General features: G+C 46.1%; 3 protein-coding genes across 3 annotated transcripts; 2 read left to right on the plus strand and 1 right to left on the minus strand.

The window, feature by feature from the left end:
- The first annotated feature begins 17,314 nt into the window (after positions 1–17,314).
- On the plus strand, positions 17,315–21,390 carry LOC124690122 (protein MAK16 homolog A-like). The gene is made up of 9 exons (XM_047223555.1): positions 17,315–17,373; positions 17,474–17,583; positions 18,539–18,657; positions 18,768–18,865; positions 20,039–20,126; positions 20,407–20,529; positions 20,625–20,715; positions 20,903–21,021; positions 21,343–21,390. The coding sequence occupies exons 1-9, from the start codon at positions 17,315–17,317 to the stop codon at positions 21,388–21,390; spliced, it is 855 nt and encodes a 284-aa protein (XP_047079511.1).
- A 30,343-nt stretch (positions 21,391–51,733) lies between these two features.
- LOC124690123 (WD repeat domain-containing protein 83-like) lies at positions 51,734–55,424 on the plus strand. Its single transcript, XM_047223556.1, has 8 exons — positions 51,734–51,960; positions 52,076–52,178; positions 52,852–52,959; positions 53,032–53,141; positions 53,321–53,428; positions 54,555–54,600; positions 54,705–54,836; positions 54,964–55,424. Exons 1-8 carry the CDS (start codon positions 51,734–51,736, stop codon positions 55,042–55,044), a joined length of 915 nt encoding a protein of 304 aa, XP_047079512.1. The 3' UTR covers positions 55,045–55,424.
- Positions 55,425–56,371: 947 nt separating this feature from the next.
- On the minus strand, positions 56,372–60,907 carry LOC124687272 (ribonuclease P protein subunit p25-like). The gene is made up of 8 exons (XM_047221066.1): positions 60,638–60,907; positions 58,734–58,814; positions 58,562–58,650; positions 58,399–58,473; positions 57,661–57,722; positions 57,519–57,578; positions 57,206–57,409; positions 56,372–56,647 (listed from the first exon to the last, which is right to left on the minus strand). The coding sequence occupies exons 1-8, from the start codon at positions 60,761–60,763 to the stop codon at positions 56,571–56,573; spliced, it is 774 nt and encodes a 257-aa protein (XP_047077022.1). The 5' UTR covers positions 60,764–60,907; the 3' UTR covers positions 56,372–56,570.
- Between the last annotated feature and the right edge of the window lie 10,991 nt (positions 60,908–71,898).

Below are 71,898 nucleotides of genomic sequence, written 5' to 3' on the forward strand. Positions count from 1 at the left end.
ATAGATTTGGAACACGAAATTTAGGGAGTGCTTTTGCAGCCCTACACGGCGAATTGGTGTTCGTTATCCAACCGAAGAACAGTTCAGAGTAGCATAGTGAAGAGATGATATTTATGTATTCAATTATGATATCATTGTTGAGAGTGGACACTAGTGAAAGTAAGATCCATAGGCCTTGTTTCTAAGCATTGAAACACCGTTTACAACCAGCTCTGCTACATATTTGCTTGCTTCCATTTTTATTTCAGATTGCAATTACCACTTATAATCATCCATATTACTTGTATTTCACTATCTCTTCACCGAACTAGTGCACCTATACACCTGACAGGTGTATTGGATGTGTTGGGGATACAAGAGATTTCTTGTATCGTAATTGCAGGGTTGCTTGAGAGAGATATCTTTGAACTCTACCTCCCTGAGTTCGATAAACCTTGGATGATTCACTTAAGAAAAACTTGATGCTGTTCTACAAACCTCTGCACTTGGAGGCCCAACACTGTCTACAAGAATAGAAGCGTGGGTAGACATCACTGCACAAAACGTATGACCAGGTCTAACAAATCTTGCAAAAATACAATTGACTAAATATATTTCCATGTTCATATGGCATAAACTCTATTAATACAGTAAGGAATGCATATATATTACAATATATTTGGTCACATTTCTCAAATCTAGAACAACTTAAACTGAATAAGAGAGTAATCTGCCTAATTTTTAGTTATTTAGATCGAACAACTCTCCCCTCTGCGTGCATGTCCTTGTATCATGGGTTGTAGAACATTGTTTGCATACACAGGTTCCCTTCCTTCCTGTGTCCACGGGCTTCTGAAATGCTTTCTTGCGCTTCCTCCCTTTAGTGTTTGAAACACGTGGATCACAGATGTTAGGAACCTGTGTTTCTTAAGTTCCTGCCATTGGGCATGGAGCTCCTGTTTCATTGGCAGTAGCTGCGGAAGTTGATGCAGGTGCTTCCTTTGTGTTGCTTTCGACGTGCTTCTGGACCATAGCTTGCTCGCTGCAAAGGAAGTTGATTTCTTGCAAACTCTTGCTCAGGTTGGTTGGCAGTAGCTTCTGTAGGATTGCTTTTGAATCTCTTAGCTCTTTTAGTTGTCTCTCTTTTAAGCGCAAACAAGTCTTTTTTCAATGCTTTCATGTGCATACAGACTAATTTTCTGCCATCTTCTGTTTCATTCCCACTAATTGCTAGCCCTTTGAACTCATTACAATTGACATGCAGCCACATCTTCTTTCAAGATTCTTCTGGCATTGCAGCTCGCTTCCCTGGTTTTTCTACAACTAAATCATCCTCAGCACTCCATGTCCACCTGCGGAGAACATACCTTAGTGGTATCTCGCATACTCCAAGTTGTAGCATGGCCTACATTTTAAATCATGGGAATACAGTAATCAACATACATGTTTGAAACTGGCAATAATGCATATTTTTCTAGGTAACCAAACACAGAGAATATGGTAATTGATATCAACTATTTAGTTTTTTACCTTTAGGATGAGGCAGCAGAGAATACCATCCCTTTCAAACTTGCAGCAAGCATATTTGCATTGTCCATTTTCAGGATCTGCATGCATAAACTTCATAGGCCCTGTTATAGTAGTTTGGTACAAATTTTGTTATGCAGTAGACCTGATATGTATGTTGACGAATCTCTTTAATATTATAGCACAAACTTGATTGCATTTCAGCCTGGAAATAATTGTGGATGTTTTTTGTGTATAGCTGTGACATTTGAGTTTCTAGTAGGTTCAACTCCAATTTTTTGCTGTTAAAAGTGTTGAATATGAATCCTCATTGTTTTTCTTCTTTAATCATCTTAGATTGGATATCAGCATATTGTCTAAAAAAATCGATCATGGAATTAGTGGAGCTTACATATTTCTTTAGTATAGCATTGAACCCCTCACTTCTCTAAGTAGTCTAGCGGAAAGGGTAGAACTTGTGCATAAAGTATGCAGGAACCCAGTAGCTTCTTTTGTTGTACAAAGTTGTTATCTTTTCATGGTCTCGCAATTTCTGCTTGTACACCATCAAGTCCCAAGTCATTTCAAAGTCTTCTGGTGTTAAGCTGGAGTTTATGTAGTCATTCATTTCTTCACGCATGCCTTTTATCTTTGAAATTAATGGGCCAATCTCCTCTGTTGCTTTTTCCACTATGTGTCACCTGCAGTTTCAATGTGTTGTGTTTGGAAACACTACTAGAATTGCATAATGCATTGCACCATCTTGATCTGTTATTATGTTCAGTGGCGCTAGGCCATCCATTCCTATCAAGAATGACTCAAAAAGCCATATGTAGCTCTCAGTTAGCTCATTTCTCAAGAAACCACAACCTAGTTAGATAGATTGTCCATGGTTGTTAATCCCAATGAATGGTGCGAACGACATCTTGTACTTGTTTGTCATGTATGTTGCATCAAATGATGTGCAATCATTGTAGTTTGTGTATGCCTTTCTAGCTGCACCATCCACCTGCACCAAGTACTACACCATATCTTCGTCATCAAGTTTATACCCGTAGTACAAATCCTTGTCTTGCAGCCTTCATTTGTTCGAAGTACTCCATTGTATCTTGCATATCCGTGAACTTGTTTTCAGCATGGAGTGTCGATCTGAAGTTGGCCGTCTCTTTAGGTGTGTATGGAGCACCTTCCACTAACTCATATAGTTGTGCCATGACCTGCATCATTCTACTTATTTCCATATTAACTATGTGAATCACCCTGATGAAATCTTTGTCCTCCTTTGGTACCTGTCTGTCCGAGTGGAGAAAGGCAATGACCGACCACTTCTTAAAAAAGTGGGTGATTGTGTTCATCATTAAACTCTATGACCACCCATTGTCCTTCTCGTAGTTTTACTAGCCTTCTTGCAGGGCATTTTGTCCTAGTATATATACTCTTGTTCCTCTTCGCCACTACTGACTTGGGTTTCTGTATATACTCTTTTTTCCTTTGCTTGGTACCCTGCTTTGTGGCAAAACAGTGTTGCCCTTATTATTTCTCCGGTCACTTCGGATTTATTCCGGTAGTTGAACCTAATGCCAAATCCTCTTCTATACGAAAAACTTAAGTAATGCCTCTGTGCATCCTCAAGTGTATCGAATGCCATGTTTGGACAAGGCGCCTCTGGTGTGGAAACAACTTCGGCATTCCCTTCAACTCTATTGCTAGGTCCTGGTGGAGGTGTGTTAGCGGCACTTGATTGTGGTAACGTCATCTCGGTGCATACTAACTGAGCTGACAAGGCCCTTAAGGTTGCTCCTTCAGTTTGTTTCCCCAAAGTCACATATGGTTGATACGTCTCCGACGTATCGATAATTTCTTATGTTCTATGTCATATTATTGATGATACCTACATGTTTTATGCACACTTTATGTCATATTCGTGCATTTTCTGGAACTAACCTATTAACAAGATGCCGAAGTGCCGCTCTCGTTTTCTCGCTGTTTTTGGTTTCGTAAATCCTAGTAACGAAATATTCTCGGAATTGGACGAAACGAAGACCCAGTGTTCCTATTTTCACCGGAAGCATCCAGAACACCCGGAAGGACCGGAGGGGGCACCGGGCCCCTGCACCATAGGCCGGCGCGGCCCGTGCCCCGGCCGCGCCGCCATATGGTGTGGCCACCCCTTCGACCCTCCCGCGCCGCCTCTTCGCCTATATAAAGCCTCCGTCGCGAAACCCCTGATGCGAAAAACCACGATACGGAAAACCTTCCAGAGCCGCCGCCATCGCGAAGCCAAGATCTGGGTTACAGGAGTCTCTGTTCCGGCACTCCGCCGGAGCGGGGAAGTGCCCCCGGAAGGCTTCTCCATCGACACCGCTGCCATCTCCACCGCCATCTTCATCACCGCTGCTGCTCCCATGAGGAGGGAGTAGTTCTCCATCGAGGCTCGGGGCTGTACCGGTAGCTATGTGGTTCATCTCTCTCCTATATACTTCAATACAATAATCTCATGAGCTGCCTTACATGATTGAGATTCATATGATGATGCTTGTAATCTAGATGTCACTATGCTAGTCAAGTGAGTTTTACTTATGTGATCTCCGGAGACTCCTTGTCCCACGAGTGTAAAGGTGACAAGTGTGTGCACCGTGTGGGTCTCTTAGGCTATATTTCACAGAATACTTATTCACCGTTGAATGGCATAGTGAGGTGCTTATTTATATCTCTTTATGATTGCAATGTGTTTGTATCACAATTTATCTATGTGCTACTCTAGCAATGTTATTAAAGTAGTTTTATTCCTCCCGCACGTGTGCAAAGGTGACAAGTGTGTGCACCGTGTTAGTACTTGGTTTATGCTATGATCATGATCTCTTGTAGATTGCGAAGTTAACTATTGCTATGATAATATTGATGTGATTTATTCCTCCTACATATGCATGAAGGTGACAGTGTGCATGCTATGTTAGTACTTGGTTTAGTCTTTTGATCTATCTTACACTAAAGGTTACTAAAATATGAGCATTATTGTGGAGCTTGTTAACTCCGGCATTGAGGGTTCGTGTAATCCTATGCAATATGTTCATCATCCAACAAGAGAGTGTAGAGTATGCATTTATCTATTCTGTTATGTGATCAAAGTTGAGAGTGTCCACTAGTGAAAGTCTATTCCCTAGGCCTTGTTCCTAAATACTGCTATCGCTGCTTGTTTACTGTTTTACTGCGTTACTACTGCTGTGTTACTACTGCTGCGTTACTACTGCTTGTTTACTGTTCTGGGCAAAGCACTTTTCTGGTGCCGTTGCTACTACTTATTCATACCACCTGTATTTCACTATCTCTTCGCCGAACTAGTGCACCTATTAGGTGTGTTGGGGACACAAGAGACCTCTTGCTTTGTGGTTGCAGGGTTGCATGAGAGGGATATCTTTGACCTCTTCCTCCCTGAGATCGATAAACCTTGGGTGATCCACTTAAGGGAAACTTGCTGCTGTTCTACAAACCTCTGCTCTTGGAGGCCCAACATTGTCTACAAGAATAGAAGCTCCCGTAGACATCAAGCACTTTTCTGGCGCCGTTGCCGGGGAGGAAAGGTAAAAGGCACTCATACTCCGGTTCCAGGTAACAGTACTTTTCTGGCGCCGTTGTGTTTGTGCTCGAAGCTATTTCCTTTAGATCCCGCAATTGCATCTTTTTGTTTCTTGTTTACACTAGTTTGGCATAATGGACAACAATGAGCTTCTTATTCTATTTCCTGATTTAAAACATGGATTGTTTGATGTGAAAATTAAAAAACCTATGAAATCTTATTTGCATGCCGGTAGTAATATTAGTATGAACGCTTTGAACACCATTGTTGATAATAATATAGAAAGTTCTAAGCTTGGGGAAGCTGGTTTTCATGATATTTTTAGTCCCCCAAGCATTGAGGAGAAAATTTTCTTTAATGATACTTTGCCTCCTATTCATGATGATTATAATAGTGGTCTTTTGGTGCCACCTACTATGGAGAGTAAATTTTGTTGTGATTATACTATGCCTCCTACACTTGATGAGAATAATAATGATAGCTACTTTGTTGAATTTGCTCCCACTACAACTAATAAAATTGATTATGCCTATGTGGAGAGTAATAATTTTATGCATGAGACTCATGATAAGAATGCTTTATGTGATAGTTATATTGTTGAGTTTGCTCATGATGCTACTGAAAGTTATTATGAGAGAGGAAAATATGGTTGTAGAAATTTTCATGTTACTAAAATGCCTCTCTATGTGCTGAAATTTTTGAAGCTACACTTGTTTTATCTTCCTATGCTTGTTACTTTTCTCTTCATGAACTTGTTTATTTACAAGATTCCTATGCATAGGAAGCATGTTAGACTTAAATGTGTTTTGAATTTGCCTCTTGATGCTCTCTTTTGCTTCAACTACTATTTCTTGCGAGTGCATCATTAAAACTCGCCGAGCCCATCTTAATGGCTATAAAGAAAGAACTTCTTGGGAGATAACCCATGTGTTATTTTGCTACAGTACTTTGTTTTATATTTGTGTCTTGGAAGTTGTTTACTACTGTAGCAACCTCTCCTTATCTTAGTTTTGTGTTTTGTGCCAAGTAAAGTCTTTGATAGAAAAGTAAGTACTAGATTTGTATTACTGCGCAGTTCCAGATTTCTTTGCTGTCACGAATCTGGGTCTATCTCCCTGTAGGTAGCTCAGAAAATTAAGCCAATTTACGAGCATGATCCTCAGATATGTACGCAACTTTCATTCAATTTGAACATTTTCGTTTGAGGAAGTCTGGTGGCCTAATAAAATCCATCTTTACGGACTGTTCTGTTTTGACAGATTCTGTCTTTTATTTCGCATTGCCTCTTTTGCTATGTTGGATGAATTTCTTTGATCCATTAATGTCCAGTAGCTTTATGCAATGTCCAGAAGTGTTAAGAATGATTGTGTCACCTCTGAACATGTGAATTTTTATTATGCACTAACCCTCTAATGAGTTGTTTCGAGTTTGGTGTGGAGGAAGTTTTCAAGGATCAAGAGAGGAGTATGATGCAATATGATCAAGGAGAGTGAAAGCTCTAAGCTTGGGGATGCCCCGGTGGTTCACCCCTGCATATTATAAGAAGACTCAAGCGTCTAAGCTTGGGGATGCCCAAGGCATCCCCTTCTTCATCGACAACATTATCGAGTTCCTCCCCCGAAACTATATTTTTATTCCGTCACATCTTATGTACTTTGCTTGGAGCGTCGGTTTGTTTTTGTTTTTGTTTTGTTTGAATAAAATGGATCCTAGCATTCACTTTATGGGAGAGAGACACGCTCCGCTGTAGCATATGGACAAATATATCCTTAGGCTCTACTCATAGTATTCATGGCGAAGTTTCTTCTTCGTTAATTTGTTATATGGTTGGAATTGGAAAATGATACATGTAGTAAATTGCTATAATGTCTTGGATAATTTGATACTTGGCAATTGTTGTGCTCATGATTAAGCTCTTGCATCATATACTTTGCACCCATTAATGAAGAAATACTTAGATCTTGCTAATTTGGTTTGCATATTTGGTTTCTCTAGAGTCTAGATAACATCTAGTATTGAGTTTTGAACAACAAGGAAGACGGTATGGAGTCTTATAATGTTTACCATATGTCTTTTATGTGAGTTTTGCTGTACCGTTCATCCTTGTGTTTGTTTCAAATAACCTTGCTAGCCTAAACCTTGTATCGAGAGGGAATACTTCTCATGCATCCAAAATACTTGAGCCAACCACTATGCCATTTATGTCCACCATACCTACCTACTACATGGTATTTATCCGCCATTCCAAAGTAAATTGCTTGAGTGCTACCTTTAAAATTCCATCATTCACCTTTGCAATATATAGCTCATGGGACAAATAGCTTAAAAACTATTGTGGTATTGAATATGTACTTATGCACTTTATCTCTTATTAAGTTGCTTGTTGTGCGATAACCATGCTTCGGGGACGCCATCAACTATTCTTTGTTGGATATCATGTGAGTTGCTATGCATGTCCGTCTTGTCCGAAGCAAGAGAGATCTACCACCTTCATGGTTGGAGCATGCATATTGTTAGAGAAGAACTTTGGGCCGCTAACTAAAGCCATGATTCATGGTGGAAGTTTCGGTTTGGACATATATCCTCAATCTCATATGAGAATAATAATTGTTGCCACATGCTTATGCATTAAAGAGGAGTCCATTATCTCGTTGTCCATGTTGTCCCGGTATGGATGTCTAAGTTGAGAATAATCAAAAGCGAGAAATCCAAAATGCGAGCTTTCTCCTTAGACCTTTGTACAGGCGGCATGGAGGTACCCCATTGTGACACTTGGTCAAAACATGTGCATTGAAAGATCCGGTAGTCCAAGTTAATTAGGACAAGGTGTGGGCACTATTAGTATACTATGCATGAGACTTGCAACTTGTAAGATATAATGTACATAACTCATATGCTTTATTACTACCGTTGACAAAATTGTTTCATGTTTTCAAAATAAAAGCTCTAGCGCAAATATAGCAATCGATGCTTTCCTCTTTGAAGGACCATTCTTTTTACTTTTATGTTGAGTCAGTTCACCTATCTCTCTCCACCTCAAGAAGCAAACACTTGTGTGAACTGTGCATTGATTCCTACATACTTGCATATTGCACTTGTTATATTACTCTATGTTGACAATTATCCATGAGATATACATGTTACAAGTTGAAAGCAACCGCTGAAACTTAATCTTCCTTTGTGTTGCTTCAATGCCTTTACTTTGATTTATTGCTTTATGAGTTAACTCTTATGCAAGACTTATTAATACTTGTCTTGAAGTACTATTCATGAAAAGTCTTTGCTTTATGATTCACTTGTTTACTCATGACATTACCATTGTTTTGATCGCTGCATCCACTACATATGTTTACAAATAGTATGATCAAGGTTATGATGGCATATCACTTCGAAATTATCTTTGTTATCGTTTTACCCGCTTGGGACGAGCGGAACTAAGCTTGGGGATGCTTGATACGTCTCCGACGTATCGATAATTTCTTATGTTCTATGCCATATTATTGATGATACCTACATGTTTTATGCACACTTTATGTCATATTCGTGCATTTTCCGGAACTAACCTATTAACAAGATGCCGAAGTGCCAGTTCTCGTTTTCTCGCTGTTTTTGGTTTCGAAATCCTAGTAACGAAATATTCTCGGAATTGGACGAAACGAAGACCCGGGTTCCTATTTTCACCGGAAGCATCCGAACACCCGGGAAGGACCGAGAGGGGGGCACCGGGCCCCCGGACCATAGGCCGGCGCGGCCCGGGCCCCGGCCGCGCCGCCATATGGTGTGGCCACCCCTTCGACCCTCCTCGCGCCGCCTCTTCGCCTATATAAAGCCTCCGTCGCGAAACCCCCGATGCGAAAAACCACGATACGGAAAACCTTCCGGAGCCGCCGCCATCGCGAAGCCAAGATCCGGGGGACAGGAGTCTCCGTTCCGGCACCCGCCGGAGCGGGGAAGTGCCCCGGAAGGCTTCTCCATCGACACCGCTGCCATCTCCACCGCCATCTTCATCACCGCTGCTGCTCCCATGAGGAGGGAGTAGTTCTCCATCGAGGCTCGGGGCTGTACCGGTAGCTATGTGGTTCATCTCTCTCCTATGTACTTCAATACAATAATCTCATGAGCTGCCTTACATGATTGAGATTCATATGATGATGCTTGTAATCTAGATGTCACTATGCTAGTCAAGTGAGTTTTACTTATGTGATCTCCGGAGACTCCTTGTCCCACGAGTGTAAAGGTGACAGTGTGTGCACCGTGTGGGTCTCTTAGGCTATATTTCACGGAATACTTATTCACCGTTGAATGGCATAGTGAGGTGCTTATTTATATCTCTTTATGATTGCAATGTGTTTGTATCACAATTTATCTATGTGCTACTCTAGCAATGTTATTAAAGTAGTTTTATTCCTCCCGCACGTGTGCAAAGGTGACAAGTGTGTGCACCGTGTTAGTACTTGGTTTATGCTATGATCATGATCTCTTGTAGATTGCGAAGTTAACTATTGCTATGATAATATTGATGTGATCTATTCCTCCTACATATGCATGAAGGTGACAAGTGTGCATGCTATGTTAGTACTTGGTTTAGTCTTTTGATCTATCTTACACTAAAGGTTACTAAAATATGAGCATTATTGTGGAGCTTGTTAACTCCGGCATTGAGGGTTCGTGTAATCCTACGCAATGTGTTCATCATCCAACAAGAGAGTGTAGAGTATGCATTTATCTATTATGTTATGTGATCAAAGTTGAGAGTGTCCACTAGTGAAAGTCTATTCCCTAGGCCTTGTTCCTAAATATCGCTATCGCTGCTTGTTTACTGTTTCTATCGCGTTACTACTCGCCGTGTTACTACTCGCTGCGTTACTACTCGCTTGTTTATCGTTTCTGGGCAAAGCACTTTTCTGGTGCCGTTGCTACTACTTATTCATACCACATGTATTTCACTATCTCTTCGCCGAACTAGTGCACCTATTAGGTGTGTTGGGGACACAAGAGACCTCTTGCTTTGTGGTTGCAGGGTTGCATGAGAGGGGTATCTTTGACCTCTTCCTCCCTGAGATCGATAAACCTTGGGTGATCCACTTAAGGGAAACTTGCTGCTGTTCTACAAACCTCTGCTCTTGGAGGCCCAACACTGTCTACAAGAATAGAAGCTCCCGTAGACATCAATGGTCTGCTCATTTAGAATGAAAACATTAATACAAATGCAGAATCACAAGTTTTCAGTTAAGGTAACTAGTACAAAATATTGTGGCAGTTCGATAGGTAAATTTTGTATTAGATCTTACTTTTATTTTGGTAAGTTCATACAAGCATTCTGATAACTCTTTTCAGTAATCATGGGAACTTGACTTGTAAATATGATGCTTAATCTTCACCTTGGTTGTTTGAATCTGCTTGCACTGATACAGTTGCAGTACACACATTGATGGCTAAATGTTCATTAGTTTACATCTTTGCAACCTATAAGACGAGGAATTTTATATGTTAATTGCTAATTTCATTACATATTTTATTTGAATCATGCAACAAGAAGGTGTTGTCCAAATAAAGTTGATCAAGGCAGGGTTGTTGTCCAAGGAAAGTTGATCAAGGGTGGGAGCATTCAAATTTGGAGAAATGAAGGAATTAGGTGCTGAAACATGATCGAGATTTGGTTTTGCTCTGTCTTGACGAAGAAGAAGCTCAGCTGTAAAAGGAGGGATGGCACGTGAGTTTTTTCCTGTAGTCTACTAGGTGGTCCACATATTGGGGCAGAGATATTTTTTGGCATAAAGGATCCACCTTTTTTCGGCCCGATCTCTTTGTGGGCTTTTTCGTTACTGGGTCGAACCTTGGCGGGTGGAGGACGTGGGCGGGTGGACCACGTGTGCCGGTGGACGACGTGAGCGGGGGACCACGTGCGCGTGGTCAAGGTGCGCGGTTCCACGCTCTGGAAGCTGCCGCAGAGAAGCTGGTTTGTGCGGCACCGCTGTCTAGCACGGTCCTATAAGGTTTTAGCTTTCAGTAGGTTCAACTATTTTACTATGTATCTACTCTATTTTTAGTACGTAGATTCACTCATTATGGTATATATGTAGTTTATTTTCAAGCGTCTAAAACATCATGTATTTATGATCAGAGGGAGTATTTGTCAATTTGAAATTCAAAGCTGAAAAATCATGTTTGGCTAATCCTGTACTATTCCTAAAGTTGGCCATACAGATTTCATTTGATACGGTCTCCGAAAATTCTTGCTAGGGATTCTTGAGGCTAGAGGTTCTTGGGAGAGATGAAGAAATGGAGTGGCTGCTCTCTTATTCACCGTTTCCACTAAATCCTCGCCAATGGCAACCTCTAGAGGAAATTCAACATTGTCGTGGCCTTGGCCAAGGCGAGCCACTGTCCCCTTTGTTATTTGTTATCTTCATGGATGCACTGGTCAAGATGGTGGTGGCAGCCGATCAACATGGAGCCCTCACCCAACTTGGGCGACGGGCACTACTTCACCGGATATCTCTGTATGCAGACGATGTCGCCCTTTCATCAGCCCACTGCAGCGAGACATTGACAAGACCAAGCAGATTTTCCATTCCTTCGAATATGCAACCGGACTACGCTTAAATTTCGAAAAAAAACTCTATCACTCTGATACTATGCAACGAGATTGATGCCACAACGATCACCGCAATCATCGGAGGCCCCATCAAGCAGTTTTCATTGCAATACCTAGGCATGCCCCTATCGGATAGACGGATCTGCAAGGTTTTGATTTCCAACCAGCTCTTGACAAGCTTGGAGGCAAAGCCATAGGCTAGATAAAGAGGCACTTATCTATTGATGCCCATCTAATCCTAGTCAAGCATGTTCTCTCGGCAGAGGTTGTGTTTCATATGATCGCTCTCGCCCCTCTAGTTTGGCTTTCCAAAGTTGCATACAAGATTCTTCGTGCCTTTCTTTGGTCCTAAGACTAGATCGCACCGGAAAGCAAATGCCTTGCCAATTGGAAGACAATATATCGCCCCTACACATATGGTGGTCTTGGACTACCAGAGTAAGTTGGTTGTGGCAATCGTGGAAGGACCCCAATAAGCCATGACAAGGCCTTCCCTTGCCGGTTGATGAGCGTGTCCGCGCCATTTTCAATGCTTCGAGTGAGATTCCATCTCGAAGACAGTAAATAAAATCAACTTCTTGACAGATCCATGGTTGGATAGCCAATGTCTTAAAAATTCATTCAGCCTATATGTACTCGCAAGAATCTCCCGCTACCCAAGCCCCGAATAATTACCGATGGACTAAACACTTTAAGCACGAGCTTACGACAATGATGCTAACTCAAGCGGTTCAGCTTTGGGAAGAATTACAACATATAAATCTGCAGGACAATGTTGAGGACTCCGTTAGCTGGAGATGAACCGAATCAAGCGAATACACTACGGCTTCAGCCTATGCAGTCCGGTTCGAAGGTGCGGCTAGAAGAGATTACAAGGTGACAATCTATTCTTCCGAAGATCCTCTAGGATGTCAAATCTTCGCTTGGTTGGAAGTGCCTCGACCGCTGACTTGCTCGCGCGTCGAGGATGGTCACACAAGGATCGGTGCCCTCTCTCGCTCGAATACCGAGGAGACAACACAACATCTGTGTAGGTTGCCCCATGTTGGTTCAGATATGGTGCGCCATTCTTCCAATGGCAAGGTTCCTGCCCTGCTACCTCCCGCAAGCTCATCAGCCGCTGGCAACCTGGACTGCAAACATAAGAGCATCTCTAACAACCTTCGTATATTGGAGCAGAATTGATAAAAACTGAAAATATAGCGATTTGCTCAAAAACATTGCTCCAATAGCTTTTGTATAAGTGGTCCCCCACTCAAAATTATAGCAAGCTTGCTATACTTGTACCTCCACTTTGTATATATATGCAAAGTCTAGAACCACTTTGTATAACTTCTAAAAACCGCACTGCGGGAGAGCCAACTGCCCACGACCCGGAGTTTTCAGCGCGCGTGTTGTACCGCCCGCAATCGCCCTTTCGACATTCCGCCGCCGTTCAGCCATGGCGTCGCCTCTCCTGCGTGCCCAAAGGTTCCCAGCCGCCGTGCCCCTCCTTTCACCTCCGCCTCGAGCCGCTAGGTCAATCAATCGAGCTCCGCCGCCCTGTAGACCAGCCGGTCGATTCGCTCCGGTGGAGGCCAACACCGGCGCGGGAGAAGCTCCGCGCGGCCCTCAAGTGCCCCTGACTGGCCTTCGCTTCCCCGCCGATGCTCCCTTGCCTCCATGCGCGCCGGAATACGGCAGGCGGCGGCGACCTACGTCACAAAGGCGAGCTCACGCGGCCCCACCGTCGGCCACCAACGTGAGCCCTAGAGCCGTCTCCTCCGCATGCCCCGATTACCCTCTCCTCTTTCCCCCTCAGTCGCTCGCTGCTCCGCCGCGGAACCGACCCTCGCGAGCCCCGCCTCCCCAGCATACCTGCCACGCCGCAAGATCGGGTTCCGACCGATTTCGGCCAGATCGACCGCCGCTGGAGTCGATTATGGCCGATTGCTGCCTGATTGACCCCTCCCACGGCCACCGGTCGTCACCCAACCCCTCACAGCTAGCTCCCGCTTAGGGTGCTCCTCGGGACCGTGGAGGTCGCCATGCCAGCGGGCTCGGTGCTCGGCTGGTGGTGCTCCGACAACGGTTTCCCTGTCGTCTCCGCATCTCTGGGGACTCCCGGTCTCGCCCTCCATGCTCGCAGAGACTCTCGCCCGCCATTGTCGATCAGTCGTGTGTTAGAAGAGATAGGAGAAAAGAAAGGAAAACGAATGACTAAATGACATGTGGGTCCTGGTTTAGATTTGTTTCGGTGTCCAGTTTTAGGATTGCTATTATACAAAGGCTGCAAAAGCAAAACTTGTGTAGATTGCTATAACGTCTCTCCTCTTTCTACAACCAATTTTTAACAATCCAATATGCAAAGGCTGTTGGAGATGCTCGGCAAATGACAACTAAGCGCAACAGAAAAGGATGAACGGCCCTAACCCATCTGATCTGGTGGACAACCTGGAAAAGAAATGCAAGGATTTTTCAGCCACCAACCTGTCCATCCTGAAAACCAAGATCATCCAAGATGCGGAGTTATGGCGCTCAGCTGAGCGGACAAGTGTTGTAGTCTTGCTCCGAACATCGAGGCCCGAGGGAACCTGACTAATTTATGGCTAGATGAACAAATCGATGTAAATGAATGCTAATAGGTAGTCTTTATTCAGCTTTACTACCCTGTTACTAAAAATAAGATGCACACGTATTTTAAGACAAATTTTGATCATAAAAATTGAGCAACAAAATCCTGATTATATTATATGTAATTAGTATTGTTGGATTCGTATTGAAAATCACTTTCTAAGTTTATACTAACAACCTTTATAAATTTAAAATAAATTTTGGTCAAACAAAAAGCACGAAAAAGAGAACGCCATATTCTTTCCAGAAAATAACGCTGTTAGGGACATGGATTGACTTAACCTACATTATCAATTTCTAGAATTTTTTCAATTGAAATAACAGTTCCAATTCTATGCATCCAAACACGTTGGGTGTGAAATATGAATTGAATTTCATGATTCCGGCACGAAATGATAGTTGCCAAAAGAATCCATAACCAATTTGAAAGAATCCGATGAATAACAATATCTGATTGACCGGTTCCCACTGACACCTTGATACAGAAGATATGACATGTAAAATAGCATCTAGATATGGATTATCAACAAATTAATCAGAGTTCTCCAATGGTTTTTAACTGAATTAGTCTGACTTCTTGCGGAAAAGCCTAAACTCATTTGTTGAGTTAGTAGTCACTGAGTTGATAATCTAGTTAGTAGTTAATGAGTTTTTGAGTTTGTCTCCTATTTATCAACTCATTAACCTAGTCCTTGGTCCAATTACGGATTATAATTTTGATAGGCTACTTGGCTATTGAAGCATGTGTAGATGTTTTTTCCAATAAAGAGTATGTATTAACATCACAAAGATACCAATTACATCCAGCCTCAGCATCGACGTTGTGCACGTTGTGCCTAGCGGCAATACGGATGCACACAGCCAAAAAAAGAAGAATTAGATAAAACAAATGTCCCACTACAGTGATCGAAACCTAATAGTATCAATACAAACACCACCAAGAAAACACCAGAAGTCCAATCTCTCCAATAACAATGCCTCCAAGAAGGAAAACAGTGCACACACACAGTGTCGTCGCCCGATCAAAGATCATAGGTTTTCACCCTGGAGAAAGTCCGTGCTCACAAAACAATGCATTGAACAAGGCCATTGTCAGGCACAACCAATGAAGTCTAGACCTTGAATTTTCACCCAGCAAGGTAGAACTTTAAACTTCTCGTATGTTGCCGCCCCACTATCCAAAGCCGCTGCTACGAGGCTAGAATGCCAAGCAAGTTCCTCAATAGTGCAGAGATTTGAACCTCCATTGATAGTCCCCTAACCCGGCCTTCATGATATTTCCCATCACTTACTTCATCATGGACTATAATGTCACCTGATGGTAGCACATAACAGGGCTTACTCCACTCCCTCGAGAACCAAACGATCGGAATAAAAGCATAGGTGCACACGACCGAATACCACCCGATCCAACAAACTCCAGGCAATAAATGCACTATTACATTCGCCGACATAGGCTTCATAATCTCATCACTTTGGCTAGATCAAGAAGGACATGCTTTAGGCAGGTCTTAATCTTCGCCCAAGAGGAAACCTAGAACCTCCACCTTTATTCATGACAGGCCAGCAGCCCCCACGCCACTAGCCGGCCGCTCCCAGCGGGACTGGCCGCAAGATGCCAAACCGGAAGCCAGAGGCCCAGCATGAAGATCGAACGACCCGAGCCGACAAGACCGCTAGCTCGATAGAGGGAAGGCAACAAAACTAGGCAACGATGTCAATTGGCATGAAGGCATCCAGACGGACACCGCTTGCCCCGCATGGAGCGAGCAACATTGGCCACTGCCGCACACGGGCAACCACCGCCCACCGGCCCAGATTGTGCCCTAATGGGGTCGATGCTCGAAAAAATCTCGGCGCCGAGCCGACGTGTCGCCTCCCCGCATTGCGCCGCCATTCCCTCACCGCATCCCCGGCGCCGTGTGACGGCTGCAGTACCCCGACATGCGCAGCCCGCGGAAACTGCCTCCCTCCGCGCGAAACAGGGCATTGGAGCGCACCTTCCTCGTCCGTCGCCTTCGACGGATGGGCGCCGCCACCACAATTGGCTCCGGTGGCCAGTGAAGCACGGACAACTAGGAACTTTTTTGCGAGGGTTTGGTCGCCCGCATGAGCGGCCCGGGATGTAGTTTTCTGAAGCATGTGTATATGGTACCTTAGCCTTTGTGTTTACTTATTATATCCATAGAAACATTATGTGGTCATGTTCATTTTTTTCACTAAATCATGTTGCCATTACTTACTCTATAAGTGTTTCGCTGAACTCATTTTTTTAATTATTTTTGGTTTGATGGTTTGTCTGTCTACTTATTATGTGCATATAAAAAATGATTACATTTGTTTTTGTCCCGAGTCCACTCAGTTTTTGTTCCAAATCTACCACCCGACCCGATGTTTTCGTATTCGAATTCGCAACGGGTGGTTATAAGTTTGGCTCTGAACCCGATGAAAAAATCCATACTCCCTCCATATTGGTTTATAGGTCTTACGCGTGTACCTAGGTCGTCAATCTAACTTATACTAATATAAACTATATAACATAAAAATTATATTATGAGAAAATATAAGATTTGAAGTTTCTAGTGATATAATTTTTTTAATACATAGCTAATATTAAGTTTGCCAAATTGATAACCTAGGGCTACACCTAAGACTAATAAATCGTTATGGAGGGGGTAGAAGATATGGCATGTGGAAAATTCAATCTGATCATATTCCTTTATTGTTTTTTTAGGATATTGCTTACATCCTGACACTTGCGAGAGAGGCCTTTGAAAGATCGGCCTTTCCCCAATCATACCCAACAAATTTCGGTCCAATAATTCGGAACCTCCAAATTCTGAAGTTGAGCCCAGCCCACACATATACCATTGTCGTATTCCCGTCCGTCTTCACCTCTCGCCGCCGCCTACCCGTCCAACTCAACTCCTCCTACACAGCGGCAGAACCCTAACCTCGCTAGCCACAAACCCCTAGCACAGAGCAGGACAAGCGTGAGCCTAAGTAGGACGCGAGGAGGCACCCTAGCAGCGGTGTCGAAGATGAGCGACGAGGTGGTATGGCACTGCATCCGCCACGGCCACTGCAGCTTCATGGCCAAGTACGCGAGCAGCTGTTGCTGTCTCCTCTTATATATGCACTTTTAGGTTTTTCCCGTGTTGCTTCTTCACATGCCGGTGGGTGCGTGTGGTTTTGCGCAGGTTCACGACGGGGATCTTGTGCCGGAACCCCTACAATGTGACGGGAATCTGCAACCGGAGCTCCTGCCCCCTCGCCAACAGCCGCTACGCCACCATCCGTGACCACGACGGTGACTGATCGCTACCTTTCTCTTGTGTACAGATTGTCACTACGTTTGATTAGAATTAATCGAAATCGTGCCGCCCTTCTTTGTTAGCTAGTCCCACACATTATTTTGTTAGAAATTTGCACTACAAGATGTAGATGGTGCAAATGATATAGAAACCATGAGGGGAATTGAATATTCTCGCTCTCACAGGGATTGTTGTTGTAGTTAACATACGCTATACATCAATAACGGTATACGAGAGGAAGAATAATTAAGGGCCATTGGGCGGAGAGTCCTTGGGACGGTGGTACGTGATTTATCCAGCTTTGGAACACCTGCACGATGACACGCCTACTGCTGCTTGTCTGAAATTATCTGGGCGCTTTCACGTTGTTACAATGAGTTATGGTTGTGCCTCTAGGGCTCCCGGAATCCGGCTTATAAAGACGCCAGGATCTAGGGTTTACACGGAGAGTCCTAACCGTAATACAAGTCGCCTAACTACGGAATATTACATTGCCGTGCACGTCAAGGATCCGCCTTCCCTTATACGTCGTACTGGATCCGACTTCCAGAGTTGGTCGGTCGATCCGGCTCCTCGTTCCTGGGCTGAACTTCATCCATCTTAATCTAGAGCAACTGGGCCGCCCGATGGGCCATACGCCACCATCACCTTCTATGGGCCACCTGGGCTTGCCGGATCTAGACACTGTCGATGGTACACCCATGAAGTATACCCACAACACTCACCACCCCTAACATTGGCACTTAATTGTTTTATTACTACCCTATGTGTCAACTGATACATGGATCCTTGGCCACATGTCAGTACAACAATAGGGTGACACATCCTCAAAGCGTCAATCTTTGTGGTATCCTTAAAAGGTTCTAAGGATATACTAGTGTCTTTGTATATACAATCTTTGAATCTTTTCTTCCTCTCCCTGAGCTTTTCTTGTATATGATGGTCATGCAGGTATTTTCTACTTGTATATGAAAACTCCTGAGAGAGCTCACATGCCAAACAAATTGTGGGAGAGGGTTAAGCTGCCCAAGAATTACGAGGACGCTATGGAAGTGATCAACAAGCATCTGGTCTGGACTGGATCTCTACCTGATATCTTTTCCCATACCAATATGCCCTATTGCCACGTTGACATGATGAGAACAATCAAGTTCAACTACATGCTTATTTATTTATGCAGGAATTCTGGCCCAAGTTACTTGTGCTCAAGATCAAGCAGCGATTGACAAAAATGACACAGTATCGAATACGGATGAGGAAACTTCAACTGAAAGTGAGGTAGGACTTGTTCTACTTCTTGGGAAACAAGAGCTACACGTTTTTTGTTGTTATGTTTGTGTATGTCCATGATTGCAAATATGGATATTCTGATTGAACGCTGCAGTTTGTACTTGTCAACAGCTACCTAGTTGGTTAATTAAATCACAATTCTATCTGGGAGGGATGCAGGCTAGCTTAGGACAGCCTTGGTCAACTTTTATATAGAAACAAACAGACAAACGGTCGATTAAGCGAGCAGTTCAACACTACATTTTTTCACATTTGCTGAACACAGATGTTTTGTTAGCAAGAAATAGTTGAGAGAACACGGGTATTCAGCATGGATAAATTTACTTAGTTAGCTCTCAAACTTCGAAAGGATGGTCCTCAAGGAGAGTAGTATAGTAAGGTTGGCTTCCCGCAAAATTTGTTGTTAGTTGTAGCAGTAATTTTCTACTGACAATGGGAGCAAAAATGATAAGTTTCACTAGTAGATTCGTTCACGAGTTTCATTGTTGAGTCTCATAAATCTAAATTTCAGCCTCCTTAGGCAAGGCATATGAGTAGTCTGTAATATTGACCAACCGATAGCCTTTTGCCTCTGCGGCATTTTTATTACCCCCTCCGTTCATAAAAGGATGTTAGAAATTTGTCTAAATTTGGATGTATCTATACACACTAAAGAGATCCTAGATACATCTAAATTTAGACAAACTTGTGACATCCTTTTATGGATAGAGGTACAGTAGTATTATTTTTGCTTCCAGACGCAAGCCTTTGTAACTGTTATCCCCCTTACTTAATGCAAATGCAGATCTCATGTGGTAAAATAAATAATGAAGCAGCTAAATGTTGAAAACCACCGAACTGTTAGATGCCAAAATTAATACTTCCGGCTCCTATTGCTGAAGCCATACTGCATTTTCACATTGCTGAACCTTGGAGTTAAAATATAGCTAGTAGCCCACTAAGGTAGTAGTCAGGTGGCTGAAATATTTGGCAGCAGTGTATCAAATCAAAGACAAAATAAATGGACACTAGAACTACTGATCATCTGAGTTTTTGTGTGACAGTATATTCACTATTTATATATCATATACCAAGCTGATTCATCTTGTTGATGAAGTTGGATTTTAAATAACTTCCTTAGTGCATGAAGAAGATGTTGAACATATTCATTTCTTCTTCTAGGGAGAAGGTAATGACAGTGCCTAGAAAGAAGATACAACGTGATCGTGGGAGAATGGAGAAAGCTGAAAGGGCTGCACAAATAGACAAGGTTTTTTTCTTCTCTTTTCTTGTAATCGCTGACAAGATAACTGAGTGCTAGCTCAGTGGCAAAGCGTGCGAGTGCACAGCAAGCCCACCCGGGTTCGAGTCCCAAGGACGACCGAATTAAAACGGGATGCTATCCAATGTGTATAAATCCACTGTTGGAGAGGTCTCATCTTCTACCTAATAACGGACAACCAAGGGAGGGATCTGTGCCTCTTTGGTCAACGTTTCAAGTGTCGGTTATCCATTGCCATATTCTGACATGCATGTTCATTGCGATGCAGAGTATTACTAGCGAATTATTGGAACGCCTGAACAGAAATATGTATGGGGATATTCCAAATATCCCCTTTAAACCGTCCGGGAAATTAATTGATGAGATGCTTAGTGAGTATGAAGAGGAGCATGTAAGCATTGTGCTGGCAAACTGGTTTATTCTCCTGATAACATTATTCACAAGCTTCCTTATAGGCTCATAGTGTGACTTGTCTTGCCATTCCAGGAAAATGAGATTGAATATGTTGAAGGTGATGGGATCGAAGAGGATATGGAAGACATGGTAGATTTTCAAGACGTCTGTAGTGATAAGTATGGTAATGATTTTTTTTTATTGATTTAACTTTGACATTAGATACTTTTCCTATGTTTTGGGTTTAGTAGTTGATTCTCAGTTACAATCTTTGTCTTGGCCTGCTAATATACATTCACACAGAATTGCTTATTTCACCGAGAAGGGATAGCTGTGTGTACTGATCTTTAAACGCTCTAAAATGGTTGCAGGTGGCATAGATCAAGATGATCTCATACATCAGCCAGTTACAAAGAAACAAAGGGGAACATGCTCTGTTTCCAGTTCCAGGCCAATTATTGGAACCAAGTCGAGAAAGGTTATCACCGAGGTAAAGCATACACTTCGAATCTGAATATTATGTCTCTGACATATTGCATTTAACTGCTTCAAGAATTGCATAATTGGTTCATTAATCAACTGATACACCCCTTAACTATTCCTTCCATACATTACTGCGTGGTACTATGGTGAATTTATCTTTTTTTTGGGGGCAAGTTGTGAATTTTATCTTTCAAAATCTGTATAATGCTTTAATGCATGCATTAGTTTCATATATGCTGCTCGAAACCTCTCATAGTGATCTCAGTTTCGTGGTTATGTTGCTTGCTTCATGGTTCAGCATGGTTTACTTGTCTGTCTGGGGTGACAGGTTGAAGAAGATGAACACACCAAACCGGGGCAGAGGACACTTGCGTGAATTCAGCAGGAACCTTGACTACTTCAATCTTGTGCTTTCTTGTTGATGACGTGTTAATGCTTGAAGTTCACATGATGTATCATGTCACTGAAAACTTCAGGAATCAACGCGAGTTACAGTGTTGAAGCACCATCTGATGCAATTCAAGGTGGGGTGTTTGCTGGCAAGTCTGGTGGATGTATATGGTGTGACAGCTGAATCATATGCTTAATTGGGACAATCATCATCTCATATGTTCATGCTAAGTCGTTAGAATGCCTAGGATTTCAGCTAGAATAATGTGTGTCTGTTTCTATTTTGTAAACGGACGCTTAGATATAAACTCTGATAATGCATTTTGGCGATGTGCGGTCCTTTGCTGTGACTTGTGATCCTTGGGCTGTGTCCCCATTTCAAGCACTGCGTTAATTTGATCCGGGAAAAATATAAAGTTGACCGTCCACCACTCGAAACATGACATGATAAGGGGTGGCCCGATTTTCTCAGTAAACGAGGTGAATGGTGATGAACACGCAATGAACACAGCGGAGATACACGATGATAAGTGGATGATAACTTGTATGACTCTGACGAGTCTCTCGATCGATACCTGTTGCATCCAATGCAACATCTCTCAACCCTGTAAGATATTCGCAACTCCACACACTTGCGCACGTAGGCGCCGACCACGAAGCGGTAAATTGCAATCTTCTAATTCCCAATGGAACAACAGATCACACAAACTTTAAGTAGCACAAACACCAGATCGAAACGCATTGGTGCGAATAAAACTCTAGATCGAAGCGAATTGGAGAGTATGATTCAGTAGTTTTGCTAAGCAAACAACTATGAACTAGGGTTTATCTTAAACGTGTTCTCCACCTAATTTGGGGGCATCCCTGGGGTTTATATGGGCGTCCGGAACGACCAGGGGTCGAAATAGTTCGATACAAACCGACCTGAAATAGGTTCGGCCAAAACTGGTTCGGAAACAGGGGCCCGGCAGGCCGGGCTGTCGAGGCCGGCAGTGCCAGTGTGGCCGGCAGTGCCGGGATGCTCTGGCCGGCACTGCCGCCCTTGCATGGCCAGCAGTGTCGCCTTTCCTTGGCCGGCAGTGACGGTGACATATTCATTGGAAAGTTCTTGAAATTATCTTTCCAACGAGTGCTTATTTGCTTGATTCGGAGTTCGTATGAAGAAACCGTGTCCGTTTCATAATCAGAACTTCTATTTGTTCAAACCGAATTAGAACTGATTTTGACTTCCTCTTGTGTTGTGCATGCCTCCCTCTCCTCCCTCGCGCATTCATGAGTTGTCTTCGCGTCTAGCTCTTCTTGCTGCTCCTCTCCTTCCCGTGCAATGCTTGTTTCACCCTCGAACCTAATCATACACAAGTGCATAGACTTAGGTAGTATAACGTTCTCATAAATCCAAGCATTACTATCAACTAGGAAAGAATTAACCTTATAGTAATCGTCAATTAGACTTAATATTTCTTTCCAGTTCAAGCATGTACAATCATCATATTTCATGAGTGTGTCCTCATCATCCTCCCTTTCTTCCGGAAAAACCGTCCTCGATTTTGGCTAAGCTGAAATTGGAAGGAGCAAAAACAACAACGTGTACGCACAATATATGCAGATATAACATGTTGTTTCATTGTTGCGTACACAAGTAATAGTCCCATAATTCAGATTGCAACTTATCTTGCATGTATAAGTGAAACACACATAATCATGAGCACAGTCAAGAAAAATTATATATGTAGTATTATTGTTCAGTATTAAATCTAATATCCTCTTAGATGATCTATGATCAAATTTATTATGAATAAGGTCAAATCAATCCAAAATATTCAAACATATAGATGATGAATACCATGCTTCTACTGCATGACTCTGATATGTAGAACAAATAGGTATGGAATCATGGCCATAACTCACAGTGTATAATATGAAACTTAGTTTGCTAATATAAGTGAAGCATATATCAATAGCATTGAAATACAACATGTGTGGGGACAAACACAAAGGATATGACAAATCTGATTCTACTCTAGAAGAATTAGAACAATCCAACAACAGTAAATTTACTTTTGTTGGCTGTAATATATAAACTAAAACGGAATCAATATTCATACAAGCATGGAAATTACGTATCATCCCACAGAAAAATACTTCTATCACATAGCATATAAAACTATAAACAACGAGTTCCAATTCAACAATCTTATCACAAGTAATGCATATGTGATCTATCGAAATTTCTCATCCATGCTATAGTCACCAATGAGATTAAACATGAAATGACATGCATAAGTGTTACAATTCACATATGAAATATCAGAAATCTTATCCATAGCACAACACATACTCATAGGTTCATTTAACATGATATAAGACACAGTATTATCAGGCGGTATTTTAGCAAGTACCTTATGTGTAATCAGTACCACATGATCAAAATTCGAAATTTGCAAGCAATCACATGGTGTTGAAGTATGTATGCAAGTCAAATCCGCTGAAGTAACCAACAAAGTAGTAGACTCACAATATTCAGTCGTATGTACCGGCTATAGTTCCAAATCAATACCGAATACCTCATTGGCTGGGTGCAACCCCAAATCAGTACCATCACAAATGCCATCCTCCTCGATGTAGTAGGTAATGGAACATCTTTCTCAAATGATGATGCACGTTCTGGTGATGCAGGTTGTAACACAAGCGGCTCCCTTTCTTCAAAAGCAACATGCATATCAGAAGAAACAACACTAGGAGTAGAGATGGTTATGTTAGTAGAAACCTCACATATTTCCTCAACTCCGACACTCGCTTTTTCAAGTACATGATCATATTGTGGTTTTGTGTTGGTGTTTGCATGAGGATATAGGTTTCGACGCCTAATCGTCTGAAATTTCTTAATGTATGTATGATATGACCACATGTTTTTCCCATTCCAAAAGATAGTAGGATCCGGATGAACACCACCAAAAACAACCTTAAAACTATCACACCAACGTTTTCCCAACATTAGATGACAGAAATTTAGTGTTCTAGGAATCACATCACATTCAATATCGACCGTATGACCATAAATGGTTATAGGAACAAGTGCAGTCTTAGCAATCGACACCAAATGATCATTAGTAGTTAAAATGTATGGCCAATGATGTGTATATGTACGTAATTGCAGCTTTTCAACAACTTCAAGACTAATCAGGTTTATGCGAGAATAATTATCAATGGCAATAGCAACATGTGTATCACCAATGTCTGCGTCAAAGTGAAACAAACTAGATTTAGGCCTCATCACAGAAGGTGTCACTGCAATAGGACCTTCATCGTATTGGAACCTCCTTTTTCTGCATCACATCAGAAGAACTAGAAGACATGATTAGTAGATTAGCACTAAATCAAAAATCTGGTGGTGGTACTCTCACAGCCCACTTACAACAGATAAGAAAGATAAACCTTACCGCTCTAAAGTGAATTAGAATTGCTTATACCAACGTGGATCGACGGATTAGTTCACGGATGTGATAAAGCGAATACCAAGGGTACAAGAGCGATCACATAACAAAACAAGATATATGTGGGGCTGTAGATAGACTCCCTATATGCACCAAAACCAAGTGTAAGGGTATTTCACCCTTATCCATTATTTTGGTAACGATGACACCGTGCTAAAGTATTTGGCCTAATATGTTTATAAGGATAATCTCAGGTATTAGGCAATGAGGCGTAAATGGTGTATCAAAGGAACAAGAAGGCTAAAGGAGACCCCCATTTCAACAACAAACAAAAAGGGGTTACAGGAGAAATCCGGTCACCTGCCCGGTCCAACCGGGCCTGCAACCGGCCTGTCCGGCGTGCTGGCCGGTCGACCGGTCGGAAACCGGGCTCCAACGGAGGAACCAGCAGGTCCGGTTTGTGGCCCGGTCGACCGGTGTTGTGGGTATACTTCATAGGTGTACCATCGACAGTACCTAGATCCGGCAAGCCCGGGTGGCCCACAGATGGTGATGAGGCATGTGGCCCATCGGGCGGCCCAGTTGCTGTTGATCATGAAGGAAGAAGTCCAGCCCAGGATCAGCAGGCCGGATCCGTACCGACATAGGAGTGACCCGGATCCATGGAGGCCCATGAGGAACCCGGATCCAGGACGACGTGTATGGAAGGCGGATCCGTGACGTGCACGGCAAGATGTTGTACCATAGTTAGACTATCTGTAATCCGGCTAGGACTCTCCATGTAAACCCTAGATCCGTGCGCCTTTATAAGCCGGATCCCGGGAGCCCTAGAGGCACAACCACAACTCATTGTAACAACGCGAAAGCGCCCAGATAATTCCAGACAAGCAGCGGTAGGCCCTGTCTTCGTGCGGGTGTTCCGAAGCTGGGTAACTCGCGTACCACCGTCCCGTGTGCACTCCGCCCTATGGCCCCTACTTCTTCTCCCCTCGTGAGGATCCCTCCTCCGAGGTACCGTCGATTAGGCAACGACAGTTGGCGCCCACCGTGGGGCCTGCGGCGTCCGGAGGCCGGAACCGGGAGGGTTCCGCCATGGGAAGCTACGACGACACCATCGCTGTGGGGCGTGTCCTTTACGCCGGAAATCTGCCGATCGTCCCTCCGGATGAGTGTTGGATTCCGGCTAAAACCGACCCCGTCAAGCTCTCCATCGTCCCAGTTGGCGGCATACACATCTTCATCGGGGAAACCGTCGATTCCGACGGAAACCCACTGGTAAGTAGCGCTGACGCGACCGCCGCTGAGCGGGACGCAGTCGCGAAGATCCGATCTGAGACGCTGGAACTTCCTAGCGAAGATTCCGCCTTAGATCCGGAAAAATCAAAACCCACCCAATCCGCCCCCGAGCGAGAAGTAACGGTGGAAGACCAATGCGAGATCCGCTCGGGTCTCCCGGGTGTTAGAGAAGCAAAGGTGTCACTTCGTACACTTCTTGGCCCATACCGCCGGAACCGCCCCTCATGAAGTCGGAGCTGGTCCCGTGCGGGTTGAGGCCCCGGAAAACAACGCTGCTCCGGATCAGCAGGAGGCTGTCGGAGAAAGCGAGACTCCGGCTGAAGAATCGATCTTGGGAAATCTAAGCCCAATTTCCGGAGACTCCCCGTCCACGGAATCTGATGACTTCGTCCGCAAGCTAGGGGAGTATGGTTTCAGCGATCAGCCTGAAGTCGACTCCGCCCAGCCTAAGCAGGTTCTCGCAATTGTAGCGGCGCTCGGAGAAGACGGATCAGAAGCGGCAGACACTCAATCCGACCCCCAGCCATCTCACCATGGATCTCCGATGTCGCGGGAACGGCCCCGTAGGGATCCTTCCTCGGAGAGCCTCCTGTCGCTCGAAGAGATAGTTGCACAAGCACGCATGGATTTGGTCGCAAAGTCAGACGTCCTCAACAAGCCAATAACTCCTGGCGATGCCGCAGATCCGGAGGCTTTAGAGGCCACCATAAAGGAGATGCTGGCCACGGCCAAAAAGTTTGCCAACACCGCAGCTGCTATATTGGATGAGAGGGAAGAAGCTGCACTGATCATGGATCGCTTTGAAAGACAGGATCGCGAAGTCACCGCAACGCTCGAGCAAGTCAAGAGTATGAGAGCAGAGTGGGAGGTGAAAATGACCTACGCACGGGCGGAAGGCTGATAGAATCGTCGGAGAAGCAATCCCTCCCCGCAGGATCAACTTCGCAACCCCTGCCGAACAGCAGCCGCTCGCTACCCCAAAGGACAATCTGGCAAGAGCTGCAGAAATTCTGAAGAAAAGTGACGAGGAGGTTGACATCAACTACTTGCGCACGCTCGTCGCTTCAGCGGTTAAACAGCAGAGCAAGGCAGATACTTCGCGCAAGTTGGAATCCAACCCGGAGCATTGCGTCTCCACTGCGCAGAAGGACGCCCGCAACGATCGCCATCGAGATGACGAGTCGCGAACCGGATCCTCGGAACGCAGAAGGAAAGCCAGGGAACACCCAAATCCAATCCCCGTACCATCAAAGACGCCACCGTCAGATCCGAGAAAGGGAAAGGATGCAATGTACTCCGGACGAGACAAGTACCGCAACGCCTCTCCTCCGCCTAATGGTTACCCGCGTCCCCCTCGTCGCCATAGTCCAGCCGGAAACACCAGGCCTCAAGGGCATGGTGGAATTATTATCCGCGACATCGTGATGCCTTCCGGAAGCCGGAACGGGGAGCGCACGCCGGAGCCTCGCCGGAATCAGAACAATGATCGTGAGCCCGAGCCTAGGAGGAGCCGGAATGAGGAGCGTGACCCGGAGCCCCGCCGGAGCCGGAACGACCAGGGCAGCCGGCGTCATGGCGAGGGCAGCCACGGGAGCCGGAGCCGGCACCGGGAGGGCCGGGGAGAATCTGCGGGCGGAAGCAAGAGGTCGGATCGGCCCCCTCGCAGGTCTCCCTCACCACCACCTAGCGGTGGCGGCGGAGGTGGAGGCGGAGGCGGTGGCCGGAGATCTCGCTCTCGCTCACAGTCCCCCCGACACGGCTCGCGCGACGCGCGGGAACGCCTCAACGAATACAGAACCGACTACATCGGACCAAAGTGCTTTGGCAGGATGATTCGAGAGGAACCAAAGCCAAGGAGCTCCCTCAAGTTACCCGGAAACTTGAAGCATTATGATGGCACCGAAAGGCCGGATACCTGGATTGAGGATTACTACAATGCAGTAACCTTCGCCGGAGGAACCCCTAACATCGCCTGCCGCATGCTCCAGTTGTACCTTGTAGGGCCAGCCCGGATCTGGCTCAGCGACCTCGAGAAAAACTCTATCTTTTGCTTGGTTCGACCTGAAGACCGCTTTCGAGAAACACTTCGAGGGCACCTACAAAAGACCTGCCACGGCAAGCGACTTACAAGCTTGTATCCGGAAGAAGGGAGAAACCTCAAGAAACTTCCTCACACGATGGTTGGCATGCGAGGAACGAGTGCGAAACGTCGATCACACCACTGCCATGTACGCCTTCATCGGTGGATTGCAGAGAGGAGGACTGCTGAGGCACAAGCTTACATGTTTGGCCAACGCCAACAAACTGACTTTGGATGAGATGATCTCCATTGCCAGTGATCACACTGCCGCCGATGACGACGCAGGCGGTGACATCGCAGCTACAGCAATCCCCCTGCACCAACAAAAGAAGAACCGTGATAACGGTAACAACAGCGGCCACAAACGCAAAAACCACGACGACCGGAAGAGTGGCGGATCCGACATGGTCGCCATGGCGTTCCAACGCGGAGGTCCGGGAGGCGGAAGAGGACGCGGCCGTGGAGGCGGAGCCGGCGGGGGTCAGCAGCATGGCACTGAAGTCACGGCTGGCGGATCCCGCGCCCCGCAAACCTACGAGGAGTACAGAGACATGCCCTGCCTGGCCCACTTGGATCCGGCTACAGGGAAGTCCACTCACACCAACCGCAACTGCAAGTGGGTCAACGACCTAAAGAACGACCCGGAGGCAGGATACAAGCGAGCCCGGAAACACCGCCGACGCGGCAAAGGAGGAAAGGGCAAAAACAAGGACAAGGAGGAGGACGGTTCCGAGGCGATGGACGAGGATGATAACTCGCCGGATCCCAAAGCCGGATCCGCAGGTAAATCCAACCCCTTCGAGAAAAAGAGCGTGGGGGCTTACCACACCTTCCTCGGAACCCCAACGGTCCGCGCTACAAAATCAGCTACCCGGATCCTGAACGCCACAGTTCCGGCTGTGCCGCAGTATGTCAGGTGGTCGGAAGTTCCGTGCACATTTGACAGGGAAGATCATCCCGCCATTGTGCCAAAGAATACTACGCCTTGGTTGTGAGTCCTCGCATAGACGGGTATGACTTCTCCAAGTGCCTCATGGATGGCGGAGCCAGCTTGAACATCATGTACCCGGAGACTCTGGAGCGGATGAACCTCACCAAGGAACAGCTCAAACACAGCACCACTGAGTTTCACGGCGTGGTTCCGGGTAAGAAGGCGAACTCCCTCGGCAGCATCACACTTCCCGTGGCTTTCGGCGATGTTCATAATTTCCGCGAAGAGAAGATCACGTTCGAAGTTGTGCCCTTCAAGAGCTCCTACCATGTCATCTTCGGCAGGCCCACCTACCACAAGTTCCACGCAAGAGCGTGCTATATCTACAACAAGCTCAAGATGCCGGGTCCCAATGGTATGATCACCATAACCGGAGACTACAAGAAGGCTCATGAGTGCGAGTTGGGCGAAGCCGCCTTCGCGAAGTCTGTCATATCCGGAGAAGAGGCTGAAAGGCTACGGGGCCGCGGTGGATCCGGCCGAGATGCAAACCACCAAGAAGCGAGATCTCCGAACAGAAAAACTCCTTCGGGGCCGCGATTGAGACCAAGAAAGTCGGCTTCAAGGAAGATGACCCTAGCAAGCAAGTCTCGATCGGAGCCAACATGGACCCCAAATAGGAAAGCGCGCTCGTCGAGTTCCTCCGCGCTAACATGGATATCTTCGCATGGCAACCTTCGACATGTCCGGAGTACCTAGGGAACTCGCCGAGCACTACCTCAACATAAATCCGGGGGCTAAACCGGTGAAGCAAGCTATGCGACGCTTTGGAGATAAGAAGCGCCGCGCCATAGGAATGGAACTAGCAAAGTTACTAGAAGCAGGTTTTGTAATAGAAGTTATCCACACCGATTGGGTCGCGAATCCCGTCCTTGTACCCAAAAAGAACAACTGAAATACTAAGAATGTGCATCGATTACTACGGCTTGAACAAACATTGCCCGAAGGATCCGTTTCCCCTGCCGCGCATTGACCAAGTCATTGATTCGACGGCGGGGCGGAACTTCTGTGTTTTCTTGATGCGTATTCCGGGTATCATCGAGATCCGGATGAAGGAATCCGACCAAAAGGCGACTTCATTCATTACCCCGTTTGGCACTTACTTGCTATGTTACTATGCCTTTTGGTTTGAAAAACGCAGGTGCCACCTACCAACGTACGATGCGGCGATGCCGAAGGACCAAATCGGCCGGAACGTGCACGCCTACGTCGACGACATCGCGGTCATGACCCGGAAAGGATCCGACTTGATCGGCGACCTCACGAAACCTTTGAGAATCTCCGTCGGTACAAGATGATGTTGAATCCGCTGAAGTGCGTCTTTGGCGTGCCAGCCGGAAAACTCCTTGGCTTCATAGTCTCTCACAGAGGCATTGAGGTTAACCCGGAAAAAATCAAGGCAATCCTGTGTATCAAACGGCCAACTTGTCTCAAAGATGTGCAACGACTAGCTGGTTGTGTCGCAGCAATCAGTAGGTTTGTTAGCCGTCTTGGCGAGAAGGCGCTACCTCTGTACAAGTTGCTGAAGAAAACGAGACAAATTTATGCAGGACGACGCGGTGACGCAGCTCTTCGAGGGTTGAAGGAAATACTTACCTCCCCACCTATCCTGGCAGCCCAGCGAGTCGAGCCAATGCTCCTTTATCGGCGGCTACCAACAAAGTCATCGGCCTCGTCATCGTGGTGGAGCGAAAGGAGGAAGGTCATGAATATGACGTCCAAAGACCTGTCTACTACATAAGCGAGGTGCTGACGGAGTCAAAGCAAAGATACCCTCACTTTCGAAGCTAGCTTATGGAGTTTTCCTAGGCAGCCGGAAGGCTGAGACACTACTTCCAAGAACACCCGATAACGGTTGTGAGCAAAGCTCCGCTGTCAACAATTCTCAACAACGGCGACGCAACGGGACGGACAGCTAAATGGGGCATTGAATTATCCGCCTTCGACATCGCCTACAAGCCAAGGACTGCGGTCAAATCCCAAGTCTTGGCAGATTTCGTTGCGGATTGGACGAAGCTCCGGATGCAAGTGCGGAGCCGGAACCGAAAACATGGGTCATGCACTTCGACGGATCCAAGCAGCATCAAGGCTCGGGAGCCGGAGTCACCACTGAAGTCCCCTACCGGAGAAGAAGCTGCGGTATGTTCTGCAGATCCACTTCGAAGCTACAAACAACATGGCGGGATACGAGGCTCTACTGCACGGACTGCGCATCGCTAAGGAAATAGGGATCAAGCACATCATCTGTTGCGGAGATTCCGACCTGGTGGCACAGCAAGTAGCCGGAACATGGAACGCCAGAAATTCCGTCATGGCGGCCTACAGAGACGAAGTTGACGAGATCGCCAAGAGCTTCCTCGGATACGAAGTCAAGTACGTCGGAAGAGACGACAATACAGCGGCGGACATGCTATCCAAGCTCGGATCCGGCGGAAAGCCAATTCCGCTGGAATTTACCTAGAGCATCTCCGGATACCCTCGGTGAAGGGCGCTAACCCGGAAAACCCGAAGTGGCGGTGTCTCCGGCTAAAGAGGTATTGGCTACCATTCCGGCTTGGACACGGCCTTTCCTGGACTACCTCATCGATCGAAGTTGCCGGAGGACGAGGTCCTCGCACGCCGGATCATCGGACGAGCACGATCCTACACAATTGTCGATGGACAGCTCTACAAACGAAGCGCAACGGGGTGTTTCTCAAATGCGTCTCCAATCAAGATGGCATTGAAATCCTCGGAGAGATCCACGAGGGGACTGCGGGCACCATGCCGCTCCCAGGTCACTCGTTGCAAAAGCTTTTCGGCTAGGCTTTTATTGGCTCACAGCTAAAGAAGATGCTGATAAGATAGTCAAAACCTGCCGAGGTTGTCAGTACTACGCTACTCAACCAAACGCTCCAGCCCAAGAGCTGAAGACCATACCTATCACCTGGCCATTTGCGGTCCAGGGGCTCGATATGGTTGGTAAGTTAAAACGATCATCTCCTGGTGGTTGTGAATACCTCCTGGTCGGCTGTTGACAAGTTCGGCAAGTGGATCGAGGCCAAGCCGGTGAGAAAAGCCGACGGTGCTACGGCACTAAAATTTGTCATCGGCCTCGTAATGAGATTCGGCATGCCACACGGCATAATCACAGATAATGGCACAAACTTCGCTCAGGGAGAATTGAAGGATTATTGTGAGACAATGGGGATTCGATTGGACCTTGCATCTGTGGCTCACCCACAATCCAATGGTCAAGTTGAAAGAGCTAACGGTCTAATATTATCAGGAATCAAGCCACGCCTTGAAGAACCGCTGCGACGAGCAGCTGGAGCTTGGGCCGACGAACTAGACGCTGTCTTGTGGAGTTTGCGAACTACCCCTAACAGGTCAACGGGGTTTACCCCTTTCTTCCTGGTATACGGATCCGAAGCCGTGATTCCCTCCGACATCATCCACGATTCACCGCGAGTTTCCGCCTATAATGAAGAAACAGCTGACGAGGCCAGACAGCTATCTGTGGACCTGATCGAAGAAGCTCGGAACCTAGCTGACCAGCGCTCCGCCATCTACCAGCAGAAGCTCCGACGCTATCACAGTCGTCGAGTTCGGAAACGCTCCTTCATGGCCGGAGACCTGGTCCTCCGCCTTCGACAAGTGAAAGACCATAAGTTGCAATCTCCATGGGAAGGACCCTTTGTCGTTAGCAAAGTGCTTCATAACGGATCGTACTACCTTGTCGATTTCCGCGAGCTGAGGGATAGACACTGCTAGCGGCGCCGGAAACGCATAGCGTGAGGATCCGGATGACATCTACGATGAAACAGATCGCCCTTGGAATATAGCACAGCTACGTCCTTTCTACACTTAGCATATTTTTCCGAGTTACAAACTACTGTAATAGTTATACATGATCAATGAAATAAAGCTTATGGTTCACTCTTTGAGTCTTTTACCTCCTTTACTTGTTCATTTTAGATCGTGTATGTTTTTTCCGACTAAAACCGCAGAGCTGGATGTTTTCCGCCTAGGCGTGTATAAAAGTTGTGATTTCTAAAATCGTCCTTTAGGACGTAAGCTTAAGTTTTCTGATTAAGTTGTTATACTGTTGCGAACTCGTGGATTCCTAGTAGCGATTTCCGGCACCTATGCACGGGGGCTTGTTTCCGCGGTTATGGACGGATTGCCATTGGGCTTCGTCGCCGGCTGGCGAGCATCTCCGGCTAAGGTTTTCCGGCTCGTGGAAGGTCAAGCGGGCAAGCCGGAAAATAACGAGATCAGCACTTGCTTTCCGACATAAAACGAAACATGCACATAATATTAAACGGATAGCGGGATAAGTGTTTCCGCCCCATGCATAATCGTTTCGTTCCTAGCTACTTAAGAATTTAAAGTCTTATTACAAACCCTCGCTGGGGCCAAAATGATGCATTGTTTTCCCGCAGGAATAAAAGTTCTCACTCCCCCTTAGCCGGAGAAGTCTTGCCCTCTGGATCCTGTTCCTTGGCGCCTTCGGCTGGAGAAGACACATCTTCTTCACTTTCTTTTCGAAGCGGCGGCGCTGGTCTTGGGTTCCTCTTGGGGAGTTTCCTTGGAGCTGGTCCAGGTAAATTGGGTTCCGGATTCCGCAGGTCGCGCCTTGGCAGCAAGTTCCTTCTGAAGTTCCGCTTCTAAGGGCTCGTCCGCGGGAAGAACGACCTTGTCGTAGAATTCCTCGTGCCGGATCCTGCGCGCGATACGGGTGTCGTAGCCGCTCACTGCATCCAGTAGCGCGTTGACATCCGCATCCGGAGGAACGCCCGTGGTCACTTCATCAAGATCAAGATCCGGAGTATGTGCCAGGCACATGGTTAAGGCCATTGCAGCTGCGCCTCGGGCTGAGGATGCTTGCGGATCTGTCACCGGTTCGGCAGGACATCCATCTTCCTAATAAGTTTCCGGACGTCGCAAGTGCGGCTCCTCTTGATGGATAAGTTGTAACATATCTTGCGGGAGGCGGAGATAAGATCTTTGCAGTCATCGCCTGCAAGTTGAAGGAGGTCGTCACGTGGGTACAAATTCCGGCGCTCTTCAGAGTACCCAAGCGGCTCTGCACAAAACAGTCAGGGTATAAGCATACAGTATTGAGCATAAAGTAAAACGTCGGAACAAATATCTGGGCAGGGTTCCAGTATTGGTACCCAAGATGTTCTCATTGAGCAAGTCCCAGTGCTGCTCCGCCGTCCTCATAAATTTCCGGAGTCCGTCAAGCTCTTTTTGCTGCCTCTTGATGGTCTCGCTATCAGCATTCTTTTTTGTACCAGCTCGCCCTTTTCCACTGATATGCTCGGAGTTTTTCTCCGCCGGCTGCTTTCGGCTTGCTCCCTCTTAAGTTCCGCCTCCTTTAGCTTCGTCTCCAATTCTTGGTACGAGGAGCGCAGGTTCTCAAGTTCGGTTGAGGCTGTAGCAAGGGAAGAGGATGCGCCTATAATAATATAAGTTAACAATAAGTTCAAAGTCGGAAATTGGTTAATGACGAAGAAGGCGGAAACCAACCTTGGGCGTCCGCCAGTTGTTTAGCCAAATCTGCATTCTCATCCTTCAGGGTCCGGATATTTTCCGCTGACTCGGAGTAACAGCGGCGCTGCAGGGCAATGTTCTTGTGCAGCTCGTAGTGCGGCGCTTCATTGTTCTGTAAAATTTAAACGGTGCGGGAGTAAAAATTCCGCTTGTAGCGGTGGTTTCTTTTAAAAAGCATCATTGCCGGAACCTTTCCGCCATAATGCTTGGGGGCTCTTGGTTCATTCTAAAAAACTTTCCCGGAAGTAATCTTTCTCTAAGCATCTAAGCGCTAACTACTTTTTCAGTTTCCGCTTACATGCTTGGGGGCTCTTGGGGAGTACCTTTTGCTTGCGAGATGAGTTGGTCGCGAAGCTGGCCAACATTTTTCTTGAAGTCTTGGATTTCCGACGTCACGGAATCGAGGCTCCCCCAGGCGTTGTTAAGCATGGCGTTAAGCAGGTCTTGTTGAAGTTCCCACTTCTCCGCCTCAGTCAGCTTATTGAAAAACTTAGTGGCATAGGCCTTTGGGGTGGAAGTGATGTCAGTCGGATCTCCAAAGTTCTTCGGAAAAACGACCATGTCGCCAGCACCTTCTCCAGCTTTCTCGGAAGAAGTTATTTCAACCTCTCCTTGGACTTGTTTTTCCGCCCCTTCTTGGGCTGGGCCTTTGGCCTTAGGGTCTTCTTCGTCCGCATGCTCGCTGCTAACCGGAATTATTTCCGGTGGAGTATTTGCGGCAGGTGGGGGAGATGGATCCGCTGAGGGGGCGACGGTTGGGGAGTTGGGTGGGAGACGCTTGGTGGAACTGGAGTAGAGGGACCAACAGCCGGAGATTTCTTCATGTATTTTGTGATGGGTTCTTGGCTGGTGGTCCGCGTGGCAGCGATTTTCGGATTCCTGCGAACAAGTGAAAGGGTTTAGACAAGAAGTAATTTTGCTAAGTTAAAATCGCATCATGCTCGGAAACTTACGGGGCGCCAGGGATGATGGGGCGCGTGCCTTGGCCGGCCGTCGAGAGCATCCTTATACGTGCACGCTCCGCTTTCCTTGAGTCTAGCGGAGGTGGTTTTACCGTCTTCGGTTTCTTGGCGGAGGCCTCGCCGCTAGCTCCGGCTTCAGAGCCGGAAGCCTTGGCGCGGGGACGCTTTGTAGGTCGAGGGGCCGCCTTGCGAGGTGCTGTTCCTCTTCCTCCTCGTCGTCATCCGGAACCTCCTCCGCCGTGTCTTCGGTGACGGGGACGCGGAGAATGGTGCGAAAGTCCTCCTCCGCCAAAGTGTTGAGCTGGAAGGAAGATGCATAAAAGTTAAGTTAAAACATCCAAAAAGTTGTGAAGTTTGAAGCAGCGAAAAGAACAAAGCTTACCGGAGGACACTGGTCGTTTGTATAAATGTCTTTGGTCAGTTCCGGGACCTGTTGGCCCCTCGGAATCTTCACCAGTGTCTTGATCCTTCTCTTCAGAGAGTCGGCCGGAAGGTCGTGGCGGGTAACTCGGAGAAGATCATCCGCCCCGGTATAAGCGCACATCAGGCGCGCGTTGTAGCGTAGAGGCTGGATTCTCCGAGAAAACCAGCTGAGTGTGAGCTGGGCTCCGGTTAGTCCGTCGTGGACTAGCCAGGAGATTCTCCGCGCAGCCTTCTCCGAGTGGGGTGCAGGCGGCGAAGGGACGAAGCTCCGGCTTGCAAGCTCTTCGGAGGTTCGTTGACAAACTGGGGCAGGCCTTCATGGACTTTCGGAACTGAGGCATTCTTCTCATAAAACCATCCGGCGTTCCAGTACCGGACGGATTCGTGTGAGTCATGGGGAGGGTACATGCGGCTAGGGCGGAGCATAAACGTCATGCTTCCGCAGTTCACCATAGCTTTCTCCTTGGTTTCTTTCTTCACCCGGAAAAAGAATTGCCACAACTTGACGTCTGGCCGGATCCCAAGATGTCCTTCGCAGAGAGTCACGAAGTTGGACAAGAGAAGGTATGAATTCGGGCAAATGTTGTGGGGCTGGAGCCCGTAGGTGCTGAGGATGGAGAGGAAAAATTCCGAACAAGGAAGTGAAAGTCCGCGTTCCACCCAAGCCTTAGTCATAACAACTTCTCCGGCTTCTGGCTTGGGGACGACGGAATCACGTGTGAAGCTCCAATGCGAGGAGATCATTCCTTCGTTCTGGAGCTCTCTAAGCTCCACATCGGTGGTTTCGCAAGGCCACCATTGACCCCGTTCTCCTTCGCGGATCCGGGCCTTGGACGCCTTCTTGTTTTCCGCCTCCTGCACCTTTGCTGCCATCCGAGCTTGTCCCTCGAGTTCTTCTTGGAGCTCTTGGAGGGTAGGAATCCGGCTTGGAGCGGTCTTTGGAAGATGCGGAAAAAGGTTGAGCTAGTCGATGTCGGAAACATACGGTGGCGGGAATGATATGGGATCCGGGCATATGGGTTCTATCGATTGGGATCCGGGCTACTCGAAGAGCTACCAGTGCAAAGTGACGATTCGAGTGGCATGCTTCCGGCTGCACCCATACAAAGTGTTTGAGTACCCGGATCACTAAGCCTATCTTCTACACTAGGTTGTCTTCTACAAGGCCGATGAACTTACCGCTAATGGCGCGGTGGCTCGACGGAGCTCCGGCGGAGATGAGGTCGCCGAACTTGAAGGAAATCGACCCGCGTGACCACGAATCGGCGGCGGAGCGAGTTTCTCGTTCAAACGTGAGAATCTTGGTGCGAAGGGAGCCTTGGTTCGGCGGCGCGCGAAGTTCACCGTGACGAAGCTCGCCGGAGTCAAGATCTGGCGGGCGGCGCAGGCGCGAGGAGGAAGACGATGTGGTGAGAGGGGGTGAAAGAATGAGTTTTTACCGGGCCGCGGGGTATTTATAGGCCGCGCTCGGAGATTCGGGATCCGGATCCGACGGTGGAAACTGAACGGTCGCGCCGTTGGATGGATGACACGTGTTTAGGTCAAATGCGGTAAAACGACGTGGAGGTAATTTAACCATGCACTCCCGAAAATTCCGGCTGAAGATTGGCATCTGCGAAAATTTAGCGCGGGAAATAAGGAAGTTGTGCGCGGGAAATACGGAACTTCCGTTGTTGAGCATGATCTGAAGATGAAGGATTTCCGAAGCCGTTTGAGTCTTTTAAGATTCCGGATATAATTTGTCTCTCATTCGAGCGGGGAGTAACCCGGAGATGTTCTTTTGAATGTCGATGGATGAAGTCCCGCGGGGTGGGAGCATTTTCCGGCTATAAGTTGGAAAAAGAAGAAAATGCAAAGTTGGAGCTCTTCAAGTTTCTCCGCGTTACCAACGTTTGCCGGAGATTATAATGAACCAGCAAGGCGGAAACTGCAGGTGAAACTCGGAGAACTACGGGGGCTACTGTTGTGGGTATACTTCATAGGTGTACCATCGACGGTGCCTAGATCCGGCAAGCCGGGTGGCCCACGAGACGGTGATGAGGCATGTGGCCCATCGGGCGGCCCGATTCGTTGTTGATCATGAAGGAAGAAGTCCAGCCCGGGATCGGCGGGCCGGATCCGTACCGACATAGGAGTGACCCGGATCCATGGAGGCCCATGAGGAACCCGGATCCGGGACGACGTGTATGGAAGGCGGATCCGTGACGTGCACGGCAAGATATTGTACCGTAGTTAGGCTATACGTAATCCGGCTAGGACTCTCCATGTAAACCCTAGATCCGTGCGCCTTTATAAGCCGGATCCCGGGAGCCCTAGAGGCACAACCACAACTCATTGTAACAACGCGAAAGCGCCCGGATAATTCCGGACAAGCAGCGGTAGGCCCTGTCTTCGTGCAGGTGTTCCGAAGCTGGGTAACTCGCGTACCACCGTCCTGTGTGCACTCCGCCCTATGGCCCCTACTTCTTCTCCCCCTCGTGAGGATCCCTCCTCCGAGGTACCGTCGATTAGGCAACGACAACCGGGCTCCTGACCGGCGGGTCCGGCGCCCCGTCCGGTCGACCGCTCGGAAACCGGGCAGCAACCGGGCACCAACCGGAGAAGCGCCAGGACGACGCAAAGGTGCTCCGGTCACCAGTCCGGTCTGACCGGCCTCACGACCGGGCTGTCCGGTCTGTGGTCCGGTCTGACCGGGTTTGTCGGGAAGAATGCTGAGGTGGCAAGTGGCAACGGCCAGATTTTGAAGAACACTATAAATACCCCTTCTTCTACCTTGGAAGGGTTAGGCAACATACTATAAACTGTTCTTGAGCTCTCTCTCTCTACTCCATTGCTAGAAACACCAAAAGCCTCGGATCTCCCTCCTCCTCCACCCAAACTCAAATCCCTCCGGGAATCATTAGAGGAGGACCCGATCTACCGTTCTACCAAGCCAAATCTCATTCCCCCTTGTATTCATTGAGAAGCTTGCTTCCTAGGGTTCCTTGGAAACCCTAGGTGGGCAAGAGGAGTCCGGAAGCATCCGGGCTGTGGATTTGCTCCGGGCAAGATTGTGAAGGTTTGGAGGCTACCTCAAAGTCTACCACAAGTGAGTGAGCTATTCCTTCGTGGGATAGGCTCCGGAGAATAGGGTGAGCCTTCGTGGCGCGGGGAATCCTTCGTGGGACCTCCACTCCTCCAAACGTGACGTACCTTGTTGCAAAGCAAGGGAACACGGGAATACATCCTCGTCTCCGCGTGCTATCGGTTATCTCTAACCGAACTCCTTACTTGTGATTTAACCGCCTGTGAGAGCCTTCGTGCTTGAGTTAGTTGTATCCTCATATAGGTTGCTTCACCTAGTTTGCATTAGGCTCATCTTTATATTCCGCAAAGCCTAACATTGCAAAGAAAGAATTAAAATTTGTAGAAACCTATTCACCCCCCCCTCTAGGTTTACCATCTCTATACTTTCAATTGGTATCAGAGCCTGGACTCTTATTAAGGGCTTCACCGCCTTAAGAGTGAGATGGATAAACTCTTCGAGGGTCTAGATGACGACTCTAACCTTTCGGTTAAAGAGATGAAATCTAGACTCTTGGCATATGATGCCGAGAAGAAGAAAAAGGAGGATGAGCTACAAAAACAAATGACAGAAATGACTGCCATGCTTAAGAACCTAACTGCGGGTGGAGCTCCTAGTGGGGCTTCGGTCTCTAAGGAATCCTACCATGATGTTAACCATGACTATCCCAGAAACACTTCACCCATGCCTCATATAAACCATAGTGGGACCGTTCCCCATTACGATGGAACTCACTTTCCACATTGGAAATCTGCTATGGAATCTCATATTCGCAGCTGCAAGTGTGGAGCTATGGGAGCTCATTGTTCATGGACATCGGGAGCCACAAGATCCTACTCGGTTGACCTCCACCGAGTTCTACAACCGTCAACTCAATGCATCCGCACGTGACAAGATTAGAAGTGGCATCAACCGCAAGCTTCTTGATCAAGTCGATGACATTGTCTCCGCTAAAGAGTTGTGGGATCGGATCGTAGTACTCCAAGAGGGAACCGATTTGATCCAATCAGCTCTCTATGAGACCGCAAAGCAAGAAGCCTACCGAGTTCATGATTCGAGATGGAGAAACCGTATTTGATGCCTATGCTAGGCTTGGTGCTCTGAAAGTAAGGGTCAAGGGACTTGGTGCTGAGAAGTACAATGACGGATTCGAGATGAACGAAGCCTTCATAAAATCCAAGGTCATCGCTATGATTGCCGTCAAATAAGAAGACACCAACCTTGGACTCAACTTGCAAATCATGACCAAGAGTGCCGATCTCAACTCCGATGATCTAGTCTCCTATGTGGCCGCCAATGAAAGCATGGCCAAAGCCGGAAAGAGGCTCAAGGCAATGAACCGTGTTGATGAAGCCTCACACAACCATGAAGCGTCACACAACCTTGCTCTCAAAGCTAGAGCCGACCATGAAAGCAAAGAAGACTATGAAATTGAAGAAGAAGAAGAGATGACATCAACTAGTGACATGGCTACCGACTTTGCTTTCTTTGCCAAGAAATACAAGGCAAAGTTTCCAATGCTCCTCAATGACAAGAAGAAGAAGAGAACTTGCTACAATTGTGATGAAGATAGCCACTTTGCAAATGAGTGCCCTTATGAGAAAAGGGTAGACAAGCCAAGATTCATCAAAGGGGTCAAGCCAAGATTGAAGCCAAACCCAATCAACGATCGATTCAAGAAGAACAAGGGAAGAGCTTTTGTTGGAGCCGAGTACTTGTCCGATGATGAAGATGAAGATGAGGAGAAGGAGGCCGGGGTGGCCGGTTTGGCTTTCTCCAAGCCCGGGTCACTCTTCACATATGATTACTCCAAGGACTACTCCACGGAGAATGATGTTGGTTCCTCCTTCATGGCAAGAATCACTCAAGATGATGACTCCGATGACCCTTCCCCCTCTACACTCGTTGGCTCTTGTCTTATGGCAAGGGAAACCAAGGTAATGGAATCTCCACCTTCCCTATCTAGTGTTCTTGATGATGAAAATGAAAATCAAGATGAACTAATTGTGCTTAAGGAACTTTACAATGTTAGATGCACCCTTCGTGGTGATGCTCTTGTCAAGTTTGATTTCTTGATGGACTCTCTCAAAGAAAAGGATGAGTCCATTGAGGAATTAGAATATCAATTGGATGAAAAGGAACGGAGATTCAATCTCCTAAGACAAGAGCTAAAACCGAAAGGTGCATATCTCAAGGCCTTAAGCAACAAATTGAAACCTATGAACTTGATAAAGTTAAGGATCTAGAAACTATTGATAGGGCTCAATCTTTGACTCAAGTGCTCCATACCTCAAAAGAGGAACTTGAAGTTGCTCATGCTTCTCTCACTAGGGATCTTGACCATCTTGAAAGAGCTAACAAGCTTGTAAAGGATGAGCTCAAGAAACTTGGAGAGAACCATGACCTACTCCAAGAAACCTACATGAAAGCACTTGAATCAATGAAGGATCCCATTGTTGTTGAAAAGCATGCTAGTCCCCCTACATCTTTTACTAGTGAGCATGCTAAGCTCGTTGAGGAACATGTTCGTTTACAAGAGGAACTCTCTTTGCATGTTGAGACCAATGCATATCTTGAATCCTTGGTGACTAAATATGGTCTTGACTATCATCCTAATGAATCCTCTTGTGAGCATGCATCTATTCTTGAGGAAAATGTTAGGTTAACAAAGGAACTTGCAAAGTTCACCACCGCCAAGAACAAGATGGGATTGGATGACCTCTTGAGTAAGCAAAGGTCAAACAATCAAAAGTATGGACTTGGATATGTTCCCAAGTCTCACAAGAAGAACAACTACAAGAAGGAGAAACCCGCTCAAGATAAGAACAAGAAGGTCACTAACAATGGCAAAGCCTCAAAGGGCAAAGCCACTAGTGGTGACCGCACGGAGCCAAACGATCACTATGCATTATTTGTTGATTATTATGGTGATGTCTATGCTAACTATGTTGGCCCTCCTAATGGCTATGCTTATAGAGGGTACTCAATTTGGGTACCAAAAGATATTGTTGCCATTGCAAAGGAACCCATTAATCGATGGGTTCCTAAATCCTCTACTTGATTTTGTAGGGGTATTCCTCCGGTGGTCCAAAATGGGTGTTTGATAGTGGATGCACCAATCATATGACCGGAGGAAAAGGTGTGCTTGATCAATTCATTGAAGATATCAACAAGAAGTCAAGCATTACCTTTGGTGACAACTCAAAGGGAAAGGTACTTGGGTATGGCAAGGTAGCAATCTCTAAGGACTTGTGTCTTGAGACGGTTATGCTTGTTGAACACCTTGGCTATAACTTACTTTCTATATATCATCTTGCCGATGCCGGTTACAATTCATATTTCACTAAATATTATGTGCAAGTCTTTAGGAGCGACAATCTCAAATTGGTCCTTGTTGGATATGTGGAGAACAACCTTTACGTGGTTGACCTCTCGAAAGAGAGCCCCTCCTTCTCCACATGTCTAATGGCGGCCAAGCATGACGAAGGTTGGTTGTGGCATCGCCGCCTTGGTCATGTTAACATGAGGAATCTTAAACAACTCCTAAAGGGTGAGCATATTGTGGGACTAACCGGCGTTTCTTTTGAGAAAGATCGTGTTTGTAGTGCATGTGTAGCCGGAAAGCAACTCAAGAAGAAGCATCCCATCAAGAGTATTGTTTCCACATCTAGGCCTTTGGAGCTCCTTCATTTGGATCTCTTTGGGCCATCACATTATGATACTCTTGGTGGGAGCAAGTATGGACTTGTCATTGTTGATGATTACTCAAGATACTCTTGGGTCTTTCTCCTCAAGACTAAGGACGAGACCCATAGAGAGTTCATCACCTTCGCCAAGAAAGCTCAACGTATGTATGAATCCGAGATCAAGGCAATTAGGACCGACAATGGCACCGAGTTCAAGAACTACACTATGCAAGAGTTTGTTGATGATGAGGGCATCAAGCATGAGTTTTCGGCGCCATACACCCCTCAACAAAACGGTGTTGTTGAAAGGAAGAACCGGACTATCATTGAGATGGCAAGAACCATGTTGAGTGAATTCAACTCACCCCACAACTTTTGGGGAGAAGCCATCTCTACGGCCGTCCACTACTCCAACCGGCTCTTCCTCCGTCCCCTCCACAACAAAACCCCATACGAGCTCCTTACCGGTAACAAGCCTAATGTCACATATATTCGTGTCTTTGGATGCAAATGCCTTGTTAAGAACAACAAAGGAAAGCTCGGTAAATTTGAAACTAGAACCATAGAGGGTATATTTGTTGGATATGCGGAGAACTCTCACGCCTATAGATACTACAACCGATCCTCCGGGACCATTGAAGTATCTTGTGATGTGGTGTTCTTGGAGGATAATGGCTCCCAAGTGGAGCAAGTTGTTCCATGTGTTGCAGGTAATGATGATGATCCATCTAGTGCCATCAAGCATATGGGCATTGGACACATTCGGCCCATGGAGGTTCATAATGATGATCAAGATGATGGAGTAGATGTTTCAAGCACGCCACAAGTGGAGCCTAGCTCAACTCAAGCCGAACCATCATGTGCAACTCAAGAACCATCCTCTACTCAAGATGAGTCACAATCCGAAGAACAAGAAGAAGATCCTCATTCCATGGAGCAAGATCATGATGACGATCAAGAAACATCCTCAACTCATGATCAAGCTCAAATGGTCCCTCATGATCAAGTACTAGCAAGAGATGAATTCATTGATCATGAAGGAACCATTCGGAAGATCAAGGCCGCTACAAGGGCAAGCGACATGAAAGTGGATCAAGTCCTTGGTAGCATCTCAAGAGGAGTGGTAACTCGTAGACACCATGCATTACTTATCACTTATTGTCAACATCATGCTTTTGTGTCTAGTTTTGAACCACTCAAGGTACATGAAGCCTTGGTCGATCCGGATTGGGTAATTGCCATGCAAGAAGAATTGGAGTGTTTCACTCGCAATGAAGTATGGTCTCTAGTTGAGAGACCCAAGGATCATCGCATCAATGTCATTGGGACCAAATGGGTATTCAAGAACAAGCAAGATGAGAATGACATTGTTATACGAAACAAAGCAAGGTTAGTGGCGCAAGGGTTTGCCCAAATAGAAGGTATGGATTTTGAGGATACCTTTGCGCCGGTAGCCCGTCTTGAAGCTATTCGTCTTTTGCTTGCATTTGCATCTTTCCACAATTTCAAATTATATCAAATGGATGTGAAAAGTGCATTTTTGAATGGTCCCCTAAAAGAAACCGCATATGTGGCACAACCCCGGGTTTCGAAGACCCATGCCGACCCAACCACGTGTATTTACTCCATAAGGCACTCTACGGTCTCAAGCAAGCTCCACGTGCTTGGTATGAGTTCCTTAGGGATTTCTTACTACATGATGGGTTTTGCATGGGTACGGTCGATTCCACCCTTTTCACCAAGCGGGTTAAAGGGGTGGCCTCTTTATATGTCAAATATATGTTGATGATATTATCTTTGGTGGAACTAACCCCAATCATAACAAAGCTTTTGAGCTATTGATGACTAGGAAATTTGAGATGTCCATGATGGGAGAGTTGAAGTTCTTTCTAGGCTTCCAAGTGAGGCAACTTGCAAAAGGCACCTTCATCTCTCAAGAAAAATATGTGAAGGACATGCTCAAGAAATTCAACATGACCAATGCGAGTCCAATGAAGACACCCATGCCCGTAAAGGGGCAACTTGGTTCATGTGACGGTGAGAAGGATGTGGACATAAAGGTATATCGCTCCATGATAGGATCCTTGCTCTACCTTTGTGCCTCTAGGCCGGATATCATGCTAAGTGTAGGGATGTGTGCTCGTTTTCAATCCGCTCCCAAGGAGAGCCATTTAGTGGCGGTCAAACGGATACTAAGATACCTTGTTCTCACTCCTACTCTCGGGCTATGGTATCCAAAGGGGTCAACCTTTGAACTCATTGGCTATTCGGATTCCGATTGGGCCGGTGATAAGGTTGATCGGAAGTCTACCTCCGGGCTTGCCAATTTATTGGCCGGTCATTGGTGAGTTGGTCATCCAAGAAACAAAACTCCACCGCCCTATCCACCGCCGAAGCCGAATACATATCCGCGGCATCTTGTTGCACTCAATTGTTATGGATGAAGCAAACCTTGAAAGACTATGGTGTGTCTCTTGGTACGGTGCCTCTTCTTTGTGACAATGAAAGTGCAATAAAGATCGCCAACAACCCGGTTCAACATTGTCGCACCAAACATATTGACATTCGCCATCACTTCCTACGTGATCATGTTGCCAATAAGGATATTGATCTCACTCATGTGGGAACAACCTACCAATTGGCGGATATTTTCACTAAGCCTTTGGATGAAGCCCGCTTTGTTAACTTGAGAGGAGAACTTGGTATTCTTGATCCTAAAAACTTGGATTGATTAACTTCTTGCACTATATTCTTGCATTTATCTTGCTATCTAGCTTAGAGGCATAGCACATATGGGGATAGTCATCGTACCATGTCTTGGTATGATGCATACCTATGTGTGCAACATAAATAGACCCAATGTCATTATATGGACCCAAGCATGTCTCTTCGCGGTCACATGACATTTGCGCTTTCACATAGGGGGAGTAATCCCCCGCCCCTCATTGAGCCTTCATTACAAATTGATTTGACTATATAAGGCCAAATGATCTTATTGCAAAAATCATTCCAAAATGACTTATGATTCTTGATATACACTTCGAATCATGCCCATTGTTGCTATTCACATCTTGTTTGGATTTTCTCTCCAATGGGTATGCCTAGAGAACTTTGTGTTTCCAACCCCATGTCTATGCTCATCTCATCATCATCTATCTATCTATATGTACATGTCATCATTTGAGCACTCACACACATTACACAAAGCATAGGGGCAAAAACGAGGCAAAATTAGGAAACTCTGGGCTGGCCGGTCCCTGGTCCGGTTGGGCCGGGTCCCTGACCGGATGGTCCGGTTGACCGGTCGGAAACCGGAGTGTGGGCCGGGTCAGCCGGTCACCAGCCCGGTCTGACCGGACTCTCGACCGGTCGCGCCGCCACCTATATATTGGGGACGGGATACCCCTTGGGGTCTTCTTCCCCATTGTTCCCCAATCTCCAACCTCCATGGCCGGCGCCCTGACCTTCTCCACCACAACCTAGGTCCTTCCCACCACTAGTTTCTCCCCAAACTTCACCCAACCGTAGATCGGGGTCTCTCAAGCTTCTTCACCAAGGGATTTGGTCTTTCTCGCGTTTGCTTGGAAGATCTTGGGGATTTGGTCCTCAAGCCCTCTCCACGTGTTCTTCTTGCTCTCTTGGGCAACAAGGACAATGTCATCGGGTAAATTTCCCTTCCATTCCCTCTTCTTCTTGATTTCCCTCTCCCATTGTCACATGTTGAGGAAAGTTGAGAAAAGTTAGGGTTAGGGTTTGTAAAGTCCTCATGCCTTTAGAGTGTCTCACACCACAATGCACTTCTTCACTACATTGCTATAGTCTATATTCAAGTTTATGAGCTTTTGCATGGTTTTGTGGTAGAAAATCTGGGCACATCATCACAACTCGACATACCCGGTCACTCGGCCGGTCGACCGGCCGCTCAACCGGCCGGCCCGGTGCATGGCCCGGTCAACCGGTCGGAAACTGGCCAGTCCGGTCTGCTGTCCGGTTTGATCGGCCTCTGCGCCGAGCTGCCCAGTTTTCGCACAATTTCATCACTACACTTGAATATATGCTATGCTCTCTTGGTTTCTCTCTTACTGATGACATGTACACTTACCCCACTGCTATCCTTGCTCTATTTTCTCATTCACAGATAGTTGGAGTGGTGAGCCACCACGTGGCGGTGCTTCCAAGAGAGGAAGGACCGATCCTCCTCGTCGTTCTAGTAGCCGCGTTCCTCCTCAAGCTCGGCGAGGTACTGACGGTGGTAGCTCAGTTGGGGGTAGAACCAAGTCTGTTGCTACCAAGCACAAGGATAAGCAAGTTGTCCACGAGGATGATGAGGTAGTGCCAACCATGAATGTTGGGCTTGCAAACCGTCTTGAGTGGCAGGAATGGAGGACAGTCAATCCGTATCGCTTTAAGGAGCCAACTTACACTCGTTCGGACGGGGCATTCGGACCAACACACAAGCAGCCCTCCGGGAGGGTTTCTATGATTCTCATGAGTTTATGAAGCATGGTAATATTGTATCACCCAAGGCCATCAATCCCGACGAGCTTGCCCCGCATGAAGCCACAAAGTACCGTTTTGTGGTTCAAACCTTGAAGAGTCTGGGATTGTATGACCTCGTGTGCCTCAAGCCGGATGATACCCAAGATGATCCCACCTTTTGTCCCCTCCTTGTCCGCCAGTTTCACTGCACCGTCTACTTTCATGATGATGAGGACCGCACCCTCACCTGGATGACCGGCAAGACGAAGTACTCATGCTCCTACTCTCAGTTCCGTGCAGCCATGGGTTGTGGTGATGAAAGTAATCCCGGATACAGGATTCATTCACGGTCCAGGCTTACAAAGGGTGACATCTCTTTCTGCTATCCTGCTAACCCTACACCTGGACCTCCCACTATCTCTGGGATGTACTACTCCTATCTGGTACTTGCCAAGCTGTTCCGTGAGAACCTCATCAGCAAGTCTGGCGACCACAGTGAAGTCCGGAACTATCACCTCAACTTGATGTACTATTGTCATCCCGACAGGGTAAGGAAGATTGATGGCTGTGATCTAATCTACTGTGAACTGAGGAGAGCCATTATGGACCGCATGACTCCTAACTACGCCCAGTATGTTCAGCGGCTCATCAACTACATTGTTCCCGCTCCTCGGAACGCTCGTGGTGAACGAGTCATCATGGACCTTTTCAGGTTTCCCATTCAGGAGGCAACTCGTCCAGACATTCCTTCCATGATGCCCACCTCTGAGCGCCGCTCCAAGGCACACCATGATCATGATGCTAGCTCCAGTCACTCTCGGCGCTCCCAGCATGGGGCTGCTCGTTTCTTCACATGCATGTTCCAAATGTGCAAGAACAGCAATGATGTTGCACATCGGACTCTTTCTATGACTCGGGAGACACGGAGGCGCCGGAATGAATTCATGGCCTCAAGGAACCACCCTGTTCCTCCTCCCGGACCCGAGATGGAGCCTGTGGTAGCTCCTCGGTGGGAGATGCCTCTTCTTACCGATGAGATGCTTCAGAACTTCGACTACTCCGTGTACGCTCATGGTGCTCTTCCTACTAGGACTGCTCGTGCTCCCACTCCTACTGCTGAGGATGCTGATGATGATGCGGGTGATGATGATGATGCGGCTGATGATGATGCACGCGAGAGCTCCTCCTCGCTTGGGTTTGGTCACTACTGATGGGTACGCTAGCATCTCTCCTCTTTTCTTCGCCTTTTTGGTGTTCCGATGCCAAAGGGGGAGAAGAGAGTAGAGTCTAGGACCACGGGGTTCTTTGAGTGCCATAAGCCATGGGAGTTGCCTTATTTGGATTTTATATGGCTTGTGCTTGTTTACTTTGAGTTTTTCAAGAACCATTTGCTATTTCCAACTATTCATGTATGGATGTGTATGGACGACTATTATGTGTGCTACTCTATGTTAGGATGTTTATGTGTGCTATGCTTATATATCTTGATATGCACATCTCCATACCATGCTTGTTTCCTAAAGATATTGGGGGAGCTTCTCATGTTTCACAAATGGTGCACTTTGCATTCAAACGCAAATTCTCCAAGTGCACACATTATGGGGGAGCTTTCGTAATATCTTATATGGAATCAAGGTTTAGAGCTTATCATAATATCTATTTGTGACTCTAGCTCGGTTTGTCATCGTATACCAAAAAGGGGGAGATTGTAAGGGTATTTCACCCTTATCCATTATTTTGGTAACGATGACACCGTGCTAAAGTATTTGGCCTAATATGTTTATAAGGATAATCTCAGGTATTAGGCAATGAGGCGTAAATGGTGTATCAAAGGAACAAGAAGGCTAAAGGAGACCCCCCATTTCAACAACAAACAAAAAGGGGTTACAGGAGAAATCCGGTCACCTGCCCGGTCCAACCGGGCCTGCAACCGGCCTGTCCGGCGTGCTGGCCGGTCGACCGGTCGGAAACCGGGCTCCAACGGAGGAACCAGCAGGTCCGGTCTGTGGCCCGGTCGACCGGGCTCCTGACCGGCGGGTCCGGCGCCCCGTCCGGTCGACCGCTCGGAAACCGGGCAGCAACCGGGCACCAACCGGAGAAGCGCCGGGACGACGCAAAGGTGCTCCGGTCACCGGTCCGGTCCGACCGGCCTCACGACCGGGCTGTCCGGTCTGTGGTCCGGTCTGACCGGGTTTGTCGGGAAGAATGCTGAGGTGGCAAGTGGCAACGGCCAGATTTTGAAGAACACTATAAATACCCCTTCTTCTACCTTAGAAGGGTTAGGCAACATACTATAAACTGTTCTTGAGCTCTCTCTCTCTTACTCCATTGCTAGAAACACCAAAAGCCTCAGATCTCCCTCCTCCTCCACCCAAACTCAAATCCCTCCGGGGAATCATTAGAGGAGGACCCGATCTACCGTTCTACCAAGCCAAATCTCATTCCCCTTGTATTCATTGAGAAGCTCTGCTTCCTAGGGTTCCTTGGAAACCCTAGGTGGGCAAGAGGAGTCCGGAAGCATCCGGGTCGTGGATTTGCTCCGGGCAAGATTGTGAAGGTTTGGAGGCTACCTCAAAGTCTACCACAAGTGAGTGAGCTATTCCTTCGTGGGATAGGCTCCGGAGAATAGGGTGAGCCTTCGTGGCGCGGGGAATCCTTCGTGGGACCTCCACTCCTCCAAACGTGATGTACCTTGTTGCAAAGCAAGGGAACACGGGAATACATCCTCGTCTCCGCGTGCTATCGGTTATCTCTAACCGAACTCCTTACTTGTGATTTAACTGCCTGTGAGAGCCTTCGTGCTTGAGTTAGTTGTATCCTCATATAGGTTGCTTCACCTAGTTTGCATTAGGCTCATCTTTATATTCCGCAAAGCCTAACATTGCAAAGAAAGAATTAAAATTTGTAGAAACCTATTCACCCCCCCTCTAGGTTTACCATCTCTATACTTTCACCAAGTCCTAGCGCTGATCATATACAAAACTCAAGGAAACACACAGAAAGGCGATAAATATGGCAATGCAACTATATGGATGAAAAATGTTGCAATGCATTCGAGAGACACTAGCAAAGCTCAACGGAACAGGCGCAAGATTGCTCAACTACAGGTGCAAAAAAGTAAACTAGGCCTTCACTTGATCTTACTGACACTTCACTTTTTCTCTTCACTTTTTTTATCACACGCATCAATGTAGCTCTTTTTGTTTCTTTTCTATTTATGCTTTTTTATGACTCTACTCCTTATAACACGGCCAACAGCAATTGCAAAGCACCAAAAACCTAATGAGCAGCATGTCGAGCGGTAAAACTAGTCTCCTTTAGGAAAGTACCTAGTCATGTATATCGAAAGGTTATGTCTACGGTTCAAAGATTAAGCAAACTGTATGCTATATGGACTCGGAGTGATAAACAATATGAAAAACGACCTACGACATACAATTGTGTCGCGGCAGAGAAACTGGCAGAAATCGTGCCACGGCAGAGCTCACGGTCCTTCTGCTTTTATAGCAAAATTATTATTTTTCGTTGAATAGAGCTATTAGGCTTATACCAAATTTTGGGCCCTCAAAAAAATTAGGCCCTTTGCGGCCGCACACATGTCACTCCTGTTGGCCCGAGCCTGGTGGTGGCAAGTGCAAACCCGTCATGGGCCTAATATGTCTATCATGAAAACATATTACTCCCTCCGTCTCATGAAACACGTTGAAGATTTATCTAAATTTGGATGTGCTAGACACTAAATAACATCTAGATGCATCCAAATTTTAATAAATCTTAAACATGTTTCATGCACGGAGGGAGTACTAAAGAAAAGAGCACCACCTCTATATTGCATTTTGGTGTCCACTTTTATCGTTGTACATATTGGTGGTTCTTGGTTGCCGACACCATAGCACCCAATTTCACATCACTTCTCTTAACGGCACACCATTGTTCTAACGCCAAAAATGAAAGTTTGAATATAAAATAATGAAAAAAATTCAACCGGGTAATGATGATAATGAAGAAATGTGTGACAATATACAAATGCAAAAAATAGTTAAAGGAAAAGCCATCATGGAAACAAAAACTCGTTTTGTATTTTGCAACATATAATACAGCACTCAGGTGCCATGGAGCATAAGCTATGTTGCAAAAGCAAATCTGGAGGGAAATCTTGCAAACCGAGTAAACTTTTTTTCTGGAGCAAATTTTGGAAACCGTTTGAACTCATCTAGAAAAAGAACTTCAGAAACTAAAGCGGGCAATTGTGCTTGGAGTGACATGGCCCATGGGCCAGCCCAATTCATATAGAGCCTTCCGTCGTATTTGCATCGCTTGACCCATCCTTCCGAAGCCCGACGCCGACGCCGTCCGCCGGTGGGAGGACAGAGGAGATGTCGTCGGCGGCAGCGACGGCGGCGCAGCAGCTTCCGCGGTCGGAGTCGCGGACTCTGTCAGGGCACGAGGGCGCGGTGCTGGCCGTGCGCTTCAACCGTGACGGAAACTACTGCCTGAGCTGCGGCAAGGACCGCACCGTCCGCCTCTGGAACCCCCACACCGGCGCCCTAGTCAAGACCTACAAATCCCACGCCCGCGAGGTTCGCGACGTGAACGCGTCCTCGTATGTACCCTAGGGGCACAACCCTGACCTATCCATGTCTCCTGTCTTCCCATCTGATTTGGAGGCGCACGACTGGGGAATTAAGCGTGTGCTTCTGGCCGTCTCTGGATTGCAGGGACAACGCGAAGCTGGTGTCGTGCGGCGCGGACAGGCAGATCTTCTACTGGGACGTTGCCTCCGGCCGCGTCATCCGCAAGTTCCGCGGCCACAATAGCGAGGTATGTATCAGTCGCCGATTTATGGGAATTGTCATATGGTACTGATGCTCACACTAGTGCTGTTAATGAGGGATTGTAGTTATCTCTTATCGATCCACATGAAAATGTCATAACCCAGCAAATTCGATTTCATAGAAGCAAGGCACCGAACACCTTATTTATTTTCTAAATGCTGGTGTTAGTTTAATTGTATAGCAGTTGTTTGTGATTTAATTGAAACACAATATAGTTCAGACCACTGTAGTGCAGTAGTTCTACACGATGTTGGGCACTACTGATTATACGTTGGTGTGTGTGTGTGTCCTGAGCTCTATTCGTTTTACGATTGCTAATGTAACGGTGGTGAATGCTGTAAGTCAAGTACCCTGCAAGCAAGCTGTAAATGATGAACTGTGCACATCGCCGCCCTAATACAATCAATTTCTATAATTCTAATCCTACCCGTGTACAAAGCAGTGCTCCAAAACCATGCTTCTGTGATGGTACTCTTCTAGGCTGTTGTTGAGTTTGCAAGCACTACCATATGTTGACAGTGCTTTATTATTAGGTCCATTGGTGAATATGAATACCTGATAAGGAACATATTTTAATATTATGAGAGAGCTTTGATTCTTGATGACCCGCAATATTTTGCTGAGATATAATCACCAATTCCCCATTCTGCTTCGTGTAGGTCAATTCAGTGAAGTTTAATGAGCACAACACGGTTGTATTGTCAGCTGGTTATGACCGTACGGTGCGTGCGTTTGACTGCAGGTCACAGAGTAGTGATCCAATCCAGGTACTTTCATTTGTTAAAACCATGTGGAATCGTCGTTAGATTCTTTTTCTTAACTTCCCATATACTATGCAGACAATTGATACTTTTCAAGATAGTGTAATGTCAGTCAGTGTGACCAGCACCGAAATAATTGCTGGCAGTGTTGATGGTACTGTCCGAACATTTGACATTCGCATGGGTAGGTAAGTGCATAACTTTTTCCACCCGCTAGTCTCAACTAATTTAAGGTGTGCACTTATGTTTACCAAATGAAACTCTGGGTCTTCCCATTTGTTAAACAAGTAAGTGTTGATCAGATTCTAATCCATTCCGTGATTGGTTCTAAATGGTTTGGCGTTTCATTTCCTTCTTGTGTTAACAGGGAGACTGTTGACAACCTGGGGCATCCTGTCAACTGTATATCGTTGTCAAATGACCGGAATTGCTTGTTGGCTAACTGTTTGGATTCTACTGTGAGGCTTCTTGACAAGTAAGTACCCTTTGGAAGCTGCTAATCAGTTTATACTTTAACACCAAAAGATGCAGGAGAGGCCCCTCTATTTAGCAATCTGGAGAGATTGAGCCCTATTCAGAATTTTATGCAATTAGACTCCCTCTACTTTGTAGAATGATAAAATCAACCCTTGCATTAGTTTTTGTTGGAGTGGCATGTCCGGTAAATTTTTTTAACATGCACTTCCTGTTCCAAATCAGTTATTGCTGGCACATGGGGACTTGAAGTGAGTCTGTCTAGTCCACAACTTCACTTCACTTGATAATGGACATACATGCCGACTCATTTCCCATTTTTCCATATTGAGTCGGACGACCCGTGTGACCTTTCTTACTGCCTTCCACTTCATCCAGTCATCAGAGCTCTTGCTGTCTAATCCGTGCAAACAAATAATTTGTCAGCTGCAGTGTACCTTTGTTGGCACTTTGTGATTGAACCTGCAGTTTCCTCTTCAAATATCTCTTGCAATATTTGAGAAATTACAGTGCAGAATTCAAACAGGCTCATTTTTACTTAATATGCACAAGGTGGCGTCAATTTAACTTGGGTTATGAAACTCAATATCTTCTTGGAAGTTAGCTAGTCAAACAGGCCTTTTTACTTGGTCCTGGGCACAAATGCCCAGCTAATTGAACTTAATGTGGTATTGTTGTGCATCAGAGCATATTTGTGGCTAAATCCTTGCACATCACAGTTTATGAGCCATAGGTTGAAACTTGAGAGTTGGGTCTGAGTGACTACTTGAATGACTTTCTTGTGTTTTTTAGCATCTGCATCATGATGGCTCTGCCTTTTTTTCATCAGCAACAATTTATGCTGTTTTGGGGAGAAACGGGAACTACAAGGTTAGGATCATATATTGATTTTTTGTTTTGAGAGTGATGAGGGGTCACAAAGCTCTGGTATGCATTTTGGTACATGTTTGCACGAATTTCAGCCACATAATCTTTCGATATGAAAACTGATGGAACGTTAGCATTTAGCACCATTGTGGTGAGTGGAGGGGTCGGACCAGTTTCCCATTAGAGGGACCTCACTCCTCTGTTGCCTTCAGCATGCATAACTATTAGTAATCGAATCTACTGGCCTTTGTATTAATTAGGAACTCTGGAGAAATGTTACAAGAGTACAAGGGACATATATGCAAGGTATTACTTGAATAAGTTTCAATTGCACTGTCTATTTCAATACTGCAAAGTAGAAACTTTGTCTCAGTTCATTCTTTGATCTTTTTTATCATTACAAATTGTAGGCCTTCAAGATGGATTGCTGCCTGACCAATGACGATGCGTTTGTTGTCGGTGGATCAGAGGATGGGTTCGTTTTCTTCTGGGAGTTAGTGGACGCACCTATTGTTGCGAGCTTCCGAGCACATAGCTCTGTGGTATCTACTCCTGTTCAAAATTGCATCTTATGCTTCATTGTTTTGCGAATTACTGGTTAACTATGTTTCCATTTGAATTTGAATTTTTATTCTTCATATTTTCTTATGCTAATTGTTCCTTTGGCAGGTCACTAGCGTCAGCTATCACCCAACAAAGACCTGCATGTTGACATCATCTGTCGATGGCACTGTTCGTGTTTGGACTTGAAGATAGAAATAGCTGATGTTTTTGTGTTATCTCTACAAAATGTGCCCGTGGCAGTGTTCTCCATATTATCCATCTATAAAGATGCAAGGGTTCAGAAGGATAAGATATTCATGTAAGTCCTAACCTAATGGGATTTCTGCATTCCTAATAGTCAGGACCATCAAGAGAAGAATGTGTACTCTACTGTAGTCTGCAGGTGATAAGTCCCACATGTATACAGATTCGGTGATAATCCTGTTTTGAAATGATGTAGCTACGATGTTGTAGTAGGTTGGAAATGCTGTAGCTACGATGTTGTAGTAGGTTGGCTTGTGAAAGATATTTTTTTATAATCTCTGTCGAACTGAGTAAAAAAAGACCTGGAATGCCTTGCTATGTTTTATCCTATTGTAAAGGATGAATGGTCTTTAAGCTTGGATGAATGATGATGAAATAATAAGGTTCTGGGACCGTCCCAGTGCGTGCATCCATTGCTAGTTACATGCATGCATGTCAATATGATGGTGAAATGTTTATTAGAATCTTCATAATGAGTTTTAGTTGAGTTATGAAACTCTGCTGTCCCTGATGCACCATTGTTGATGGGGAAATGGTCTGGGTCTAACTGAGCTAGGAACAAGTGGTGAGCCTAGCTCACTTTTTTTTAGACAAGACCATCATTGTTAGCTTTGTTAATTTCAAACACTCCTTCCATCTCATGAAACTTGTCTAAGATTTATCAAAATTTGGATGTAGCAAAATGTTATTTAGTGTCTAGATACATTCAAATTTAGACAAATTTCAGACAACTTTCATGGGACAGAGGGAGTACAATTACATCTTCAACAAGTTTGCTCAAAAGAAAATCAATTCAATTATAGAGATTTTTATCAAGAAAAATAGACCTAGCTATCTTACGAGCAGCTCTGCCAAGCAAATTGTGCTTGATCGTGACATCATGTGTCGGAGTCCTCCTCTAGTTGCATGCTTTGCCTCACCCCTGGCATGCAGTTCACACATGATAAGTTTTCGAGATATGTTGCTGGTGGAACTCTGAGAGTTTGGATTCACAATACGCTTGTGCAGACAGCCAGACACCATGATGTCTCCTTTGTTCAATTGTTACTTGTACACTAAACACCACACACTTATCCAAGGAAAGAGAAGTCTGCATTAAAATTGAATGTCTTCTTTTTGGGGATTTGAACGGAATTTTAGCAGCTGTTGAGTCAAAATTAATATTCCAAACTGATAGTGTAGTGGCATGGTCAGTAAACTTCTGTGCTTCTAGTGTAGCTGGGCACGGTCAGTAAAACTTTCACTTAGATAAAATGGCTAAGTAAAAGGATGCACTAGACAGTAAATTTTTTAGACGTCGGATTGCCACGAAATTACGGATGATGCTAGACTACAGAGAGTTAATGCCACATCTTTAGACAAAGCAAATTAAAGAAACTAGCTACAAAAATGATAAACTAGTATCATCTGACGGCACAAGAACCATCATGTCAGCCTCCAACAAGTAAACCTAAGAGGATAAATCCAATCTAATCTTGATTTTCCTGGCCACGGGCACGTCCTCGCCCACGACCCCGTCCTCTGCCGCTACCCCTCCCTCTGCCACCTTCAGTCCAGAAGAGATTTAAAGTGAGTCACTCATTAATAATCAATAATATTTCTTACATGAAGGCAATGTTCAGAGGGCTGCTCCTTAGAGGTGCATATTAGGAGTGGATGTGAGATTCACACACTTCATGAGCATGAAGCTAAGGGCATATCATTACAGAACAGAAACATGAAATGTAGATCATCACGAAGTGTCCATTTCAGTCATCTATCCTCAGATAAGCAAAAGAACACTATTACCTCCCACTGCAAATACATGTCTTTTAGTCCTTAGTCCTTATTGACATAGTTTTCAAAGCAAGACTTTGACCTATAATTTATGGCAAAGATTTCATAATGAACTAGTACCAACTACCAAGTTACTGGTCCCAGCAAGCCTACATACTTATCTCTTTACTGATTGATGATCAAACAAACAAAAAAATTAGGTTCGCGTATATTCTAGGAAATAAATATTCTTGAGAAGCGAATATTTGATAATCAAGAATCAAAACAACAATACCAATGCTAAGTCAAACTATGCAGTTCTACAAAATAATAGAGTATGTGAACTAACCACGTCCTTGCGGAGGTGGCATGCCTTGATCCATTCCATCGCCACCACCTGATTCTTCTTTCACAAAACCATCATTGTATCCACCACCATAACCCCTTCCAGGCCCAGCATAGCCACGTCTACCTCTTCCACTGCCACCATATCCACGCCCCCCATCCCCATCCGTGTCTTCACCATTGTAATCTGCCCCTCCATTGCTCATAGCTGTAAGCAACAATTCAAAAGCAGATGACATCAGAAGAGCGAAGCTAACAACAATTTGCATTTTCCATGCAGGGTCACCAAGCACAACAGCCAATTATTTGTAGAGTACCTCTTCCACTGCCCCTTCCTCGACGGCCACGCCCTCTTCCACGATCACTTGGTAATGCTTCTGAAAGAGAACACATATTGCAAAGCATGAACTAAAGGAACAAGAGAGAGTACACAGTTATACTCTATTCATGAAAGCATACCTCCTTCTTGATCAAAGTCAATTGGTGGTCTAACTTGGTCATCTGGAATTGGGGGCTGGTAACTACAGAGAACAAGGTAATGCCATATAATGGTTCACTTATATCTATTAGAAATTGCAATGCAATGTATTATTTCAAAAGACGTACAATACAAGATGTAAACCATTCACTAAATAGAATAGATGAAATACCATGACGGGATGGAGAAAATGAAAGCACGCTACTAGTAAGCCGACAAAAAGGGCTCCAAAAGGACAATAATCAACTATGTCATTGCTACACCTTACACAGATGTTTCTTTGTCTTTAACAAACAGGACAGAAGATTTAAATCACGGAAAATTAGACAATCCTTTGTGCTATTAGAGGATACTAGATAAAAATAGTCTAACAGGTTGAGAGTAAAGAACAGAAGGACTGTTGAATAGTTGTGTGACGATGGATGCTGCTGCTAAGCCATCCGTGACTTACCTTGGCACCCATATAGAAAGTAATTGTCGAAGTTGGATATTGGGAACCATGCAAAGTAAAAGATGTCATCTATTTCGAGACGGTGGGCTATATGTTTACAGTAAGGCAAGGTCTAATTCCATGAGTCCTAGTAAAGCAAGCAACAATACTTGATACATCACTGCCCCTGGTAGGAGTAAGTTTTTTTTTAACTGTAAGCCCGAAACATCTCTATCTCGCAAAATGATTGGTATTCAGTAAGACAGCAGACCACGCAATTTGCACATACCCAGGGGAAGACGTGTCCAGTTCCTTCTTCGATAATGTGATTGAGATCAGAGAAACACGTCGAGTAGTTTCAATGCTGCCATATGTATACATGTAATGTCACAAAAAAGCACAGTACCATCCTAGACAAAGGCACAAAGGAAATTATAGTATATTCTTCTTACGGTACTAGGCCCTCTTCCAATGGTTCCCAAGCGTCAGTTATACCAATTGACTCAATTGACGTATTCTGATGGAGGCCAGCAATCCTTCTCTGCTCACAGATGCTTTAGTGAGCAACAAAACTATGACATTTGCAACGACTTAACAGTTATTATAGCAAATCAAATATTTAACCTTAAGAAGTTCCACAATGTCAACAGTCTTGTTTATCGCCCTCCCCATAGCTTTGATGACGATTTCATCTGGTCCATTCTCCTACAAGGAAACGATGGAGGAAGGATAAGTTAAATGATCACACAATCAAATTTGGAGAGAACAATATCGAAAAGATATTAATAATTTTAATCATTAGCTATGAAATTTAAAATAAGAGATTTATCAAAGTTACAATTTTAGGCAAGATATAAATCGAAAAAACCATGCGATCAGGTGGTAGCAGTCATGACCCTTCACAAAAGGAAAAAAAAAAATCCACCAACAGGAACCAACCTATAGTGCTCATGCTGACACCCAAAATAGCAGCAATCTTCGAATAACAGAATATATCACTATGATTAATAACCACTTGTAGGCTACATGTAAGATTAATTTATTGTGAATGAAGATAGAATACATAGTTTTTATGTATTCCAGATACAATGGCTAGTTGATTTCAGGATGGCACACATCAAGGAACCAATTTATTGGTATCATGACATCCTTGAAGATTAGCCTCTCTGCTAAGTTTTTTCAACCATTCAAAGTTAATCTCGGTACATCCTATAATAATTTTAATCATTAGCTATGAAATCTAAAATAAGAGATTTACCAAAGTTACAATTTAGGCAAGAAATAAATTGAAAAGATCATGTGATCAGGTGGTAGCAGTCATGACCGTTCACGAAAGGAAAAAAAAGGTACAAATCCACCAACAGAACCAACCTATAGTGCTCATGTTAACACCAAAAATAGCAGCAATCTTCGAATTACAGAATATATCACTATGATTAATAACCACTTGTAGGCTACATGTCCGATTAATTTATTGTGAATGAAGATAGAACACATAGTTTTTATGTATTCCATACACAACAGCTACTTGATTTAAGGATGGCACACATCAAGCAACCAATTTATTGGTATCATTACATCCTTGAAAATTAGCCTCGCTGCTAAAAAAATTCAACCATTCAAAGGTAATATCGGTACATCCTAGAATAAATAGCTTAGTACTAATTATTAACATAATATGATTGTATGCCATATAAAATTAGTACCACAAAACTATTATTTTGAAAGAAAAGCTGGTACACTACTTTCACTGGGACAATTTAGATACATTTGCCCATATAAGTACTCAAAGCTCAAATTTAACTGCAAATTCTCGAAAATGGCGGATCCACATACATAGGCAAAAAAATACTGAAGTCCCTACATGCTGAAAATTGAGCAGCTGGAGCACATGATCATGGTTATGTTTAATTAATGCTAAATTGGTAATTGTGCGCCAGGAAAACATAAAAGGTACCTTACTTAGCATACATTGGGAGAGAATGAGAGGCTTTTTTGAAAACTAGTTATTACAACAAAAAGAAGGCTGAACCACTAAGCACACGGATACAAACCTAAATAATAAGAAAAAAAGGTAAGATAATAATACATTCCATAGTTAAAGGTTGTCATTGAAGAGCACGATTCTTCTATCCTTACTTCATCAAATAAGAATCAAAACTAAAATTTCAGAGTGTGTAGCTTCATATGGCAAGGTTTTCACTTGAGGCCGACTCAAGAGAACACCAATTACTCTCGAGTTATGAAAACTGTGCTGCGATGGACAAGACACGCACATTATACACTACATTAAGAGTCCTATGATAACATGAAACAAACAAAAAAACGCAAAACAGAGGCCCTAACCGTCGAAACATAGAAATTTTCCTATTCCGATCCCCCACAAACTATAAATATAGTACAGGAACATCTGAGCAGCGCTACTTAACCATAACCTAGTTTACTGCTTTGTGCCCAAAAATAAAATCCCCAATCGGGCGGGCGAATCAGTGGAACAAGCAGAAGAAATCCAGGTGGGAGGAGCGAACCTGGAGCAGGGCGAGCGCGTAGGTGATGTAGTTGCGGGTGCGGCCCTGCGCGGTGATGCGTATCTCGTTGGCGGCGATGGGCGCCTCCTCGTCCCGCGGCTTCTGCACCCTCTGGTATCGATCCATCACCACCAGAAACCCTCGCGAATCCCTCGAGGAAGACGAGCTAGGGTTTCGGGAGCTCGAGCTAGAACGGGAAAAAGGCGCCGGGTTTTGGTTGGGGTTTGGGAGACGAAGACAGCGACAGAGAAGGGGGACGAAGGGCCGGGCAATATAGGAGAGTACACAACGGGGTTTGCTCCGGAGTTGGTTCCAGCAGTCTCCCCGATGAAGCCCGCCAGTCCCGAACAGCGATATTCGGTCACCGCGCCCCGGTTTTTTGGATTTGGCCTTTAATCCATCCAAAAGCTCACGCCATCCCGGTTTTTCAGTCAAGAATTTCGGACGAAACAAAAACGCGTGAAACGTCGAGTGGGCCCGCATTGTGAGCGTTAGAACGGGTAGTTTCCTCCATTTATTTCGTTTTCCCTCCAAAATACGCCGCATAGAACCATTTTCCCCGCCGAATTTCGGATGAGCTACCGCCATTATCCCCCACAGTTGCAGCTCCTCCTCTTCCCTTCCATTACCATGCCGCTGAAGAAGCTTGCCGCCGATGGCGCGCCGAAGCCGAGGAAGCCGCGGGCGCCAAAACAGAGGCCACCGGGCTGGACAAATGCGTAGTGGGCGGTGGATGGGGAGCGGCGGCGGAACAAAACTCGCGGCACGACGAAGAGGGAGAAGAAGCTTAACGCGAAGAAGGTGGCGGCGGTGGACGAACAGGCGAGGATGGTCTCCATTAACTTCTCCCAGCCGCGCGTCGGCCAATTCCCCGGCCCATGGCCGACCCAAGGTATGATCGGCTCTCCTTCCACCTTCTCGCCGGCGTCACCGGCGATGGCCATGTTCCAGGACACCTACACCGCCGGCATGGCGGGGTTTACGCCGTCACCGCCGGAGTACGACGATCCGATGTACGAGGGCATCTCGACTGCCCTGCGTCGTGGGCCGCTCTCCATCTCCAACACTGGGATGCTGCCATCGAATGAGCATGTGATGCACGAGATGATCACGTCGGGCTCTATGGCCGCCCCGCGAGCCCGGGTTTCTTCACACAAGAGGAAGCAAGGGCGACGGAAGCCGTCGCGTCGCCGGGGGGCGTCGATCAGAACAACGGTACCCAAAGCATCGACAAAGAAGATGAACAGGCCGACCTCGACCAGGACGTCGACGACGAGGACCCGCCTGAACCCGGTGCAGCGTCGACCAAGGGGAAGAAGAGAAGGAAGAAGAACTCGCCACCGGCCGAGTCGTGGATCAAATGGATGGGCAAAGAAGAGGAGTGCCTCGCCGAAGCTTGGAAGACCGTTTCCATGAACGGCATCACCGACGCCAATCAAAACTTCGAGATGTATTGGCAGCGGGTCAAGTTTGCATTCGACGAGCGCAAACTCATCGATCCATACTTCAACAAGACGGTGATGGTCCGCGGCGACAAGGCAATGGGCACTCATTGGGGGATCATTCAGGCGGCGTGCAGCAAGTGACACGGCATACAGGAGGAGATCGACGATCGCCCGGTGAGCGGCCACGACTTTGAAGACAAGGTATGCTCACTCGCCGTGGCTCCTCCATCGACCATGGATCACCGAGGTTTAATCTTGATTCGACGGCGTGTATGTGCAGATGCGGCGGGCGTTCGACATGTACGCGGAAGACACTGACGACCAGACGTTCAAGTACCTCAACGTCTTCGCCCGCATCGAGAACTGCGAGAAGTGGAAGGAGGTGCGCAAGAATTTCGGGAAGGGCGAGCAGTACAACCCCGACGTTCCAGCTCCTGTCGTGTCGGCCGGCCGCCCCGAGCACGGCCAGAAGAAGATGAAAGAGATGAAGAAGGCGGGCCATCCAACCGAAAGGTTGCAGGCGTCCTTCGACAAGTGCTAGGCCGACGCGAGGGCGCACGCCGCCGGGAGGGACGACAAGCACGAGGTGCGGTGGAAGGAGATGCTCGCCAACCAGGGCATCCGGATTGCCTTGCTCAAGGAAACCTCCGCGGCGAAGAAGAGGAACACCGACCTGGCATTCCTGATCGGCGGCAACGACGCCGACATGGACGAGGAGACGAGGGCTTGGTACGACGCCCATCGCCAAGAAATCCTCCGGCCCCCGTCGGCTGTTTCGTCCTCCGCTTCGACGTCAACTCCCGCCACTGCGACACCGGCAGCCACCGATGCTTCTCCGGCCAATGCCGCGCCATACGAGGCTCGGGACGGGACCGCCGATGAGCCTGTAATTCTCTATTTTCTGTTTCGATCGCCAGAATGTGGCTGATCCGATCGCCGGACTATGGCGATGCTTTTGTGTAGCGGGAAGACGATTTTTTGAAACTATCGCGGCTGATGGGCGAATGCCAGGGGTGCGACTGGGAAAGTGTTGCCCCCCACGCCCTTTTTACATCCAATCCGGCGTTTGTTATATCCGGATTTTCGCCCGAGGGCCTCAAACGGCTGGAGATGCTCTAAGTCCCACTGTCCAATTGGATTCGGATCACACGTCTAAGATCAAGTCTAGCAGGCCCGTAAATGCCGCCGGTTCCGTGTAGTTCCGGCCAATTACGGGCTCTAGGCCAAAACGACAAATTAGCAGAGCCCGTAAATGGCCTGACCCGTGCGCTGCGAATATAGGCCCCCTCCCCGGCCCGTCTCAACATGTACAAGTACAGGCTACAGCCGTGAGCGAGGGTTGAAACCCTCACGCATAGCCCTAGCTCCACCGCCCGCCGCCAACTACTCCGGCGAGCAATTAGTCGCCCTTAGCTCAACCCTAGCCCTCCTCCACCATCATGAGCAGCTTTGGATCCCGTAGCGGACAGGTGGCCGGTCGCGCAGGACGCGGCGGCCTCCGTAGCCGGGCGGAGGAGGCGTGGCGGCGGAAGTTCATCCGCTCCGTCGGAGCGAAGCGGCGGTCGGTGAAGAAGTGGACGAACTGGGGAGAGGTTGCACCTGTCAACCTCTCCTTGTACCAGTCCAGTGGCACCTACTACGAAGAGCAGCCTCCAATGAAGCCGATGACGGCGGCCTTCTTGGAGGAGTTCGCGGCGGAGGAGGAAGATCGCCCGCGTATGCGCGCGCTCGCGAGGAGGGAATCGCGCCGCCCATCCGCATGTACGTCTTCGCGGGCCGCGAGCTCTTCCCGGGCGAGGGGAGTTCAAGCGGAGGAGGAGGAGGAGCGGCAGGAGGAGGAGGAGTGCCGACCGTCGCGGAGCACCTTGGACTCGGTGACACGGAGGAGGCCGCCGCCGTCGCTAAGGCCATCGCCGAGTCCAAGGCCGAGCTTGAGACGAAGGAGGAGGAGGAGTGGCAGGAGGAGGCGCGTGCCATCGCCGAGGTGGAGGCGTTCAAGGCGAGGGAGGCGGAGCAGTCTCGCACATTCGCCGGGGTGATCATCCTCGAGTAGGTGCGCCCGGTAGATCTAGGTTAGTTTAGTTTTAGTTAAAAGTCGCTATCCGATGTATGATCGCGCAATTTTGTGTATGATGATGATGATGATGATGATGAACTATGAGAAATGGAAGAATTTCTCCCGCATCTTCAGATTTTAAAAATACATATCCGAATACAAGTCCTGCTAATTAAGGAGTACAAATCGCAGCAAAAATGAGAATACATGCCCCCTCACACACCCAATATGGGTCGCGAGAATAGGGCCATGATAGACTTGCCGTAAACTGTAAAAGGCGAGTTCAAGCAACTGAACTCGTGTTTACGGGTTGAAAAAATGCCGACGCAGATCAGAACTCGTAAACTAAAACTGTAAAAAAAACATATTCCTAAATATACCACTAGACCCACTTGTCAGTTTTTTTTCCTTCACATCTTCTTATTCCTATGGAGCTTGCTCCTGCTTGCAATCGTCGCCCCACGCGGCCCCGCCCCACCCCGGCCGCGCCGCGCGCCGCCTCGGCCCCACGCCACGCCCTGCCCCGGCCCCGCCCCGCCCAACACCGCCGGGGCAAGCTCGACCACGCCCCGCCTCGTCACGGACGCCTCTAGGGCCACCCCGCCCGCGCCCGACGAACTTTTGGCCGGCCGGCTATCCGCTCTCCCTTCCCCGAGCTTGCAACGCAGGGCCCCACCGAAATTTGGTTGTCCTCCGGCCGGATTTTGTCGAATTTTGGTCTTATTCCGGTAGTCCTCCGGCGGAACTGCACTGTTTGGAGCTAAAGTTTTAGCCCGCCAAAACACCACTAGGAGTACAGTTTAGCCTTCAGTTTGACCTTCCAACCCCTACAAATAGGGGGCAGAGTTTGGTTTTCGGTCTCAGCCTGTAAATTTTTTCGGTTTCGTCCCGTTTACGGTAATTGATCTGCGTCGATTTCCATCCTAAACCTGAACCTGTATACTGACGGTTACTTTATAGTTTTGGCCTGTTTACGGGTTCTGCTAGAGATGCTCTAATCTGAGTAGAATCGCCACCTAAGAAAAAGTTGAGTAGAATTACAAAAAATATGATAGATCACTCACAAAAATTACTGAGTTCAACTGTAGCCACTGAATTTGATTTACGTTTTTAATAGGGAAGGGTCACGGAGGACCCTCAAACTGCATTCATAAAGCGGTGGACATACAAGTTACATCAAGGACCCCAACGCAAACAGAAAATACAACATGATCCTCACTTTTTATGAAAATGATCTTACATAGGAAAATAAAAAAAAAAATTTGTTCTTCTGCTGAGACTCCCAAGCTCGGGCACCCATCTCGATGCCGATGAACCCACTTGGGGTGAGGTAGGTGTGAGCCGCCGAGTCGGAGTCGAAGATCCTCCCATGAGGCTTGCCGGCCAGGAGGAAGAAGCAAAGACGCATGATGTGCACCAGTGCGCGAGTGGCCGCCTCATCGACCCGTGATAACAACAGCTAAACACGGCCGCCGTTGATGAACTCCGAGGAAACACAGGAGCAACTTCACGAACTTCCCTTGGAGCTTCAGATCCCGCTCCCTTAGCACTTCTTATGCTACCAGGATGGCTAGATCGGGCAAGAACACGAGAAAAAGGAGCTCCACTGAGCTTATTGACAAATCCATCACCAGATCGAGACCTCTTCTTCAACCTCCAACATGGAGAAAAAGTAGAGGTGCTCACGGGCGACCGAGATGGATTTGAGGAGACCGGCATACTGCCAAATGTGATATAGGCAAATAAAGACTCAGCCCTACACTAAACCTACAACTACATATGGGATTTACAGAGGAGAGGGAGCCATGCCTCTCTCTCCCTCCACTACGGCCGGCAGAGCCGACGGAGGAGAAGGGGAGAGAAGCAGCGTGCGGAGAAACTGTGGACATGAGCCGAGAGAGAGGGAGGAGAGAGGAGAAAAAAAGGAAATGACCCTCTGATACATTCGATCCGGATTATGGATTGTAGTATTGTAAGCTTTTTTCTAGAAGACCTAGGTTTAATCGGACCTTCGGAAGCACTGCTAAAGTTGTGTAAATGAAACGTCTACAAGACTTCCTAGTTGATTTTATCCTACGTTAACCAGACCTTTCCAGTTTACTTTGTTTGGTGTTCTGTTCATTGGATTAAAATAGGCTAAGGTCAAAGATTCTCCTGCAGCTATGCATACATATAGAAATGAAGTACAAATGTATAGTAAATAAAATAGTGATAAAAGATTTGTGAGCAACACATCCGTAAATAATATTGCCCCTAAAACCAGAGGTGACAATAGTCTCTTGATCCACCATCATCCCCACAACCGCGAGTAACAAGAGTTTTAAGTAAATACATACATACGAAAGCATTAAGGTAGATGACTGTGCCATTGATCCCAAGGGAAACACTAAACGTGTACTGTTACTTTCCCCTTTCTGCCACCGAGATTTCGCGATAGCACGCTGTTCTCCACTTATCCCACCTCTCCCCTTGATCGATCCGAGAGGCATGGGTACCTGCAAGTCCTCGAGTCGAGGCAAAGCGACAAGGATACAAGATTGCAAAGGTCCTATTCAATTTCTATAAACTCATGAGATTAGATGCATATAAACGCAGTGAGGATTCATCCCAACCCGCAACCCGTGATGACTACTGACGAGGGAGCTCCTCGGCAATGGCCACCGTGAGGGCTTAGGGGTGACGGAATCCTGCAGGCTAACACGAGACATCGGATACCAAACGAATAGGGCGAGAGATTTACCTAGGTTCGGGGCCCTCGATGAGGTAAAACCCCTTACTTCCTGCTTGTCTGATCTTGATTTATCGAGTAAAATAGGTTACAATGGGGTAGCCGATAGACTACTATGGTCGACTCGTCGGGAGGCAAGGATTCTAGGGTTTGTGTATTGTGGTTCTGTCTTTCGGCAGGCCCTCTTCTGGCCTTTATATAGGAGGCCAGGTCCCGAGAGTCCTGTCCGAACTTGACTAAGTTATATTGAGATCTAAACTTATCCTTCCTTTATCGACGCGTTCTTGCCTTGTTCGTCAAGAATCCATCTTCCGGTAGGTTTCCTTCGTTGCAACTGACGTACGAGCCCGCCTTGGTCTTGGACAATCTTCATGGGCCCCTAGTTGGGCCAAAGGAGGTAGACTAATGTCGGGTACCCGAAGGGTAATGTCCACATCAACTACTCACGCATGATAACAAGATCAAAGATAGAAATCATTGTTGCAAATACTTAGATTGAAATCACAATATTCTTACAATGGTTGCCAATTCTCAAGGAGATCTCTATTATAATGGTGGTGGCTATGGATATGGAGGAGATTGGAGAGGAAATAGATGAACAATGGTGGTGGATCTCCTTCGGTGTGCTATAGGTGGATATGGTGGATGACGGCTCTGTTTGGTGAGGAATGGCTTTTTTTCGATTGGCTCCCTTCACGAAACTTATAGGGTTTGACCGCAGGAGTGCTCCGGCGCCCAGTACATGCGGATGGTACGGGTAGGGCTTGCCTGTACGGATGTCCGCTAAACCTCCTGAAACCGACTTTGACCCTTTGGTTGACTTTGTTGCACTTGTGACAAGATTTTCTTCAATAATTGCAGGTCCATTTGTCATTAAGACTTAATTTTCTACACACCATACGAAGAGAGAAAGGATTGCACATCTTGGCAATAATTAGTCATTAGTGGCACACTTGGAGAGAAGTTTAGTCATTTTCTTGACTTAGAAAATGGTTTAAACGTGAGAAAAATGGCGTATTTCACAATCATTAACTTCCCCAAGCTTAGCCTTGATCGTCCTCAAGCAAGAAACAAATACCATAACAAACTTGGTGTTTAAACCAAAATAACGAGAAAGTAATTTCACTTACAAGTTGTAGCCTGATGAGTCCAACACTTATTCCATTCGAAAGTTTAACATAGTTAGAGAAGTGCCAAGAATATAATACGAGCATCGATAACTCGAGACAACCACAATAAGGATTTATGAGCATGAATAACTAGTTGTGTAAGAAATCATCCTAGTTTAGGTAGTTAACTCTCAGTATGCCAAGGAACACTAGGAAGTTTATTATCATCAAAATTAAGTATGAGCATTCATGTCAAAAGAAGCATAAGCAATGAAGTACCTTATTGACACCCACACCAATAGATCAAGATTATCAAAACACTTACTATCTTTTCATTGCTTTTCAAGAAAATTCATCTAGTAGTAACGAGTCCATGCCAAGACTTAGAGGTGATACATTTACATTCCAATGATACTCTCCAATTAAGAGTCATAAATGACCTTTAGCAATAATTTTGCACAACTCAAGAGCACTAATGGTTGCACACAAGTAGCTCGCTACCCGTGTCTTCAACTCAATAGCTAAAATTGGGATTCTGAATCCGCAAATCGTTCGTAAACCAGCGGAGTTGTTAGCATCCCAAGAGTGTGCACCACAGTTTGTAGATAAGCTTTAAGCAGTATCATACTTTATTCACAACATTATAGTTTTGCATATATCTCAATCACCACTAGACTTTAGTTCTATGAAACAAGTTCTACCAAGAATACTATCAAGTATATCACTAAATCTATGGGGTTAACTATCCTCATAGGTGGCGAAGTCGTGATGTGGCTGATGTTCCTGTTCGGGCCCTGCATGTTCTTCTTATACTTCTTCTTCTCGTTTGGGTTCATCTTGTTGTTGTGATAGATCCGCCTCAACCCGTGCATCATAATGCAAATGCCCATCCTCGATAGAGAATAGACCATTAGGCAAAGGGGCAGCGATCAAGTGATCAACACCCGGTATGTGGAAGTAATATCCACCATTAATTTTTCTAATCATACCACATGCATTCAGAGTAGCAAAACTAAGACATCGAGGACCTTCCAATCTTGTAAATTAATTACAACAATGTGAAGTCATCGTGCGAGAATGGTAATGACTCCCCCTCTGCATATGGGGCCCCGAGCTTCAAGTGCTTGGTGCTTCAAATACATCAAGAGAAGAACGCCCAAACGTGGCTTGATGTTGCAGTTTGGGAAAACAGCTTTTGCGAGGACCATCATGTCCTCTTCATTGACTCTTGTGAAATCACCACGTGCCTGCAAAGTGCTAGCATGGTAGAAATATCGAATAGCAGGACACGCAATATTATTCCCTTGGGGAGTGTATCTGGTACTTTCATCCTACTAAAATAATTTAGAGGAGCGGGATTCAAATTGAAACAAGTAGTGCGGTTGGCGGTGGTGATATTGTCGAAACCAAAGTGGTGGCACCACTCATCCAGAGTCAAGTCATACTCACGGTTCATCAAATGGAAGGATATCCGATCGACTCCGAGTCGTTCTTCCTCCGAGATGTGAAACCTTCACACCGTGTGCGTCAAAGTGCTAAGGAACTTGAGTGTCAAGCGGCGATAGGTGACGACCTCCTAAAAAACAAAGTGAAGCAAACCAACATTGTTGCAAAGATTATTAAAATCATGTCGTAGGCCCAGTTGGTTTAGGATAAGGGGGCACGCCCATTTGGTAGACTTGATCTCGCGGTTCTTGAGACAGTTGAAACGGTTGAGTTGGTATGGCTCATCGAACTCGATGCCAAATGCTGCAAGGGTGTTCTCAACTGGTGGTGTGGCTTGTGCAGCCATGGCGCATGCGTGGCTCCTCGTGTTCATCTAAAAATCAATCACTAATTAAGTACCTTTCAATAATAAAAACTGTAACTAAACAAAAATTTGATCCGATAGAAATAAGCCTGGAATGATCCTCATACAAAAGAATCCCTTCAAATTTCAAAGTCTAACATGTCCATTAAGATGATTAACTTCATAATAAGACCTAAGTCTAGATTGATAATGGCAAGAGCTAGGACATGGATTTGCTGAAAATAAGTTCGGGATCGGAGGAGAAACGTACCTTGGATCGATGTAGTGTGAGGAATCGAATAAAAAACAAACAGATTTGAAGATCCAATGGCGTTGATTTTGAGTTGGGAGGAAGAAGAGAGAGAAAACGAATGTATTAGGTTTAGGTTTACCTCTTCCCTAGGCATATAACGTTAACCGACGGTCGGTACGGGCACAACCTGCCCGTACTGGGCACCTCTGCTGCAGAATCGGGGTCGATCTGTGGCGGTGCACTTGGTACGAGTGCGCGATACGGGCGCTGTCCCCTGTACGGGCGGTCGCTATTCTGTCTGTCACAATGCCAAAAATTTGCAACTTTTGTCGAAACTGGTACGGCCGGATTTCCCCCTATGGGTGGTCGCCATTCTGTCGGTACTCTTTGACACGAATTTGCATATTTCCATCTTCTGGCCGCGAAATGGTACGGGCGCATGGTACGGGTGCGTCCCACCGTACCGGTGGTCGCTATTTTCCCTGTAACCTGCAAAACTTGATATTTCTTTTGCATATTTGCACATGCCTTTGCACATCAACATTACCTCGAAAATTACTAAGAAAAAATATCAATATATAAAATTGAAAAATGCCGATATGTTAGTATATTAAATCGAAAGGTATAGACACCTATTTCTTCTCCTTTTTTCAAAGGATATCATGAACACTCTTTATTAGAATAAAAAACAAAAACAAAAACAAGAATGAATAAAGGAAAACTTTATTAAACATTGGTTGCCTCCCATGAAGCGTTTCTAGTTAAGCTCAATTAGCTTGACCCAAATAGTGATCGTTTTGGTTTTGGAAGTGGAACACCCACTCCAAAGTAATTAGCTTTTAAGGTGATAATCCCATCATCACCATGCTTGGCCCTTTTCTTTCTAGGGATGTGTACTACAAATGCTTTGGATGGTAGTCCAATTCTCACATTCCCTTCATGCAAATTGATTAGAGCTTTAATAATTCTAAGAAATGGTCTTCCTAGCTAAGATTATAGGTGACATGGGTATGCCTAATGGGCATACCACAAGTGTATCCCTGGATATGTTTTCAAGTATATGGAGTCGAAGGATTATGGACCCGAAGACTTGGAGGCCCACAAAGTCGACGATACAAGGCCTAGGAAAGTAGAGTAGGTATATGGAAACTTAATATTTGAAAGGCCCAAGACAGCCCGATGTTTGTATACTTGTATGACACGGAATGCTTCGGCTTCACCTCCTATATAAAGGGGAAGCTGAGGGCAAAAAGAGGATCGATCATTGTAAACCCACTGTCTACAGGAATAGAAGCGTGCATAGACATCAAGCTATTTTCTGGCGCCGTAGCCGGAGAGGTAAGGTAAAAAGGTATTCACATCCTCCGACTACTAAGCTATTTCCTAGCACTGTTGCCGGTGTGTGAGTGCTCGAAGTTATTTCCTTTAGATTCTGCAATTGCATCTTTTTGTTTCTTGTTTTTATTTTCACTAGTTAGGCTTAATGGAAAACAACAAAAATATTAGAGATCTTTATAGTATTTATCTTGAGTTAGGACATGAGGTGTTTGAAGAGAAAATTAAAAAACATATGGAACTTTATATGCATGCTAATGGCAATGTTATTAGTATGAATGCTTTGAACACCATTGTTGCTAATGCTATGAAAAATTCTAAGCTTGGGGAAGCTGGTTTTGATGAGCATGATATTTTTAGTCCCCCAAGCATGGAGGAGAAAATTTACTTTGATGATACTTTACCTCCTATATATGATGATTACAATAATGACTATCATATTTTCAGTCCACCTACTATTGATGAGAAAATTAATTATGATTACAATATGCCTCCTATATATGACGATTATGGTGATGAGAATAATAATGATAGCTATTTTATTGA

Source organism: Lolium rigidum, chromosome 2 (genome assembly GCF_022539505.1).
Source record: "Lolium rigidum isolate FL_2022 chromosome 2, APGP_CSIRO_Lrig_0.1, whole genome shotgun sequence".
NCBI lineage: Eukaryota > Viridiplantae > Streptophyta > Magnoliopsida > Poales > Poaceae > Lolium > Lolium rigidum.

Coding starts and splice junctions, on each gene's coding strand:
- LOC124690123 (XM_047223556.1), top strand. CDS start 51,734: ATGTCGTCGGCGGCAGCGACGGCGGCGCAGCAGCTTCCGCGGTCGGAG. Junction 52,960..53,031: donor AGAGTAGTGATCCAATCCAG/GTACTTTCATTT, acceptor TATACTATGCAG/ACAATTGATACTTTTCAAGA. Junction 53,429..54,554: donor ACTGTGAGGCTTCTTGACAA/GTAAGTACCCTT, acceptor TGTATTAATTAG/GAACTCTGGAGAAATGTTAC.
- LOC124690122 (XM_047223555.1), top strand. CDS start 17,315: ATGAGCGACGAGGTGGTATGGCACTGCATCCGCCACGGCCACTGCAGC. Junction 20,127..20,406: donor GGGCTGCACAAATAGACAAG/GTTTTTTTCTTC, acceptor ATTGCGATGCAG/AGTATTACTAGCGAATTATT. Junction 20,716..20,902: donor CGTCTGTAGTGATAAGTATG/GTAATGATTTTT, acceptor AAATGGTTGCAG/GTGGCATAGATCAAGATGAT.
- LOC124687272 (XM_047221066.1), bottom strand. CDS start 60,763: ATGGATCGATACCAGAGGGTGCAGAAGCCGCGGGACGAGGAGGCGCCC. Junction 57,579..57,660: donor TGACTTTGATCAAGAAGGAG/GTATGCTTTCAT, acceptor GTTCTCTTTCAG/AAGCATTACCAAGTGATCGT. Junction 57,410..57,518: donor AGGAAGGGGCAGTGGAAGAG/GTACTCTACAAA, acceptor TGTTGCTTACAG/CTATGAGCAATGGAGGGGCA.